Source organism: Bufo gargarizans, chromosome 6 (genome assembly GCF_014858855.1).
Source record: "Bufo gargarizans isolate SCDJY-AF-19 chromosome 6, ASM1485885v1, whole genome shotgun sequence".
Lineage (NCBI taxonomy): Eukaryota > Metazoa > Chordata > Amphibia > Anura > Bufonidae > Bufo > Bufo gargarizans.
In genome coordinates, this window is record NC_058085.1 from 176386936 (window position 1) to 176459024 (window position 72089).

The window sequence follows — 72089 nt, forward strand, 5'->3', positions numbered from 1 at the left end:
CACAAAAACCATCAAGCGCTACAAAGAAACTGGCTCACATGTGGACCGCCCCAGGAAAGGAAGACCAAGAGTCACCTCTGCTGCGGAGGATACAATGGGAGTCACCAGCCTCAGAAATCGCAGGTTAACAGCAGCTCAGATTAGAGACCAGGTCAATGCCACACAGAGTTCTAGCAGCAGACACATCTCTAGAACAACTGTTAAGAGTAGATTGTGTGAATCAGGCCTTCATGGTAGAATATCTGCTAGGAAACCACTGCTAAGGACAGGCAACAAGCAGAAGAGACTTGTTTGGGCTAAAGAACACAAGGAATGGACATTAGACCAGTGGAAATCTGTGCTTTGGTCTGATGAGTCCAAATTTGAGATCTTTGGTTCCAACCACCGTGTCTTTGTGTGACGCAGAAAAGGTGAACGGATGGACTCTACATGCCTGGTTCCCACCGTGAAGCATGGAGGAGGAGGTGTGGGGGTGCTTTGCTGGTGACACTGTTGGGGATTTATTCAAAATTGAAGGCATACTGAACCAGCATGGCTACCACAGCATCTGGCAGCGGCATGCTATTCCATCCGGTTTGTGTTTAGTTGGACCATCATTTATTTTTCAGCAGGACAATGACCCCAAACACACCTCCAGGCTGTGTAAGGGCTATTTGACCATGAAGGAGAGTGATGGGGTGCTGCGCCAGATGACCTGGCCTCCACAGTCACTGGACCTGAACCCAATCAAGATGCGTTGGGGTTAGCTGGACTGCAGAGTGAAGGCAAAAGGGCCAACAAGTTCAAAGCATCTCTGGGAACTCCTTCAAGACTGTTGGAAGACCATTTCAGGTGACTACCTCTTGAAGCTCATCAAGAGAATGCCAAGAGTGTGCAAAGCAGTAATCAAAGCAAAAGGTGGCTACCTTGAAGAATCTAGAATATGACATATTTTCAGTTGTTTCACACTTTTTTGTTATGTATATAATTCCACATGATTTAATTCATAGTTTTGATGCCTTCAGTGTGAATCTACAATTTTTTTTTTTATTTTTTTTTTAATTCTTTATTTATATGTTTCAAAAGTATTACAAAGCTTGCGACATGTTACATCACATATCACAAATATGCATAGCCGAAACCCGTCCAGCATACTAATACAGGTGACACACAGGTATCCTGACAATATAATCTTAATATACATTGCCGACGGCAATCATGAAAGCAACCAAACAAAATAATAAAGGACATGGCGGACAAATAGAGACTATACTCCAAAAGTAGCTAGTCTTGAAGAACACCTATCAAGACCTGAGAACAGTAATCAGACCGACAAAAAGGAAAAGACACACCACATACGGAAAAAAAAGGGGGGGGAGGGGAACACACCAACGAAGGGAGACTGCATAGACCAAACAAGCATAAAGGACAGCTCAGGTAAGTAACGACTTGTACTCCGCTGAATCTTGGAAGGTGAACCAAGGGGTCCAGGACGTAACAAAGGTCTTATTGTTGCACCTCAAGGATGCCGTGAGTTCCTCCATTCTCCGGATCTCCTCCACTTTTTGAATCCACATTCCAACGGAAGGTGGAACAGGGGATTTCCACTTCACCGGGACGCAAGACCTAGCCGCAATGACCGTATGTCGCAAACAGGAGCGTCTGAGTAAGCTCATGGGCAAATCCGAATGGAGCAGTAAGAAAAAAACTGGCGAATTCGGAATGTTGAAAGGGAAAATGGAAGATAAAGCCCTGTGAATTGAGTCCCAGAAGGGCCTAATTTTGTCACATTGCCAGAAAATATGTAGAAGCGAACCCTGAGACGATTCACAACGCCAGCACAGAGGGGACGCTGTCGGAAACATCCTTTGGAGACGTGTCGGAACATAGTACCACCGTGACAGAATTTTGTAACTAGCCTCTTGATATTTACTGGCAATGGAAGACTTATGAGCTAATTGGAAGATTCTAAGCCATTGGTCAGAGGAGATATCCAGCTGCAGATCCTGAGTCCACTTGTGTACGTAAGAAGGGCAGAAATCCTTGTCAGGCAGTACCAGTGTCTTGTATACCTCAGCGAGAGAGTGGCGATAGACACCTGAACCTATGCATATTTTCTCAAAGGGAGTGAGGGCTCTATCAAAATCCGGAGAAGATGGAATAGAAGAAAGGAAATGGTGCAGTTGCATAGCTCTCCATGGACCGAAAGAACATGGCTTGGATTGCTCCAGCAGTTCGGTGTGAGTAAGCCACCGTCCCGTTTTCCTAAAGAAAGGCGCCCGACACCTCCCACTCCGTCTCCACTGCACAAAAGGGCCTCCCGAAATACTTGCCGGAAAGTCCGGGTGCCCCAAAATTGGGAACAATGGGGATGGCGTAGGCGATATCGCAGGAATGCTTCGGTATTTACTAAATTGGAGTAGAGTAGGGCCTATGATAGGGTGTGAGGAAATTTCAGTCGGGGTCTTCCTGTCCACCCATGGTAGTAAAGCCAACGGGGTACGGGAAGAGAGTTGCTCAATAGAGATCCATTGTTTAAAAGGGACGTGTCGGCACCAGTCTAATACACGCTGAAACATGGAGGCAGCATAATATTTCCTTAAGTCCGGTATCCCCAAACCCCCCCTATCCTTCGGGACATGCAGCAAGGATCTAGACATCCTTGGACGTCTTCCCGCCCAAATAAATTTGAAGAGGTCACGGTGAACAGAATTGAAAAAACTAGCTGGTAACTGGATAGGAAGGGTTTGGAATAAGTATAACAGGCGTGGGAGGATATTCATTTTGAATATAGCGCACCTACCAAACCAGGTATACAGGCCTTTGGACCATCTCTTTAGGTCCACCCTAATCCGACTCAGCAGGGGAATAAAGTTCCTAGAAAACACTTCCTTCAGATCCTTGGGGATCATCGTGCCCAGGTACTTGATGGCATCTTTCGTCCACCTGAAAGGTAAGGAGCCCGCCAGATCCGCCTCAAGGGAATTTGGAATGGAAACATTAAGGGCCTCAGATTTTTGTAAGTTGATTTTCAAATTTGACAAATTATGGAACTTCTGAAATTCCGTTATAAGGTTGGGGAGGGTGATCCTGGGGTTTGTAATCATAAACAACAAATCATCAGCGTAGGCTGCTATCTTAAACTCCTGATTCCCCACCACCAGACCCGAAATGTCAGGGTTTTTCCTTATCGATCTCAGAAGGGGCTCCAAAGTCAGGATGAAAATTAAGGGTGATAAAGGGCAACCCTGACGGGTGCCATTCCTAATTTCAAAGGGAGGCGAGAGCACTCCATTCACTTTCGTGGACGCTGAGGGGAAGGAGTAGAGAGAACTTATCCATGATAACAGAGGACCCTCGATACCCACATGGCTAAGTACTGCAAATAACCAAGGCCAACCCACCCTGTCAAACGCCTTTTCGGCGTCAGTAGATAAAAGACACAGGGGGGAGCGTTGTAGTTTGGCACAGTGAATCAAGTTCAGCACTTTCGTGGTATTGTCTCTCGCCTCCCTTGAAGGGACAAATCCAACTTGATCAGTATGTATGAGATCAGATAGGAAAGGGGATAAACGTGTGGCCAAAATTTTTGCAAACAACTTAATGTCCACGTTAAGCAGAGATATGGGACGGTAACTAGCACAGGCGGTCGGGTCCTTACCTTCCTTGTGGATCACAGTAATGTGAGCGTGTAACATATCCCTAGGGAGGGGAGTACCAGAGCTCACACAGTTCAGGGCGTTAGCAAGAGGTGTTTGAAGAAGGGAGAGATATCTCTTATAGTATGAGGCCGGAAGCCCGTCAGGACCCGGCGCCTTACTAGGTTGCATCGACTTTAGGGCTACTCTACAATTTTCATAGTCATGAAAATAAAGAAAACTCTTTGAATGAGAAGGTGTGTCCAAACTTTTGGTCTGTACTGTATATACACTCACCTAAAGAATTATTATGTAGAAATTCTTAAAAATGTCAGACCACTATCCGGCGCTGCAGGCATAGAAATCAGTCCTTGGGGTGAATAAGATTCTTTTTTATTTAAAGTCAATGCGTTTCAAGGGCGAAGTGCCCCCTTCGTCAGGACAATATACAGTGTTATTGTCCTGACGAAGGGGGCACTTCGCCCTTGAAACGCGTTGACTTTAAATAAAAAAGAATCTTATTCACCCCAAGGACTGATTTCTATGCCTGCAGCGCCGGATAGTGGTCTGACATTTTTAAGAATTTCTACATATCCACTTTCCTGGAACCTTTTGGACAGGAAGAGACCCAGGCAGCAGCACGGCATCCCCTGATGCTGGTGGGGAACTCTACCAGCTAAGGCACATCCAGCTGTTGTGACTCCTCACAACAGTATCCGGTAAGCGAAATACGCACCATAAACTTATATTATCTATAAGGCGGTACCACACATGAGGCGCTGTGTTTTTTGTCTTTTCTCTTGCTAAAGAATTATTACGAACACCTGTTCTATTTCTCATTAATGCGATTATCTAGTCAACCAATCACATGGCAGTTGCTTCAATGCATGTAGGGTTGTGGTCCTGGTCAAGACAATCTCCTGAACTCCAAACTGAATGTCAGAATTGGAAAGAAAGGTGATTTAAGCAATTTTGAGCGTGGCATGGTTGTTGGTGCCAGACAGGCCGGTCTGCGTATTTCACAATCTGCTCAGTTACTGGGATTTTCACGCACAACCATTTCTAGGGTTTACAAAGAATGGTGTGAAAAGGGAAAAACATCCAGTATGCGGCAGTCCTGTGGGCGAAAAAATGCCTTGTTGATGCTAGAGGTCAGAGGAGAATGGGCCGACTAATTCAAGCTGATAGAAGAGCAACGTTGACTGAAATAAACACTCGTTATAACCAAGGTATGCAGCGAAGCATTTGTGAAGCCACAACACGCACAACCTTGAGGACAAGACCCCACCGGGTACCACTCATCTCCACTACAAAAAGGAAAAAGAGGCTACAATTTGCACGAGCTCACCAAAATTGGACTGTTGAAGACTGGAAAAATGTTGCCTGGCCTGATGAGTCTCGATTTCTGTTGAGACATTCAAATGGTAGAGTCCGAATTTGGCGTAAACCGAATGAGAACATGTATCCATCATGCCTTGTTACCACTGTGCCGGCTGGTGGTGGTGGTGTAATGGTGTGGGGGATGTTTTCTGGGCACACTTTAGGCCCCTTACTGCCAATTGGCAATAGTTTAAATGCCATGGGCTACCTGAGCATTGTTTCTGACCATGTCCATCCCTTCATGACCACCATGTACCCATCCTCTGATGGCTACTTCCAGCAGGATAATGCACCATGTCACAAAGCTCAAATCATTTCAAATTGGTTTCTTGAACATGACACTGAGTTCACTGTACTAAAATGGCCCCCACAGTCACCAGATCTCAACCCAATAGAGCATCTTTGGGATGTGGTTGAACGAGAGCTTCGTGCCCTAGATGTGCATCCCTCAAATCTCTATCAACTGCAAAATGCTATCCTATCAATATGGGCCAACATTTCTAAAGTATGCTATCAGCACCTTGTTGAATCAATGCCACGTAGAATTAAGGCAGTTCTGAAGGCAAAAGGGGGTCCAACACCGTATTAGTATAATGTTCCTAATAATTCTTTTGGTGAGTGCATATATATATTTCAGTTAGGCCTCCTGCACATCACCGTCGGTGTCCTGTTGCCGTATTGCGGACCACATTTGTGGACTCATTCACTTCAATGGGTCCGCAAATCCGGAGATGCGGAATGGTGTGGAACGGAAGCATGAACAGAACCCTACGGAAGCACTACGTGGTTTCGTCCCGTACTTCTGTTCCGCAAAAAGATAGAACATGTCCTATCTTTTTGCAGAAACGGTAGATCGCAGACCCTTTAAAGTGAATGGATCCGCGAACCACTGCAGCTGCCCTGTAAGACCGTGAACCAGGGAGGGACCCCCAGGATATAGCGAAGTCACAGATGAGGAATGCGACACACAGCTTTGTGCAAAACATAAACTTTACTAAAACAGTAATATATACATAACATTGTGAAGGTGCACCAAAGATCTTATACCCCCGGCCCACAGTCACTGTCCCTGTCCACTTGGACAGACCTGTTGCAATGGCGTTCACAGCAGAGCCTGCAAGTCGATGCTATGACGCAAAAGAGAAGAAATCTAGCCGATGGTGCACACAGCAGAACCTGCAAGTCAATACTGTTCTGCAGAACAATTCTATAAAGCCTGCCAAGAATGCAAGTCCTAACTAGCTATTTGCAGGCCTAAACTAGTCTCTTATGCTTCAGGTGCCACTAGTATAATGTGATAAGTAAACGGATTTACTGACCTGCGTCAGTTCTGTGTCAGAGGATGTCTATTAACCGAGATGATCACCAAGCCCCCAGTCCTCATACGGCCTTGCTTGGTAATTAAACTTCTGTTCAAAAGCTGTAAACAATCCACCTGGAACAATTCCTCTTCCAAAAAGCAGGATCTAGGTGAGGGACAAAGACCAGTCCCCCTCCACTGCATCCCTGAACACTCCAGGACACACTGACACCAGGATGGAACCAGATTCTATCTCACACATCCAGTGCTTTCACCATCTCAGCTCTCACTTCCTGGTTCTTCTTTCAGCAACCAGCAGCATGAGTCATCCTCTACTTTGCATATTTAAATCCACAGTAACTTAGCTGTAACAGAACAGAGAAATGCAAAATGACAATCCTAAAGTTCAATTATGCATAGCATTATACAGGAAGAGCTGTTCCACAATCTCACATGCCACCCCACTAGAGGTTTTTGTCCTTGGCAACCACCCCCATACAAACTCCTCCTATGCATAGCACTGTGGAGGCAGACCAGCATTGGGCCTCGCTGACCGTCTCAAAGGGAGGGGCTCAGAAGTACTGGGGACTTCAGGCATATCTGTCAGAGGAGGAGCTACTACTTTTTCAGCACTCTCTGGGTGGCAAACCTGCCACAGCCAGGCCTCTGCTGGTACCTGGGCAGAGACAACCCACCATTCCTCCTTCTCCTCCTCTGAGGGGTTTTCCTCTGTACTCTGATCGTGAGGAGGCATCTCCTCCATGCACATTGGTTCGTCAAAATTACTACGTCTTAACATATTACGGTGCAAGTTTTGTGATGGTCCTCCAGTCCCTACTGGCTCTACCTCATAGACTGGAATGGCTGGGTCTACCTTCCCTATCACTGTGTATGGGACCACCTCCCACCACCCATCCAACTTCCCAGACGGCCGTTTGGATTTGACTATCACCCGATCACCCGGGGCATACCCATCTTTCTGCACTTTTCTTGGGTTAGGGTGTACCACCTGTCCCAGGCGCTCCACCACAACCTTGCTCTTGCATCCATGTGGTAGTACTTCTCGGAGGTGGCTCCATCGGGTTTGGCATGTGGAGATCTTCAATCTCCCGTCCGGCTCTTCCAAACATGAGCATATGTGGAGAGTATCCGGTGGTACTGTGTGCCCTGTTATAAGCCCACATTAGTTCAGGTAGGTATTCGGTCCACCAATCCTTTTGGCTATCCTCCAGGAGTCTGCAGCATCTAGAGCAAGGTGTGGTTAAAGCGTCTGCACGCCCTGTTTCCTAGGGGGTGATACGGGGTGGTGCAGGAGCGTTCAATCCCATACAGCTGGTACAGTTCATTCATTAGAGTACCCTGGAAACACGCCCCCTGGTCCGAATGTATTCTACGTGGACAACCAAACATCTGAATAAAGTGTTTGCAGACTGCTTCAGCGGCTGACTGATGTATCATCTCTGGTGGGTACAGCTACTGCATACTTGGTGAAGTGATCTGTCGTGACTAGACAGTACGAGTGTCTCGATGTAGAGTATCCAATCTGCACATAATCATCAGAGCCCGCTGTTCAGTACTCTTACTCAACCCGCAGGGTCGACACTTAAGACATGCCTCAGCCATGGCGGCCAGATCTGGACAGTATACCAGCCATTGGAGCCACTTGACCGTTTTGTCATTCCCAAAATAGGCTCCCCTTTCATAGGCTTCCTTGGCGGCTTCTGGGCCCAATGATATGGGGATGACATTCTGGTGTCGGTACTGCAGCTCTGACTGTAAGTATATGGTCTGGCACAGGAGACCCTGGTTAACGGTCAACTTATCCCACTGCCTCAACAACTTTTATCCCTCTGGGGTCAGTCGGGCTCGCTCTTCTCGCTGTGGCCAGATCTTAGCGTGAACCCATTCCTTCACTTTCCACAAGTTCGGGCAGCCATTCTGGATTCTCTCACAATCAGCCAATGTCTTTCCCAGCACCAGGGATATCCCGGATGCCACCCCACTTGAATGTGCCATATCCTTGAACACAGGTAATCAACCACATAGTCAGGCATTTCAGTGTCCTCTAGCTCCTCGTCGGTACTCTGATCCGACAACCTTACAGGGACTCGGGAGAGTATCAGTATTGCTGTTCTCCCTACCTGACCGAAACTTGATGCAGAATTGGTACTTAGAAAAGCGAGCCAACCACCTCTGTTCAAGCGCGCCGAGTTTTGCATTCTTCAGATGTGCTAACGGGTTGTTGTCCATCATCACGGTCACCTCTGCACCTGTCAGGTACTCCGCAAACCTTTCGGTCATGGCCCACACTAGCGCCAGTAGTTCCAATTTAAAGGAGCTGTAGTTGGCAGGGTTGTGTTCTGATTCCTTCAGAGACCGACTGCCATAGGCAATGACTCTCTCACGTCCATCCTGGACGTGGGATAACACGGCCCCCAGACCATGTAGACTTCCGTCAGTGTACAACAGGAATGGGGTGTCAAACCGTGCATAAGCTAGAATCGGGGCAGTGATCAGCACCTCCTTCACTGCTTCAAAGGCCTCTTGTTGTCTGCATCCCCACTCGATGGGGCAATTCTTTGGGCCCCCCGCAGTGCCCCTTAATAATTTGTTTAGCCGTCCCACCACATGAGCAAATTTGGGTATGAACCTCCGGTAGTAGCTGTCCAGTCTCACGAATGCCCGCCAATATCCACTGGCCAGGTCAAGAGTTGAGAAGAGTCATGGCTCATGGCTGACAACGACTCCTCAATCAGCGAAAGTGGGTAAGCATCCCGGACGGTCTGAGTATTCAGCTTCCGATAAACCTTGCAGAACTGAGACTCCCATCTTTCTTCCGCACCAAGACTACTGGAGCAGCCCAAGGACTTTGACTCTCTTGGATCACCCAGTTTTCCAACATGCTGGCCACCATATCCTTCACCTGCTGGTACATTTTAGGTGGGATTTGCCGGGACGTTCCCTGATCGGTGCCGCATCATTGGTAGGGATTTCATGTTTAATGGATGAAGCACATCTGAAGTCCTCATTATGTCGTGAGAATGCCTCTTGAAATTCCCAGAGGGTGTCTTCCAGTCCACTGCCATCCGGGCCATGATCACTCGACCATTCCACTCCTCTGTTGGGGTCTCCCTTTGATGAACCTCTACAGCATAGGTCCAGGCGTCAAGAGACATCCCCTCTGTCGTCAAGAGACATCCCCTTCAGACACATACGATAGACCTTGGCCAACAAAGTGTTTTTTGGGAATGGTCAGCTCACAGTCTTCAACATTGAGGCAGCGTACAGGCACACACCCGTCCTTCACAATGGCGAGAGCCCAGGCTACCAGTGGGCGAGTCTGTGTTTCCTCTTGATAAGAGGGCTTGATCAGGACCTCCAGTCCATTCAGTTGTCATCCAGCCCCCATTGGCAGCATCTTCACCGGAGATCTTCACATCTCCAATGGGCCGACCGGACATATTACTGTATAAAGTCTGTGAGTAGCTCTGGGTACACTCACAAGTTCCGGGTTTATAAAGGGAGGGACACCCGGATTTAACCCCCAGGAGTTAGTGGGAAGATACTGTAGGACTTACTGCACCCACTGCTGGATAAGGGTTACCATCTATACGTGGATAAATTACCACACGAGTGTACCACTTTTCCGGTCACTAAGTTCCAGAGGTACTGTGGCGTGCGGCACAGTACGCAAAAAATCAGAGAGGCCTCCCCAGATCCCTGGTAGGGCAACCACTAAGAAAAGGAGACAGCCATGCTCTGCTCAATGAGAACATGGTGGTTAAGTACAAGGACAAGAGGGATGTCCTTGTACTGACCACTATCCACAGTAACACCAGCTCCCCTGCCGCTGTATGTGTAACCACTACCACTGTCCCCAAACCAGACTGCATTCTGGACTACAACAGGCAGATGGGCGGGGTTGATGTACCTTGTAGTTTTACCGCCTTATATCTCTGATGTAGTCTGCATAACTTACATATCCACTTTTCACCAACCACTACACCTGTTAGGTCAAAAGTGCCCTTTTCACCCCTTAAAATGTTCGTACAGGGGTGCTCTTTCTGAAATGGGGTCCCTTCTTGGGGTTTTTCATTTCTCGGGACCTCAGGAGATTTATTTAATACTACATGGCACCTAAAATACATGTCTGCCAATTCAGGCCTGCAAAAAACATTCTTTGCACTTTGCCTCTAGAGACCTGCTGTGCGCCAATACAACAGGTTATAAGCACATATGGGGTGTTTTCAAAATGGGGAGAAAATGGGGAACATATACTGCGGTGCAATTTCTCCTTTAACCCCTTGTGAAAGTGAAAATTTGGGATCTGCTAGTAATTTTGTTTTTTTTTACAAATGTGTGCATTGAAATGCTTTCTCTAGTATTTCTGCCTTCTGTCAGTCACCTGTTTGCTGAAAAGTACCTTTTCCACCACTTAAAATGTTCATATGGGGGTGCTCTTTCTGAAATGGGGTCACTTCTTGGGGTTTTTCATTTCTAGGGTCCGCAGGAAATTTATTTAATGCGACATGGCACCTAAAATACATGTTTATTCAGGCCTGCAAAAAACATTTTTTGCACTTTGCCTCTAGAGACCTGATGTGAGCCAATACAACAGGCTACGATCACATATGGTGTGTTGCAAAATAGGGAGAAAATGGGGAACATATACTGTGGTGCATTTTCTCCTTTAACCCCTTGTGAAAGTGAAAAATTGGGGTCTGCCTGTAATTTTTCATTTTTACATATGTGTGCTTTGAACTGCTTCCTCTAGTATTTCTGTCTTCTGTGAGTCACCTGTTTACTGAAAAGTACCCTTTCTACCACTTAAAATGTTTGTACAGGGGTGCTCTTTCCGAAATGGGGTCACTTCTTGGTTTTTATTTTATTTCTGGGGACCTCAGGAATTTATTGATTGTGACTTGACACCTAAAATAAATGTCTGCCAATTCAGGTCAGCAAAATCCATATTTTAGAATATTTAGATTCTAGAGCCCTGCTGTGCGCCCATACATCATTTTTTGAGCACATATGGGGTGTTGGAGTAGTTGGGGGGAAATGGGCAACAAAATGTGGGGTGCATTTTGTCCTGTTACCCCTTGTGAAAGTGAAAAATGTGGGTGTAAGACAACTTTTTCAGGAAAAAATTGTCATTTTTCATTTTCACAGCCAAGCATTTCCAAATTCTGTGAAATGCCTGATGGGTCAAAGTGCTCACTGCACACCTTGAAATATTCCTTGAGGGGTGTAGTTTCCGGAATGGGTCACCTGTTGGGGGGTTTCCACTGTAGGGGCCAACTTAGGGTGTCTTCACATGCAACATAACTCCCAATTACCATTCCAGCTAAATCCTCTCTCCTAACACCATATGGTGCTCCTTCCAATCTGAAGCCTGCTGTGCACCCATACATCATTTTTTGAGCACATATGGGGTATTGGCGTATTCTGGGGTAAATGAGGAACAAAATGTGGGGTGCATTTTGTCCTATTATTCCTTGTGTAAGTGAAAAATGTGGGTGTAAAGCAACTTTTTATGGGAAAAAATTGACATTTTTTATTTTATTTTCACAGCCAAGCGTTTCTTAATTCTGTGAAACGCCTGATGGGTCAAAGTACTCACTACACACCTTCAAATATTCCTTGAGGGGTGTAGTTTCCAAAATATGGTCACCGTATGGGGGTAACCACTGTAGGTCCACCTCAGGGTATCTTCACATGCGACATAGCTCCCAATTACCATTCCAGTTGAATCTGCTCTCCAAAAGCCATATGGTGCTCCTTCCACTCTGCTGTGCACCCATACATCAGTTTTTGAGCACACATGGGGTGTTTCTGTAAACTCCAGATTTAGGGTAATAGATTTTCCGTTTTGTTTGGTTGTTAACTCTTGATGTGTTGCAGAAAAAAAATAGATTACAATTTAAAATCTGCTAAAAATAAGTGACATTTTCAAATTTCATTCCCATTTTCATTTAATTCTCGCGGGGCACATAAAGGGTTAACAAAGTTTATAAAATCAGTTTTGAATAGCTTGAGGGGTTTACTTTCTAAAATGGGGTGATTTATGGGTGGTTTCTAATATGTAAGCCCAAGAAAGTGACTTCATAACTGAACTGGTCCTGAAAAAATTGGGGTTTGGAAATGTTCTTAAAACTTTTAAGATTTGCTTCTAAACTTCTAAGCCTTCTAACATCCCCAAAAAATAAAATGTCATTATCAAAATGATCCAAACATGAAGTAGACATATGGGGAATATAAAGTAAAAACTATATTTTGAGTTATTACTATCTATTCTAAAAGTAGAGAAATTTAAATTTGCTAATTTTTACACATTTTTGGTAAATTTGGTATTTTTTTCTAAATAAAAATGAAATTTTTGGACTCAATTTTACCACTGTCATGAAGTACAATATGTGACGAGTAGGGTTGAGCGAACTCGAACTGTAAAGTTCAAGTTCGTACCGAACTTTAGGATTTTTGGACCCGAACATTTCAGTAAAAGTTCAGGTTCGAGTTCGGTGTTCGTCGATTTAATGGCACTTTTTGAAAGGCTGCAGGGCAGCCATTCAACAAGCGTTTAACTCGTGTGCCCTTAGAAGCCATCACAGCCATGCCTACTAATTGCATGGCTGTGATTGGCCAGTGCAGCATGTGAGCCAGCCTTTATATAAGCTGGAGTCACGTAGCGCTGCACATCACTCTGCTCTTACTAGTGTAGGGAGAGGATAGGAAAGAATCTAATATCACATCACAACTTGTTGTTTTTAACTCTGCGATCTACAGCGATTTTGTTTTGTGGGTGCAGTGCAACATTTTTGGACCCTGCCTTGAGCCCAGTGACTCAGAAAAAAAAGTTGTATCTGTCTGTTAGTTAGGTGGGCGTCAGCGGCCATTTTGTGCAAGTTCAGTGCACTAGCACTGCAGATGTGCCAGGGACAATAATTTAACCCTGTTCTTTTAGTTCAGTGGGCAACATATATCCATTTTTTAAGTGCACCTGTACTGCATATGTGGGAAGAAGGGAAAATAATATAGGGAATCAGTCTGTGAGATCAGGGACCCAAGGGGTGACTTATTAAAAACATTTTCTGTAAAGTACAATCCAAGTAAATCCATCTGTTAGATTCTGAGGGGACAAATTATAATTTATTTTCTAAAATGTACATTTGCGCCCTGCTCTGCATTTGTGATAGTGAAAGAAAATCAGTTAAATCCATCTGTTTAATTGTGGATTAAAAAATCATATATTTTTTCCCCATAAAGTATCTTTGCGGCTTGCACTGCAAATCTGATAGTGAAATAAAATCCATCTGTTTAACTGTGGGTGAAAAAATCATATATTTTTTCCATAAAGTACCTTTGCAGCCTTTGCTGCATTTGTGACAGTCCAATACAAGCGTTAAATACTGCTGTTATATTTTGGTTTAAAAAAATTAAATTAATCTTTAATCACTCTGGTATCTAAAAAACTCACTACGTTTTATTGTAGACCAATGTAAATTGTAAACCTGCGCAGGCTGTATTCAGAGCAGGAGGAAGAGGTTGCCAACGCAGCTGGGGCGCCACCAGCACCTCAGAAGGCAGGGTTAGCATGGCCGACATGTGGAAAAGCTTTGTCAGCACGCCACAACAACCAGCACCACCAGCTGATATGGAACGTCTTAGCAGGAGGCAGCATTTCACCAACATGGTGGAGCAGTATGTGTGCACACTCCTACACATACTGAATAACGAGTCTGCCCCCTTTAACTTCTGTGTCTCCAAATTGGGCTCATGGCCTGAGCTTGCCCTTTACACCTTGGAGGTGCTGGCCTGCCCTGCAGCAAGTGTATTGTCTGAATGTGTGTTTAGCATGGCAGGGGGTGTCAACACAGACAAGCGCAGCCGTCTGTCCACAGCCAATGTGGACAAGCTCACGTTCAATAAAATGAACCAGGCACGGATCCCTCAGGACTTGTCCGTACCTTGTGCAAAATAGACATGTATACCGGTCTTACCCAGCCATTGTTATACTCCAGCGCACTTTCTCATTGTTTTATTTTTTATATTTCCCAATGTTTTGGGGTGTACCCTAATTTAAACAACAAGAAAAAAAAAATTAAAAACAAAAAACAGTGTTTGCTACCTCCTCCTCCACCGCCACTTCCACCTACACCGCTACATCCACCGCCTCCTCAACCTCCTACTCCATATGGACCTCCAGCTCCTAGATCAAGATTATAATTTTTTATTTTTACATATTTTATGTTATTTTAAGTCATTTCACTAATTTGCCTGATACATTGTTGGGTGACATATCCCAATTTTTGGTCTGTGATATACCCCTGCTCTACATAGTGGACAGGGAAATACATTTCATTAATTCATCTGTTACATTGTTGTGTGACATTCGCCAATTTTTGGCTGTGATATACCCCTGCTCTACATTGTGGACAGGGAAATCTATTTCACTAATTCATCTGTTACATTGTTGGGTGACAAATGCTCATCTTTTGCGCTAGAAAGTACATTTGCGGCCTACACTGCATTTAGGACAGTACGAATGGTGAGGCCAGAACAAGTACAGGCGATAGTAGATTGGGTGGCTAACAGTGCCACCGGTTCCTTCACATTGTCTCCCACCCAGTCCCCTGCTGAACGATCAGAGTTGGCACCTACAGCCCATGGCCATCTGTCTTTTAACTCACCCACTTGCAAATCAGGCAAGCAGTCTGAGCCCCAAGTCATGCAGCAGTCTATTATTCTTTTTGATGACTCTGCTGGCAGGGTTACCGTGGGCCAACCACATAGACCTGGACCAGAAGTGGAAGAGATTGAGTGTACTGATGCCCACCACTTATGTTTCAGAATGAGTACATGGGAAGACCACCGCAGCACGTCTCTGATGATGACGAAACACATGTGCCAACTGCTGAGGCTTTCTGCAGTCTGCAGACCAACAAGGAGGGCAGGGGTTAAGAGTGGGTGGAAGATGATGTGGAGGATGATGAGATACTAGACCCCACATGGAATCAAGGTTCACGCGAGTGACATGTGCAGTTTCAAGGAAGAGGCGGTGGTCGCACAGAGGCACCAGCACAGCAAAAGAGGGAGCAGGGTGCAAAAGCGTTTGTTACATTCTTGGTTGACTTTTTACCATTTTTGCCGTGAATATACCCCTGCTCTGCATAGGTGACAGGGACCTAAATTTCTAAAAATCGTCTGTTACATTCTCAGGTGACATTTTACCATTTTTGCCGTATACAAACCCCTGCTCTGCATAGGTGACAGGGAACAAATTTTTGTAAAATCGTCTGTTCAATTGGTGGGTGACATGAACCCAGTTTTGCCGTGAATAAACCCCTGATCTGCATAGTTGACAGGGACAGAAATTTTTAAAAATAGTCTGTTCCATTGGTGGGTGACATTAACCCATTTTTGCCGATGAAAAACCCCTGCTCTGCATAGATGACAGAGATATCAAAGACAAGTGCAGCCGCCTTTCCACAGCCAATGTGGACAAGCTCACGTTCATTAAAATGAACCAGGCAGGGATCCCAAAAGACTTGTCCATACCTTGTGCAAAATAGACATGTATACCGGCCTCAGCCAGCCATTGTACTCCAGCACATATTCTCTATGTTTTATTTTTTATATTTCCAAATGTTTTGGGGTCTATCCAAACTAAAACAAAAAATAATAAAATAAATAAAAATAAAATAAACAAAAAACAGTGTTGGCTACCTCCTCCACCGCCGCTTCCACCTGCACCGCCACATCCACCGCTGTTACGCTGAGCGCTCTGGGTCCCCTGTTAGCCTCGGAGCGCTCACAGCGTATGCCCCCAGGCAGCACTCCAGTGTCTCGGCGTGTGCGTCCTCGCTCTCTAGGGCGCGCGCGCGCCGGGACTCTTAGATTCAAAGGGCAAGTACACCAGTGATTGGTGCCTGGTCCAAAGGGGTTATTAAGGGTTAAGGTTTGTGAGAGGCAGTGCTGACTTAAAGGGAACCTGTCACCTGGATTTTGTGTATAGAGCTGAGGTCATGGGTTGCTAGATGGCCACTAGCACATCCGCAATATCCAGTCCCCATAGCTCTGTGTGCTTTTATTGTGTAAAAAAAACCAATTTGATTCATATGCAAATTACCCTGAGATGAGTCAGGGCGTGAAAATATGACTCTTCTCTGGTCACACAAGTAAGATATGACTCTTTTATGTTAATTTGCATATGGATCAAATAGTTTTTTTTACACAATAAAAGCACACAGAGCTATGGGACTGGGTATTGCGGATGTGCTAGCGGCCATCTAGCAACCCATGTCCTCCGCTCTATACACAAAATCCAGGTGGCAGGTTCCCTTTAATTAGGCTGCACCTGTGCACTGCCCATTTATACCTTCTCCTCCCACAGCTTCCTGCCAGATCTTTGTGCCTTGTGCCTCAGAGAAAGCGTTCCACTGTGTTTGTTTGCCTTGCCTGTTGCCGAACCCGTTGCTACCGTCTACTCGCCTTTGAACCTTGCCGCCTGCCCTGACCTCTGCTACGTCCGACTACGCTCTTGCCTTCTCCCTGTGTACCACGCCTTATCAGCTGCCAGAGAGGTTGAGTTGTTACTAGGGGACACGACCTGGTAGTTACCGCCGCAGCAAATCCATCCCGCCTTGCGGCGGGCTCTGGTGAAGACCAGTAACTGCTTAGAACCGGTCCTTTAGTACAACCCGCGCCATCGCCTCTCTGGTCCAGAGGATCCACTACCTGTCCTGCCGGTACGTGACAGTAAGATCCGGCCATGGATCCCGCTGATGTTCCCCTGCCAAGCCTAGCGGACCTCACCACTATTGTGGCCCAGCAGGGTCAACAGCTGGCCCAGTTGACCGCTATGTTGCAGCAGCTCCTGCCTTCTCAGCAACAGCCAGCTCCTCCGTCTGCTCCTGCTGCATCACCTCCGCCTGCAGTTGCCACCGGTTCCAGAATCCGTTTGTCCCTACCAGACAAATATGACGGAGATCCTAAGCAGTGCCGTGGGTTCTTGTCGCAATGCTCTCTCCACCTCGAGCTTCTGTCCGACCAGTTTCCTTCTGAGCGAGCCAAGGTAGCCTTTATTCTCAGTTTACTGTCCGGGAAGGCCCTGGCCTGGGCTACACCACTATGGGACCGCGCAGATCCTGCCACCGCTTCCGTCCAGAGCTTCTGCCTAGAGTTCCGGAATGTTTTTGAGGAGCCTGCCCGGGTTACCTCCGCAGAGACTGCCTTACTAAATTTGACCCAAGGAGGTTCTTCCGTGGGTGACTATGCCATTCAGTTCCGCACCCTGGCCTCTGAGCTGAATTGGAACAATGAAGCCCTTTGCGCCACCTTCAAGAAGGGACTTAACAGTGAAGTAAAGGACGTTCTGGCTGCACGTGAGCTTCCTTCCACTCTTAGTGACCTCATCTGGCTGGCCACTAGGATAGACAAACGTTTCGCCGAAAGACAAGAGGAACTCCTCCTTGAAAAGGAAAAAGCTTGTCCTAGATGCTTTCCTCGTCTGGCTCCCGTTTTTCTGCGTCCACCTCAACCCGCTACTGGGTTTTCCGCCGTGGAAGCCATGCAGGTGGATCGGTCACGCCTGACTCCGCAAGAACGAAGCCGCCGCAGAAACGAGAACCTGTGTCTGTACTGTGCCAGTACCGAGCACTTCCTTAGAGATTGTCCTCTCCGTCCACTGCAGTTCGGGAAACGCTCGCACCTAGTAAACGTGGGAGAGGCGTTGCTAGGTGTGGATTCTTCCTCTCCACGTCTCATCATACCCGTGCAGTTGATCATCTCTTCCAAGTCCTCTTTCTCCGCAGCCGCCTTCTTGGATTCCGGTTCAGCTGGCAACTTCATTCACGCCTCCTTGGTTGACAAGTACCGTATTCCAGTAATCCGTCTACCCAAGCCATTTTTCATCTCTACTGTTAACGGTGAGAGACTCTCTGCCACCGTGCAGTTCCGTACCCAGCCTCTGCAGATGGACATCGGAATATTTCATACCGAGACTATAGAGTTCTTTGTCCTTCCCTTCTGTTCCTCCGAACTCCTCCTGGGTCTGCCGTGGCTTCAACGTCATAGTCCTGTCCTGAATTGGTCCACCGGTGAGATCCTGCATTGGGGTTCCTCCTGTTCAGACCGCTGTCTCAAGCCTGCTCTGGTCAAACAGAACCCGCAAGTTTCTCCGCCTTCTGGGCTGCCCAAGCCATACCATTCCTTCGCGGATGTCTTCTGCAAGAAACAAGCTGAGGTCCTTCCTCCTCACCGATCCTATGATTGCCCGATCGACCTGATACCCGGTTCTACTCCACCTCGGGGCAGAATTTATCCTCTCTCACCTCCTGAGACTCTTGCCATGTCCGACTATATACGTGAGAACCTACAGAGAGGATTCATAAGAAAATCTTCTTCTCCTGCTGGGGCCGGTTTTTTCTTCGTGACAAAAAAAGACGGCTCCCTCCGCCCCTGCATTGATTACAGAGGTCTTAATAAAATTACCATCAAGAACCGTTACCCTCTGCCTCTAATCTCTGAGCTATTTGATCGTCTCCGAGGGGCTACGATCTTCACTAAATTGGACCTTCGAGGGGCCTATAATCTGATCCGTATCCGTGAGGGAGACGAATGGAAGACCGCCTTTAACACAAGGGACGGCCATTTTGAGTATTTGGTGATGCCCTTCGGCCTCTGCAACGCACCTGCTGTCTTCCAGGAATTCGTCAATGATATTTTCAGGGACTTACTTTACACCTGCGTGGTCGTATACCTGGATGATATCCTCATCTTTTCCTCCAATTTGGATCAACACAGGGTCCATGTGCAACAAGTTCTTACTCGTCTTAGGAGAAATCGCCTGTACGCTAAACTTGAAAAATGTCTTTTTGAATGGACCTCCCTGCCTTTCCTGGGATACATTATCTCAGCCCAAGGACTTCAAATGGACCCAGCCAAGCTCTCGGCAGTTCTGGATTGGCCACGCCCCTCTGGTCTCCGAGCTATACAAAGATTTCTGGGCTTTGCGAATTACTACAGGCAATTCATCCCTCACTATTCAACTCTGGTAGCTCCTATCGTGGCCCTCACAAGAAAAGGTGCTAACCCCAAATCCTGGCCTTCCCAAGCCGAGGAAGCCTTCCAGTCCCTGAAATCCGCCTTTGCCTCTGCACCCGTTCTCTCTAGACCAGATTCCACCAAGCCTTTCTCTCTTGAAGTGGATGCCTCCTCGGGAGCCGGAGCTGTCCTCACCCAGAAGTCTTCCCGGGGCAAGACTTCTACTTGTGGCTTCTTTTCAAAAACATTCTCTTCCGCAGAGAGAAATTACTCCATTGGGGACAGGGAACTGCTGGCTATTAAATTGGCACTGGAGGAATAGAGACATTTACTCGAGGGCGCCACACATCCTGTGTACATCTTCACGGACCACAAGAACCTGGCTTATCTCCAGTCTGCTCAGAGATTAAATCCCCGTCAGGCTCGTTGGTCTCTGTTCTTCGCCCGCTTTAATTTTGAGATCCATTTCCGTCCGGCTTGTAAGAACATTAGGGCAGATGCTCTGTCTCGCTCCTCTGATGTGGTGGGCGACGAGTTAACACCTCGATATATTATCCCTCCAGAACGCCTTATTACAGTCGCTCCCGTGGACCTGCGCCTTCTTCCTCCTGGCAAATCCTACGTACCTCCACGTCAGCGGCTGCGAATTCTCAAGTGGGGCCACGCCTCCCCTTTTGCCGGTCATCCAGGGGTGCAAAAGTCTCTCCAACTAATCTCCCAAAGGTACTGGTGGTCTTCTCTGGAGAAAGATGTCTCAGACTTCGTCCAGGCCTGTATGATTTGCGCCCGGGATAAATCGCCTCGCCAGAAACCAGCGGGTCTCCTCTTGCCTCTACCTGTTCCTGAAGTTCCCTGGTCTCACATCGCCATGGACTTTATTACAGATCTTCCCTCCTCCCATGGCAAGTCCGTTATTTGGGTCGTGGTGGATCGCTTCTCCAAGATGGCTCACTTTGTACCCCTGCCCGGTCTACCCTCTGCACCCATGTTGGCCAAACAATTTTTCCAACACATCTTCCGTCTCCATGGCCTTCCCAAACATATTGTCTCGGATCGTGGGGTACAATTCGTCTCCAAATTCTGGAGGGCTTTATGTGCTCAGCTCGGGATCAAATTGGACTTTTCTTCTTCGTACCATCCTCAGTCTAACGGCCAAGTAGAACGGGTGAACCAAATTTTAGGTGACTATCTGCGTCACTTTGTATCCTCACGCCATGACGACTGGGCTGATCTACTTCCCTGGGCGGAGTTCTCCTACAACTACAAACAATCCTCTGCCTCTAACAAGTCTCCTTTCTTTGTAGTTTTTGGCCGTCATCCTCTTCCACCTCTGCCGCAGTCTCCCACTCCTTCTTCTGTACCTGCCGTTGACAGTCTTGTACAGGATTTTTCCTCCATCTGGCGAGAAACCCACGCTGCTCTCCTCAAGGCTTCCGCCCGTATGAAGGTTCAAGCTGACAAGAGACGCAGATCTCCTCCGGAATTTCGCCCGGGTGACAAGGTGTGGCTCTCCTCTAGGTACATCCGATTTAGGGTCCCAAGTTACAAGTTGGGCCCTCGTTTCTTGGGACCCTATAAAATCAAGAGTCGTAACAATCAAGTTTCTTATCAGCTCCATCTTCCTCCCTCCCTCCGAATCCATAACTCCTTCCATGTCTCCCTTCTGAAACCTGCTGTCTTTAACCGTTTTTCTCCCAAGCTTGTTTCTCCCACACCTGTCGCCGGTACCTCCGATATATTCTCTGTCAAGGAGATCTTGGCGACCAAGATCTCCCGGGGGAAAATATTTTTTTTGGTCGACTGGGAGGGCTGCGGTCCTGAGGAGAGGTCATGGGAGCCGGAGGAGAACATCCTGGACCGCAGTCTCATCCACAAGTTCTTCGGTACCAAAAAGGGAGGGAGACCAAAGGGGGGGGGTACTGTTACGCTGAGCGCTCCGGGTACCCTGTTGGCCTCGGAGCGCTCACAGCGTATGCCCCCAGGCAGCACTCCAGTGTCTCGGCGTGTGCGTCCTCGCTCTCTAGGGCACGCGCGCGCCAGGACTCTTAGATTCAAAGGGCCAGTACACCAGTGATTGGTGCCTGGTCCAAAGGGGTTATTAAAGGTTAAGGTTTGTGAGAGGCAGTGCTGACTTAATTAGGCTGCACCTGTGCACTGCCCATTTATACCTTCTCCTCCCACAGCTTCCTGCCGGATCTTTGTGCCTTGTGCCTCAGAGAAAGCGTTCCACTGTGTTTGTTTGCCTTGCCTGTTGCCGAACCCGTTGCTACCGTCTACTCGCCTTTGAACCTTGCCGCCTGCCCTGACCTCTGCTACGTCCGACTACGCTCTTGCCTTCTCCCTGTGTACCACGCCTTATCAGCTGCCAGAGAGGTTGAGTTGTTACTAGGGGACACGACCTGGTAGTTACCGCCGCAGCAAATCCATCCCGCCTTGCGGCGGGCTCTGGTGAAGACCAGTAACTGCTTAGAACCGGTCCTTTAGTACAACCCGCGCCATCGCCTCTCTGGTCCAGAGGATCCACTACCTGTCCTGCCGGTACGTGACAGTAAGATCCGGCCATGGATCCCGCTGATGTTCCCCTGCCAAGCCTAGCGGACCTCACCACTATTGTGGCCCAGCAGGGTCAACAGCTGGCCCAGTTGACCGCTATGTTGCAGCAGCTCCTGCCTTCTCAGCAACAGCCAGCTCCTCCGTCTGCTCCTGCTGCATCACCTCCGCCTGCAGTTGCCACCGGTTCCAGAATCCGTTTGTCCCTACCAGACAAATATGACGGAGATCCTAAGCAGTGCCGTGGGTTCTTGTCGCAATGCTCTCTCCACCTCGAGCTTCTGTCCGACCAGTTTCCTTCTGAGCGAGCCAAGGTAGCCTTTATTCTCAGTTTACTGTCCGGGAAGGCCCTGGCCTGGGCTACACCACTATGGGACCGCGCAGATCCTGCCACCGCTTCCGTCCAGAGCTTCTGCCTAGAGTTCCGGAATGTTTTTGAGGAGCCTGCCCGGGTTACCTCCGCAGAGACTGCCTTACTAAATTTGACCCAAGGAGGTTCTTCCGTGGGTGACTATGCCATTCAGTTCCGCACCCTGGCCTCTGAGCTGAATTGGAACAATGAAGCCCTTTGCGCCACCTTCAAGAAGGGACTTAACAGTGAAGTAAAGGACGTTCTGGCTGCACGTGAGCTTCCTTCCACTCTTAGTGACCTCATCTGGCTGGCCACTAGGATAGACAAACGTTTCGCCGAAAGACAAGAGGAACTCCTCCTTGAAAAGGAAAAAGCTTGTCCTAGATGCTTTCCTCGTCTGGCTCCCGTTTTTCTGCGTCCACCTCAACCCGCTACTGGGTTTTCCGCCGTGGAAGCCATGCAGGTGGATCGGTCACGCCTGACTCCGCAAGAACGAAGCCGCCGCAGAAACGAGAACCTGTGTCTGTACTGTGCCAGTACCGAGCACTTCCTTAGAGATTGTCCTCTCCGTCCACTGCGTTCGGGAAACGCTCGCACCTAGTAAACGTGGGAGAGGCGTTGCTAGGTGTGGATTCTTCCTCTCCACGTCTCATCATACCCGTGCAGTTGATCATCTCTTCCAAGTCCTCTTTCTCCGCAGCCGCCTTCTTGGATTCCGGTTCAGCTGGCAACTTCATTCACGCCTCCTTGGTTGACAAGTACCGTATTCCAGTAATCCGTCTACCCAAGCCATTTTTCATCTCTACTGTTAACGGTGAGAGACTCTCTGCCACCGTGCAGTTCCGTACCCAGCCTCTGCAGATGGACATCGGAATATTTCATACCGAGACTATAGAGTTCTTTGTCCTTCCCTTCTGTTCCTCCGAACTCCTCCTGGGTCTGCCGTGGCTTCAACGTCATAGTCCTGTCCTGAATTGGTCCACCGGTGAGATCCTGCATTGGGGTTCCTCCTGTTCAGACCGCTGTCTCAAGCCTGCTCTGGTCAAACAGAACCCGCAAGTTTCTCCGCCTTCTGGGCTGCCCAAGCCATACCATTCCTTCGCGGATGTCTTCTGCAAGAAACAAGCTGAGGTCCTTCCTCCTCACCGATCCTATGATTGCCCGATCGACCTGATACCCGGTTCTACTCCACCTCGGGGCAGAATTTATCCTCTCTCACCTCCTGAGACTCTTGCCATGTCCGACTATATACGTGAGAACCTACAGAGAGGATTCATAAGAAAATCTTCTTCTCCTGCTGGGGCCGGTTTTTTCTTCGTGACAAAAAAAGACGGCTCCCTCCGCCCCTGCATTGATTACAGAGGTCTTAATAAAATTACCATCAAGAACCGTTACCCTCTGCCTCTAATCTCTGAGCTATTTGATCGTCTCCGAGGGGCTACGATCTTCACTAAATTGGACCTTCGAGGGGCCTATAATCTGATCCGTATCCGTGAGGGAGACGAATGGAAGACCGCCTTTAACACAAGGGACGGCCATTTTGAGTATTTGGTGATGCCCTTCGGCCTCTGCAACGCACCTGCTGTCTTCCAGGAATTCGTCAATGATATTTTCAGGGACTTACTTTACACCTGCGTGGTCGTATACCTGGATGATATCCTCATCTTTTCCTCCAATTTGGATCAACACAGGGTCCATGTGCAACAAGTTCTTACTCGTCTTAGGAGAAATCGCCTGTACGCTAAACTTGAAAAATGTCTTTTTGAATGGACCTCCCTGCCTTTCCTGGGATACATTATCTCAGCCCAAGGACTTCAAATGGACCCAGCCAAGCTCTCGGCAGTTCTGGATTGGCCACGCCCCTCTGGTCTCCGAGCTATACAAAGATTTCTGGGCTTTGCGAATTACTACAGGCAATTCATCCCTCACTATTCAACTCTGGTAGCTCCTATCGTGGCCCTCACAAGAAAAGGATGCTAACCCCAAATCCTGGCCTTCCCAAGCCGAGGAAGCCTTCCAGTCCCTGAAATCCGCCTTTGCCTCTGCACCCGTTCTCTCTAGACCAGATTCCACCAAGCCTTTCTCTCTTGAAGTGGATGCCTCCTCGGGGAGCCGGAGCTGTCCTCACCCAGAAGTCTTCCCGGGGCAAGACTTCTACTTGTGGCTTCTTTTCAAAAACATTCTCTTCCGCAGAGAGAAATTACTCCATTGGGGACAGGGAACTGCTGGCTATTAAATTGGCACTGGAGGAATAGAGACATTTACTCGAGGGCGCCACACATCCTGTGTACATCTTCACGGACCACAAGAACCTGGCTTATCTCCAGTCTGCTCAGAGATTAAATCCCCGTCAGGCTCGTTGGTCTCTGTTCTTCGCCCGCTTTAATTTTGAGATCCATTTCCGTCCGGCTTGTAAGAACATTAGGGCAGATGCTCTGTCTCGCTCCTCTGATGTGGTGGGCGACGAGTTAACACCTCGATATATTATCCCTCCAGAACGCCTTATTACAGTCGCTCCCGTGGACCTGCGCCTTCTTCCTCCTGGCAAATCCTACGTACCTCCACGTCAGCGGCTGCGAATTCTCAAGTGGGGCCACGCCTCCCCTTTTGCCGGTCATCCAGGGGTGCAAAAGTCTCTCCAACTAATCTCCCAAAGGTACTGGTGGTCTTCTCTGGAGAAAGATGTCTCAGACTTCGTCCAGGCCTGTATGATTTGCGCCCGGGATAAATCGCCTCGCCAGAAACCAGCGGGTCTCCTCTTGCCTCTACCTGTTCCTGAAGTTCCCTGGTCTCACATCGCCATGGACTTTATTACAGATCTTCCCTCCTCCCATGGCAAGTCCGTTATTTGGGTCGTGGTGGATCGCTTCTCCAAGATGGCTCACTTTGTACCCCTGCCCGGTCTACCCTCTGCACCCATGTTGGCCAAACAATTTTTCCAACACATCTTCCGTCTCCATGGCCTTCCCAAACATATTGTCTCGGATCGTGGGGTACAATTCGTCTCCAAATTCTGGAGGGCTTTATGTGCTCAGCTCGGGATCAAATTGGACTTTTCTTCTTCGTACCATCCTCAGTCTAACGGCCAAGTAGAACGGGTGAACCAAATTTTAGGTGACTATCTGCGTCACTTTGTATCCTCACGCCATGACGACTGGGCTGATCTACTTCCCTGGGCGGAGTTCTCCTACAACTACAAACAATCCTCTGCCTCTAACAAGTCTCCTTTCTTTGTAGTTTTTGGCCGTCATCCTCTTCCACCTCTGCCGCAGTCTCCCACTCCTTCTTCTGTACCTGCCGTTGACAGTCTTGTACAGGATTTTTCCTCCATCTGGCGAGAAACCCACGCTGCTCTCCTCAAGGCTTCCGCCCGTATGAAGGTTCAAGCTGACAAGAGACGCAGATCTCCTCCGGAATTTCGCCCGGGTGACAAGGTGTGGCTCTCCTCTAGGTACATCCGATTTAGGGTCCCAAGTTACAAGTTGGGCCCTCGTTTCTTGGGACCCTATAAAATCAAGAGTCGTAACAATCAAGTTTCTTATCAGCTCCATCTTCCTCCCTCCCTCCGAATCCATAACTCCTTCCATGTCTCCCTTCTGAAACCTGCTGTCTTTAACCGTTTTTCTCCCAAGCTTGTTTCTCCCACACCTGTCGCCGGTACCTCCGATATATTCTCTGTCAAGGAGATCTTGGCGACCAAGATCTCCCGGGGGAAAATATTTTTTTTGGTCGACTGGGAGGGCTGCGGTCCTGAGGAGAGGTCATGGGAGCCGGAGGAGAACATCCTGGACCGCAGTCTCATCCACAAGTTCTTTGGTACCAAAAAGGGAGGGAGACCAAAGGGGGGGGGTACTGTTACGCTGAGCGCTCCGGGTACCCTGCTGGCCTCGGAGCGCTCACAGCGTATGCCCCCAGGCAGCACTCCAGTGTCTCGGCGTGTGCGTCCTCGCTCTCTAGGGCACGCGCGCGCCAGGGACTCTTAGATTCAAAGGGCCAGTACACCAGTGATTGGTGCCTGGTCCAAAGGGGTTATTAAAGGTTAAGGTTTGTGAGAGGCAGTGCTGACTTAATTAGGCTGCACCTGTGCACTGCCCATTTATACCTTCTCCTCCCACAGCTTCCTGCCGGATCTTTGTGCCTTGTGCCTCAGAGAAAGCGTTCCACTGTGTTTGTTTGCCTTGCCTGTTGCCGAACCCGTTGCTACCGTCTACTCGCCTTTGAACCTTGCCGCCTGCCCTGACCTCTGCTACGTCCGACTACGCTCTTGCCTTCTCCCTGTGTACCACGCCTTATCAGCTGCCAGAGAGGTTGAGTTGTTACTAGGGGACACGACCTGGTAGTTACCGCCGCAGCAAATCCATCCCGCCTTGCGGCGGGCTCTGGTGAAGACCAGTAACTGCTTAGAACCGGTCCTTTAGTACAACCCGCGCCATCGCCTCTCTGGTCCAGAGGATCCACTACCTGTCCTGCCGGTACGTGACAGTAAGATCCGGCCATGGATCCCGCTGATGTTCCCCTGCCAAGCCTAGCGGACCTCACCACTATTGTGGCCCAGCAGGGTCAACAGCTGGCCCAGTTGACCGCTATGTTGCAGCAGCTCCTGCCTTCTCAGCAACAGCCAGCTCCTCCGTCTGCTCCTGCTGCATCACCTCCGCCTGCAGTTGCCACCGGTTCCAGAATCCGTTTGTCCCTACCAGACAAATATGACGGAGATCCTAAGCAGTGCCGTGGGTTCTTGTCGCAATGCTCTCTCCACCTCGAGCTTCTGTCCGACCAGTTTCCTTCTGAGCGAGCCAAGGTAGCCTTTATTCTCAGTTTACTGTCCGGGAAGGCCCTGGCCTGGGCTACACCACTATGGGACCGCGCAGATCCTGCCACCGCTTCCGTCCAGAGCTTCTGCCTAGAGTTCCGGAATGTTTTTGAGGAGCCTGCCCGGGTTACCTCCGCAGAGACTGCCTTACTAAATTTGACCCAAGGAGGTTCTTCCGTGGGTGACTATGCCATTCAGTTCCGCACCCTGGCCTCTGAGCTGAATTGGAACAATGAAGCCCTTTGCGCCACCTTCAAGAAGGGACTTAACAGTGAAGTAAAGGACGTTCTGGCTGCACGTGAGCTTCCTTCCACTCTTAGTGACCTCATCTGGCTGGCCACTAGGATAGACAAACGTTTCGCCGAAAGACAAGAGGAACTCCTCCTTGAAAAGGAAAAAGCTTGTCCTAGATGCTTTCCTCGTCTGGCTCCCGTTTTTCTGCGTCCACCTCAACCCGCTACTGGGTTTTCCGCCGTGGAAGCCATGCAGGTGGATCGGTCACGCCTGACTCCGCAAGAACGAAGCCGCCGCAGAAACGAGAACCTGTGTCTGTACTGTGCCAGTACCGAGCACTTCCTTAGAGATTGTCCTCTCCGTCCACTGCGTTCGGGAAACGCTCGCACCTAGTAAACGTGGGAGAGGCGTTGCTAGGTGTGGATTCTTCCTCTCCACGTCTCATCATACCCGTGCAGTTGATCATCTCTTCCAAGTCCTCTTTCTCCGCAGCCGCCTTCTTGGATTCCGGTTCAGCTGGCAACTTCATTCACGCCTCCTTGGTTGACAAGTACCGTATTCCAGTAATCCGTCTACCCAAGCCATTTTTCATCTCTACTGTTAACGGTGAGAGACTCTCTGCCACCGTGCAGTTCCGTACCCAGCCTCTGCAGATGGACATCGGAATATTTCATACCGAGACTATAGAGTTCTTTGTCCTTCCCTTCTGTTCCTCCGAACTCCTCCTGGGTCTGCCGTGGCTTCAACGTCATAGTCCTGTCCTGAATTGGTCCACCGGTGAGATCCTGCATTGGGGTTCCTCCTGTTCAGGACCGCTGTCTCAAGCCTGCTCTGGTCAAACAGAACCCGCAAGTTTCTCCGCCTTCTGGGCTGCCCAAGCCATACCATTCCTTCGCGGATGTCTTCTGCAAGAAACAAGCTGAGGTCCTTCCTCCTCACCGATCCTATGATTGCCCGATCGACCTGATACCCGGTTCTACTCCACCTCGGGGCAGAATTTATCCTCTCTCACCTCCTGAGACTCTTGCCATGTCCGACTATATACGTGAGAACCTACAGAGAGGATTCATAAGAAAATCTTCTTCTCCTGCTGGGGCCGGTTTTTTCTTCGTGACAAAAAAAGACGGCTCCCTCCGCCCCTGCATTGATTACAGAGGTCTTAATAAAATTACCATCAAGAACCGTTACCCTCTGCCTCTAATCTCTGAGCTATTTGATCGTCTCCGAGGGGCTACGATCTTCACTAAATTGGACCTTCGAGGGGCCTATAATCTGATCCGTATCCGTGAGGGAGACGAATGGAAGACCGCCTTTAACACAAGGGACGGCCATTTTGAGTATTTGGTGATGCCCTTCGGCCTCTGCAATGCACCTGCTGTCTTCCAGGAATTCGTCAATGATATTTTCAGGGACTTACTTTACACCTGCGTGGTCGTATACCTGGATGATATCCTCATCTTTTCCTCCAATTTGGATCAACACAGGGTCCATGTGCAACAAGTTCTTACTCGTCTTAGGAGAAATCGCCTGTACGCTAAACTTGAAAAATGTCTTTTTGAATGGACCTCCCTGCCTTTCCTGGGATACATTATCTCAGCCCAAGGACTTCAAATGGACCCAGCCAAGCTCTCGGCAGTTCTGGATTGGCCACGCCCCTCTGGTCTCCGAGCTATACAAAGATTTCTGGGCTTTGCGAATTACTACAGGCAATTCATCCCTCACTATTCAACTCTGGTAGCTCCTATCGTGGCCCTCACAAGAAAAGGTGCTAACCCCAAATCCTGGCCTTCCCAAGCCGAGGAAGCCTTCCAGTCCCTGAAATCCGCCTTTGCCTCTGCACCCGTTCTCTCTAGACCAGATTCCACCAAGCCTTTCTCTCTTGAAGTGGATGCCTCCTCGGGAGCCGGAGCTGTCCTCACCCAGAAGTCTTCCCGGGGCAAGACTTCTACTTGTGGCTTCTTTTCAAAAACATTCTCTTCCGCAGAGAGAAATTACTCCATTGGGGACAGGGAACTGCTGGCTATTAAATTGGCACTGGAGGAATAGAGACATTTACTCGAGGGCGCCACACATCCTGTGTACATCTTCACGGACCACAAGAACCTGGCTTATCTCCAGTCTGCTCAGAGATTAAATCCCCGTCAGGCTCGTTGGTCTCTGTTCTTCGCCCGCTTTAATTTTGAGATCCATTTCCGTCCGGCTTGTAAGAACATTAGGGCAGATGCTCTGTCTCGCTCCTCTGATGTGGTGGGCGACGAGTTAACACCTCGATATATTATCCCTCCAGAACGCCTTATTACAGTCGCTCCCGTGGACCTGCGCCTTCTTCCTCCTGGCAAATCCTACGTACCTCCACGTCAGCGGCTGCGAATTCTCAAGTGGGGCCACGCCTCCCCTTTTGCCGGTCATCCAGGGGTGCAAAAGTCTCTCCAACTAATCTCCCAAAGGTACTGGTGGTCTTCTCTGGAGAAAGATGTCTCAGACTTCGTCCAGGCCTGTATGATTTGCGCCCGGGATAAATCGCCTCGCCAGAAACCAGCGGGTCTCCTCTTGCCTCTACCTGTTCCTGAAGTTCCCTGGTCTCACATCGCCATGGACTTTATTACAGATCTTCCCTCCTCCCATGGCAAGTCCGTTATTTGGGTCGTGGTGGATCGCTTCTCCAAGATGGCTCACTTTGTACCCCTGCCCGGTCTACCCTCTGCACCCATGTTGGCCAAACAATTTTTCCAACACATCTTCCGTCTCCATGGCCTTCCCAAACATATTGTCTCGGATCGTGGGGTACAATTCGTCTCCAAATTCTGGAGGGCTTATGTGCTCAGCTCGGGATCAAATTGGACTTTTCTTCTTCGTACCATCCTCAGTCTAACGGCCAAGTAGAACGGGTGAACCAAATTTTAGGTGACTATCTGCGTCACTTTGTATCCTCACGCCATGACGACTGGGCTGATCTACTTCCCTGGGCGGAGTTCTCCTACAACTACAAACAATCCTCTGCCTCTAACAAGTCTCCTTTCTTTGTAGTTTTTGGCCGTCATCCTCTTCCACCTCTGCCGCAGTCTCCCACTCCTTCTTCTGTACCTGCCGTTGACAGTCTTGTACAGGATTTTTCCTCCATCTGGCGAGAAACCCACGCTGCTCTCCTCAAGGCTTCCGCCCGTATGAAGGTTCAAGCTGACAAGAGACGCAGATCTCCTCCGGAATTTCGCCCGGGTGACAAGGTGTGGCTCTCCTCTAGGTACATCCGATTTAGGGTCCCAAGTTACAAGTTGGGCCCTCGTTTCTTGGGACCCTATAAAATCAAGAGTCGTAACAATCAAGTTTCTTATCAGCTCCATCTTCCTCCCTCCCTCCGAATCCATAACTCCTTCCATGTCTCCCTTCTGAAACCTGCTGTCTTTAACCGTTTTTCTCCCAAGCTTGTTTCTCCCACACCTGTCGCCGGTACCTCCGATATATTCTCTGTCAAGGAGATCTTGGCGACCAAGATCTCCCGGGGGAAAATATTTTTTTTGGTCGACTGGGAGGGCTGCGGTCCTGAGGAGAGGTCATGGGAGCCGGAGGAGAACATCCTGGACCGCAGTCTCATCCACAAGTTCTTCGGTACCAAAAAGGGAGGGAGACCAAAGGGGGGGGGGTACTGTTACGCTGAGCGCTCCGGGTACCCTGTTGGCCTCGGAGCGCTCACAGCGTATGCCCCCAGGCAGCACTCCAGTGTCTCGGCGTGTGCGTCCTCGCTCTCTAGGGCACGCGCGCGCCAGGACTCTTAGATTCAAAGGGCCAGTACACCAGTGATTGGTGCCTGGTCCAAAGGGGTTATTAACAGGTTAAGGTTTGTGAGAGGCAGTGCTGACTTAATTAGGCTGCACCTGTGCACTGCCCATTTATACCTTCTCCTCCCACAGCTTCCTGCCGGATCTTTGTGCCTTGTGCCTCAGAGAAAGCGTTCCACTGTGTTTGTTTGCCTTGCCTGTTGCCGAACCCGTTGCTACCGTCTACTCGCCTTTGAACCTTGCCGCCTGCCCTGACCTCTGCTACGTCCGACTACGCTCTTGCCTTCTCCCTGTGTACCACGCCTTATCAGCTGCCAGAGAGGTTGAGTTGTTACTAGGGGACACGACCTGGTAGTTACCGCCGCAGCAAATCCATCCCGCCTTGCGGCGGGCTCTGGTGAAGACCAGTAACTGCTTAGAACCGGTCCTTTAGTACAACCCGCGCCATCGCCTCTCTGGTCCAGAGGATCCACTACCTGTCCTGCCGGTACGTGACAACCGCCTCCTCAACCTCCTACTTCATATGGACCTCCTCCTCCTAGATCAAGATTATTGCTTTTTATTTTTACGTATTTTTTGTTATTTGAAGTCATTTCCCTATGTTTGCAGAGCCCTCTAGCCCTTACCATGAGCCATTTTAGTGCTCCAAAGTTTGGGTCCCATTGTCCGCTCAACTCTAGTGACTAGAAAACTATCTCAGAATGGCCTGGATAAGTAAAAGTGTTTTAAAGTTATTACCACATAAAGTGACACACGTCAGATTTAAGGTGAAAAGTGGCTCAGTAGTGATGGGGTTAACAGCTGCTATGAAACTACAACTCCCTGCATGCATACTTGCTTAATTGTCTTGAAGTGAAAGGAGGATTTGGGGAATTTATTAAATTTTTGAGCGTTGCACAGATATTGATGAGCTATGCTCAGGATAGATCATGCATATCTTATCAGCGAGGGTCAGACTCCTGACACCCAGAGCTGTATTTTCCATAAGGCACATTCCTAGGGTGTCATATAGTTGGGGGGGTGGCACTCTATGTGCAGCCGCAAACCCTCCCTTCTGAATTCAACTGCAACGGTGTCCTCAGGACAGAGATGCAATTGAATACTGTGGTGGGTCCACCGATTACCATCATAGGCTTCAGACCTAGTAGGCATGAGGTCTATGAGGCAGTAAATCCCGGCACAGGCGGGCATGATGACATCATTGTGCACACCTGTGCCCCAGGCCATAGACTGGATAAGGCTATGGCCTGGGAAATGGGACACAGTTAAGTATTACTACTTGAGGGGTGGGCATTGGAGGTCATGAATACTGGAGGGGCACTGTGGAGGACATTTGTGATATAGAAAGAATGGGCACTCTTATAGCTGGACCACAAAGTTAGTCAAGCGACACTAATTGATTAGTAGCAATATATAAACAATAGTCACTATACATAAAAATTTGACTCCTGAAATAAATGATAAAAGTGAATAAAAAATTCGTAAAAATGTCAGTCCACTGATATAGCTGATAGATGAAAGACTAGGAGGTCTATATAGAAGATATAAAAATATGGAACAAACTGTTCCAGCTGCCTATATATAGTCAGTTAGCTACAGCAGTGGCTGATACCGAGTAAATCCCCACAAAATAAATGCAAACATCAAAAAAATATATATTGCAGTATTGATAAAAAGAAAAGTAAATGCAATCAAAAAGTGCACCAATAGGTAGCGTGTGCTGATATAAAAATAAAAATCAATAGTGACAATGGATTAGTGAGAGAAACAATATTTCTATCGGTATTATCTAAAAGTAGGTAAATGAATGTGAGAAAACACTGCTCAGATCGTTGCGATATTCAATATCCGTGTAAGGTCATAAAGTGTCTCTGGAGACTCGGCATTAGCAATGGACAGTCCGTCTCACTGGTTAATAGTAATCCTAGAGCTCAGTCTTTCTGCTATATTGTAACAGTTTTCCTAGAGGACAATTTAATGTTTCAATGTTAAGTCCACACAGTTCCTAGGAGTGAACTGGGTATCACAGAGTTGTAGTCCAACAGATTTCAGCGGAGACAGTGCAGTGTAAGTGCAGTTGGGTAGTTTTGCAACAGTCAATGCAGTTACAGCAGTATTAGTTATGGTTTCTTACTCACGTTCAAGCCTGCTGTCCACCGTGGCGTCCCACGTGGTGTAAGTTCAGGATAAGCTTACCTTACTGCTGAATAGAAAGACTGTACAATCCAGTTTTGTAGCTTTGTAAGTTCAGCTATGATGGTAGACACTAGCTCTATCACGCTGCAAGTGCACGTTGAATTTCCTTAATTTGGAATGGGTGTTCCGCCTGTGGTTCAATCACACCCGTAAATGGCTGCACTATATCCAGAAGGCCGCGGTTCCTTTTCTTTAAAAGCTCTTTCTAAATCCAGCCAGTAATAACAGGTTATTGTAGTTGAAAATTGTCCGGTTTTCGTCAGCTCCAATTCCTCCACGCCAGACGCGTTTCGAAGGTTATCCTCCTTCTTCCTCTGCCACTGAGGACACCAGATCACCCACACACAGGTCCGGACCAGTCACACGTCTCCTGTGGGCTATTCGCTTATATCTCTCACCCATCGTCTCCAAATTCACTTGTATCCTCCGCCAGATAGAGGAGAAGGTAGAAGAAAACCTTTCCTCCTCTGGCATCCCAGAGGAACTAGTCCCAGAAAAGGTACCAAACTGAGGATGAAAACCATATGCGCCAAAAAATGGCGACTTACCCGTGGATTCCTGTCTACGGTTATTCAAAGCAAACTCCGCTAAGGGCAGGAATGAGGACCAGTCCTCCTGATTTTCCGCCACAAAGCACCTCAAGTAGGTCTCCAGGTTCTGATTAGTACGCTCCATCTGTCCATTCGACTGCGGAAGAGAACGAAAGTTGAATGCCAAGCCGAGAGCAGAACGCCCTCCAGAACCTGGAGACAAACTGTGTGCCCCTATCAGAAACCACATCCGAAGGAATACCATGCAATCTCACAATATTGTCAACTAAAATTTGCGCAAGAGTCTTGGCATTAGGCAGACTAGTTAACAATATAAAATGCGTCATCTTGCTAAAACGATCAACTACCACCAAAATTACTGTTTTCCCCGAGGAACTCGGCAGATCCGTAATAAAGTCCATGGACAAGTGCGTCCAAGGACTAGACGGAATAGATAAAGGAAGGAATGAACCAGCCGGTCGAGTATGAGCAACCTTAGATCGTGCACAGGTCTCACAAGCTGCCACGTAATCCTCAATGCTCCTACGTAACCTGGGCCACCAGAACCTCTGGGACACAAGGTCACAGGTGGACTTACCACCAGGATGTCCGGCAAGGACAGTATCGTGATGTTCCTTGAAAACCTTGTATCGCAGTTCTTCGGGAACAAATAACCTCCCTGGGGGACAGGAACCAGGAGCCCCCTCCTGGGCTCCCAACACCTCCATCTCCAATTCAGGATACAGAGCGGAAACCACAACCCCGTCAGCCAAAATTGGAGCAGGATCCTCTGAATCACCTCCCCCAGGAAAACTGCGAGACAACGCATCTGCCTTGATATTTTTGACCCCCGGACGAAAAGTGATAACAAAATAGAACCTGGTAAAAAACTGTGACCATCTGGCCTGTCAGACGCTTGGCAGATTGCAGGTAAGCCAAATTCTTATGATCCGTATAAACAGTAACAGGGTGAGAAGCCCCCTCCAACCAGTGACGCCATTCCTCAAAGGCCAATTTTATAGCCAGCAACTCTCCATCTCCCACATCATAGTTCCTCTCGGCGACCGAGAGCTTCTTGGAAAAGAAAGCACACGGGACCCATTTGCCAGGAGAAGAACCCTGTGACAGCACTGCTCCCACCCCCACTTCTGATGCATCCACCTCCACCATGAATGGTTGAGACACATCAGGCTGCACCAGAATGGGAGCAGACGCAAAACACTCCTTAATAGTCGAAAAGGCCTGCAATGCCTCCTCCTACCAAACAGAGACGTCAGTGCCCTTCTTTGTCATATCAGTCAGTGGTTTAACAATGGTGGAATAGTTTAGAATACATTTTCTATAATAGTAAACCCCAAAAATCGCATCAAAGCTTTCTGATTCTCTGGTCGGTCCCATTCCAGAACCACCCGGACTTTTTTCAGGGTCCATACGAAAACCAGAGTCGGAAAGCAGATATCCCAAAAACGGAAGCTCCTGCACAGAAAACACACATTTTTTCAATTTGGCATATAACTTATTCTCCTGAAGAATCGTCAAAACCTGTCTCACATGATCCTGATGAGTCTTCAGATCAGGAGAGTAAATTAAAATGTCATCCAAGTAAACCACCACAAACCTCCCCACCAAGTCATGAAAAATGTCACTGACGAATCGCTGAAATACCGCTGGCACGTTAGTCAAAGGCATAACCAGATTCTCAAAATGACCCTCGTGCGTATTGAAGGCCGTCTTCCACTCATCCCCTTCTTTGATTCTGATCAGATTGTAGGCCCCTCTCAAATCCAACTTGGAGAACACCCTGGCACCAACAATCTGATCAAAAAGGTCGGAGATCAAAGGAAGGGGATACGGATCCCGGACCGTAATGCGGTTCAATTCCCGAAAATCCAAACACGTTCTCAGTGATCCATCCTTTTTCTTGACAAAGAAAAAACCTACTGCCACTGGAGACTTAGATGGCCTAATATGACCTTTTGCCAAACTCTCGGCGATATACTTTTGCATGACCTCGCTTTCAGGTTGGGAAAGATTGTAAAGGCGAGACTTTGGCAACTTAGCTCCTGGGATGAGATTCACTGGACAATCATAGTCATGATGAGGGGGCAATTCCTGGGTCCCACCCTCCGAAAAGACATCTGCAAAGTCTGAGAGATATTGAGGTAGAACGGCAGTGGACACCCCAGAGATAGATGTGCCAAGACAATTCTCCGAACAAAACTCTCCCCAACCAATAATTTGTCTTGCCTGCAAATCAATAATTGGATTATGTTTTGTCAACCAAGGTAAACCTAGGACTAAAGGAGCAGGCAAATTCCTCATGACAAAACAAGAAATAAGCTCTACATGTGAATCACCCAACCTCAACTGAATATTATGTGCAATATGAGTGAGACTCCTTTGAGAAAGAGGTGAAGAATCTATTGCAAACACCAGAATCTCCCTCTCCAAAGGGCACGTACTTAGACCCAGATTTTGAAGGAAAAAAAAGTCAATAAGGTTTAACCCAGCACCACAGTCAATGAATACCTCAACAAAGAATTTTCTTGAGTCTAGCGCCACCATGGCTGGAAAGAGAAAACGAGAATTACAGGGAGGTTGCATATTTGCTTGTTCCACTACTCCATTCACGCTACCAAAAGTCAGGACGGTTTCTTTTTCTTTCATATCATCACGTGATTTAACAAAAGGACAAGCAAAAACCAAGATGGTCATTTTTACCACAGTAGTAACATAATTTATGTAATCTCCTAAAGTTTCTCCTACCAGAATGAAAAGATATCTGACCCAACTGCATGGGTTCCTCCCCTACCCCAGAGTTATAAGTAATATCACCCTGGGCCTAAGTTACGCAATTTAGATTCTGCCATCGAGACCCGATCTGGGTCATCGTAAATCAATCCCAGGGCTTTGAAAAATTCCTCCACCGACTGGAGGGCCAGAGAACCGGGCGGCAGAGAAAAAGCCCAGGAAATCAGATTGACTATATACTCTGCAGTCAGAGATGGAAAAGTTCTGTACAGTCAGCAAAAACAAGACCTGGTGCTGACTGTGGTTCAGATCATCAGCTTCTTATTGCAAAATTCAAACTTAAATTGAAGAGTCAGAAAAGATGCCAGACCTTGCAATTATGACTTAAATAATATCCCTTATGAATATGCAGTGGAGGTTAAAAATAGATTTAAGGGAATAGATCTGGTAGAAAGGGTACCTGAGGAGCAAGAGGCAACAACAAGGAACATTCCAAAGAAAAAGAAGAGCAAGAGAGCAAAATGGCTGTCTAAGGAGGGTTTACAAATGGCTGAGGAAAGAAGGGAAGCAAAAGGCAAAAGAGAAATGGAACAATATCGCCAGTTGAATGCAGACGTCCGGAGAATAGCAAGGAGGGATAAGAAGGCCTTCCTAGATGAGCAATGCAAGGAAATAGAAAAAAAAAACAACAGAATTGGAAAAACAAGAGATCTTTTCAAGAAAATTAGAGACATCCAGGGAACATTTCACACTAAAATGGATATGATAAAAGACAAAAACGGTAGGGACCTAACAGAAGTGGAAGAGATTAAGAAAAGATGGCAAGAATATACAGAAGAACTGTACAAAAAATATCTCAATTACACTGCTAACCCTGATAGTATGAGCATTGACCTAGAGCCAGACATTCTAGAGAGTGAAGTTAAGTGGGCGTTAGAAATCATTGCAAACAAGGCTAGTGGAGGTGACGGAATTCCAGCTAAGCTTTTTTATGATAGTAAAAGATGATGCTGTTAAGGTGCTGCATTCAATATTCCAGCAAATCTGGAAAACACAGCAATGGCTACAGGACTGGAAAAGGTCAATTTACATCCCAATCCCAAAGAAGGGCAATGCCAAAGAATGTTCAAACTACCGAACAATTGCCCTCATCTCACATGCTAGCAAGGTTATGCTAAAGATTCTGCAAGCTAGGCTTCAGCAATATGTGAACCGAGAACTACCGGAAGAACAAGCTGGTTTTCGAAGAGGCAGGGCAACCAGAGAGATCAAATTGCCAACCTTCGCTGGATTAAGGAGAAAGCAAGAGAGTTCCAGAAAAAGATCTTGTGGCGAAACCAACCTCGCCACGGTGTTTTGGAGGGGGCTGTTTACCAGCCTCCTGCCCTGGGATTATGGTCCCTTAAGTTATTGGGTCTTAAGGCACTTGGGACGGAGCCCTCTGTCCCTGAATTGCATCCTCTACCTTACTTGCTTGGATGAAGCACATGGTGAGAATAGATAGCGGCCATTTTAGCTCACAGACACTGTTCTGACTTTTCAGCACGGTGCTATCTTGCCTGTATTTGGTGCAGAGACATCATTCAGTAGTTTGAAACTACCAAACAGGGGACACATTTATTAGTGACTATTTTCTGTATAACTTGTATATTTTCAGTGTAACTGTATCTTCCAAACTACTGAACGGATGTGGGTGAATTTTGGATATGTGGTTCACCCAGATCCCCCGGTTCCGAGGATATATTGGTTATAGGGTTATTGCATGTTTTGGGGTTCCTGTGATATGTTTTATAAAACTGTATTTCTCTGCCTTTGATAATTATATTCGTCATTGTGTTCAATGGTCATCATCGGCAGAGGGGAGGATTTTGTGTGGGTGTGTTTCTATTGTCCCATTGTGTGTTTAAATGGTGATGTCTGTCCTGTTGTCTCCACATGTGTATTGGCGATCTCCCTTTTGTCCTGAGAGATAATTGGATTGTCTTCGGTCGTCTCCGGGACAGAGGGGAGGAAACCATGATGCATTGTGGGGATGTGTTGTATCTGCTCTGTATTTGCAAAACTGTAATAAAAACCAGGCTGGGTGTGCCAGCACTTCAGACCACTGCTTGACCCTCAACACGGAGCCTTGTCTCGTTATTGGGGGGATTCCCTTTATGCTGTTAGAGACTGATTGCCAGGAGTGTAAGCTGATTGGACGCTTTTCCTGTTCGTCTGCTGACAGCTATTTGCGAGGTTCCAGTTTGGAGTGCTATTTTGTATCCAGTTCGGGAGGTTGGTGTTCTGCAGTAGCTGTACCTGTCTCTCGGAAAGGGGCATATCGCCTAAACGGATCTTAACCCCTTGTCTGCTGAAACGGTCCGTTACAGATCTACTTCTGCTTCATTGACTACATCAAAGCCTTTGATTATGTGGATCACAATACATTATGGCAAGTTCTTAAAGAGATGGGAGTACCGGATCACCTAACATGTCTCCTGAGGAACTTATGCCGGTCAAGAAGCAACTGTGAGGACTGTACATGGAACAACTGATTGGTTCAATATCAGAAAAGGAGTATGACAAGGTTATATATTATCACCCTATTTATTTAACTTATATGCAGAATATATCATGCAAAATGCTGGACTGGATAAAGCAAGAGCTGGAATTAGAATTGCTGGAAGAAATATCAACAACCTCAGATATGCAGATGATACAACTTTTATGGCAGAAAGTGAAGAATTAAGGAGCCTCTTGATGAGGGTGAAAGAGGAGAGTGCAAAAGTTGGCCTAAGTCTCAACATTAAAAAAAACTAAGATCATGCATCAGGATCCATCCCCTCCTGGCAAATAGAGGTGGAAGAAATGGAAGTAGTATTAGATTTTGTTTTCTTGGGCTCAAAGATTACTGCAGACGGTGACTGCAGCCATGACATTAAAATACGTTTCCTTCTTGAAAGGAAAGCAATGACAAACTTGGACAGTGTAATTAAAAGCAGAGATGTCACCTTGCCAACAAACGTTCGTATGTTCAAAGCAATGGTTTTTCCTGTAGTAATGTATGGTTGTGAGAGCTGGACCATAAGGAAGGCTGAGCATAGAAGAATCAACGCCTTCAAACTGTGGTGCTGGAGAAGACTTCTGAGAGTTCCATGGACTGCAAGAAGATCCAATCAATCCTTGAAGAAATTAACCCTGATGTTTATTGGAAGGAGCAATACTGAAATACTTTGGACACATAATGAGAAGGCAGGAGTCATTGGAGAAGACTCTGATGCTGGGAAAGATTGAAGGCAAAAGGAGAAGGGGACGGCAGAGAATGATATGGCTGGACTGTGGGGGACATTACTATTAGGAGGCAGTGTAGGGGATACTGCTACTGGATAGACATTACTGGGGAACATTACTGCAAAGGGAACCACTGTGGAAGACATTACTACTGGAGGGGCAATGTGGGGGACATTATTACTAGAGGGATACTTGGGGAGACATTAATACTGGGGGCACATTCCTACTCAGGGCACTATGGAGGGGACATTACTACTCTAGGATTGCAAATGGAAGATAAGCAGCACTACACGCCCAAAAGTGGGGTAAATAGCATGCCATTACTCCAGGTACCTGATAAGGAGGTCCAATTTAAAGTGGTACCCGCAGATAGGGATCCAGGCTAGGGCTCCCTTGTAGTAGCAAAATATTGGAAAAATCTGCAGCACTCTTCCAGTATAGAAAATGTATTTATTTATCAGCAGCAAACATTGCGACGTTTCAACAAAAAGTATTTTTGCTTGATAAAGACTTTTTGCGGAAACATCGCAATGTTTGCTGCTGATGAATAAATACAGAATTTTACATGACGACGTGGATTGCTATTATTTCCAGTCCAGAGATCGGGCAGCGCTGGTGCTTTCATATGACAGGCAGTATTCTACGGAGCAGCTGACTCGGAGGATCGCTGTACACAGAGAGAGCATAGAGCTGGAAATGGCTCTGGCTCTGTATAGGAGAACTCCGTGTGCTGTGGTTCTTTTGAGATACCAGCGCAAGAGAGCGCATGTTTTAGTGATATAAAATGTATCAAATGTATCAGCTTAGAATAGGGACGAAGCAGCCACATGTAGCGCTCAGTCTAGCGCAACTGTAGCCCACATTTTGCACTACAATATATTCCTTTAGTTAACACATTAGATACAAGTGTGCATATCTCCTAGTATCTTCTTCTAATTGACGTAATTGAAGGCTATCTAGGAGCCTCATTATACTAAACACGCCCCTCCTTATCTCTGTACCTCCCTCTGATTAACCCGCCAAAACAGTGTTTTAAATGTCTCAATCACAAGTAAGTTTGCATTCTGTAAATTGTCCTGACGAAGGGGGCACTCCGCCCTTGAAACGCGTTGACTTTAATAAAAAATCACTACAAAACCTGAAGACTGATCTATATGCCTGCAGCGCTGGATAGTGGTCTCCCACTTTTATGAATTTTCTATACTGGAAGAGTGCTGAAGATTTTTCCACTATTTTATTACTACTACCGGGGCACTGTGAGAGGACATTACTGGCAGCGCTATAGGGGGCATTACTAGGGGCAGTCTAGGGATTTTTTTTTTATAGTGGGGACAGTACAGAAGGCACCAGGGCCATTTTAATACTGGAGCACTATAAGGAGCATTACTGGGACATTTTTTTTATATATATGGGTATACTATATGGGGTATTACTGAGGGTATTTGAAAACTGGGCCACTAAAGTGGGATTTTTTTTGTACATGGGCATTAAAGGGAACATTATTAATACTGTAGGGACTATAATGGCATTTTTACTAGGGGTAAAATAGCGGATATTATTGGAGAAGGCATTGTAGGGGCAATTCTATTACAGGGGCATATTAAGGGACATTATAAAGGCATTATTACTGGGAGCATAATGCGGAGTATTATTATTACTGGGAGCATTTTAGGGGACATTATTATTACTGGGGGGCACTATAGGGGGGCGTTATTATTGCTGGAGGCACTAAAAAGGGCAATACTATTGCTGGAAGTACTATAAGGGGTATTATTGGTAAAGGCACTAGAGAGGGCACCTTTGCTATTGAGGGGCACTATATAGGCATTATTGTTAATGGAGGCATTTTAGGGGGCATTATTACTACTGAGGGCACTATTTTTTCATCAGTATAGTATTTAAGGGAAATGGGGAGCACTGTGGGCACAGTGTTGGGGGTAGCGGCAGATGACACTGTTGGGGCAATAGGATAGGGAGTTTGTGTTGAGAAGGTGAGGAGGTAGATGGAAAAGTCAGGTATTTAACATGTCTGCATAGTAAACTCTGCAGAGACGAGACACAGCTGAAAGAATTTGCCATGACAGTCTGGGCTGAATAGTGAAGAGGAAAAAGAATGTCTACATCACAGAAGATGTAACTGAATGTAAAAGGTATGTGGTGCTGTATTCTCCTGTATGTTTGGCTGGCAGGCAGTATGCTGTTAGTAACCCTGACTCACTAGTGTGACCCGCACCTCACCTCCTCAGCCCCCTTCTCTATATTTTTTTTAAAGATAACTGCCCCAGTAGAACCAAATACCACAATGCAGCTCAATCTACTGTCCCAGCAGAACCAAATACCACAGTGCAGCACAATTTACTGCCCCAGCAGAACTTCTTGTTATACTGGTGCAGTATTTTGTCCTGCATTGTGGTATTTGGTTCTACAGCAGAAAAAGATACCAAAGTGCAGCACAATATACTCCCTCAACAGAATCAAATACCATAGCACAAAAATTAGTTCTGCTGGGGCAGTAACTTGTGCTGCACTGTAGTATTTGGTTCTACTTGGATAGTATATTGTGTTGCACTGTAGTATTTGTTTCTGCTGGGGCAGTATTGTGTGCTGCATTGTGGTATTTGGTGCTGCTGGGGCAGTGTAACGGTCGCGTACACACACACACAGGGGGGAGGGAAGTGACCACTGCGCTCCACCCTTACCCCTGGCCCTGCCTACTTGCCTCGCGAGTCCTAATGACAGGGGACAACTGGACGGCAATCCCTAGCTTGAACTAAGTGCAGGGATGACAGACAGACAAACAGAACATGAACGGACCGAGTCAATACCAGGAAAGCTACAAAGTACAAATGGAGCAAGCAGAGAATAGTCAGTAGAAGCCGGGGTCATAAATACCAGGAGAGTCATGAAGTACCAAAGGAGTAAGCAGAGGACCGTCAGGAGGAGGCCGGGGTCAGAATACCAGGAGAGCAGCAAAGTACACAAGGAGCAGGCAGAGGATCGCCAGGAAACAGCAGGCGGTAAGTACGCCAGGAAATACAACATCACAGGTGGAACCTAAATTAACAGGCAACCTGTCCCAGCAGGCTGCCTGTATTTATAGTGGGGAGTGAGGGTCATGTGACGTGGCCAGCGTCACATGACCGACAGACCAACCAGTCGAGCACCGAGTGATCAGCTCGGCGCTCAAGGCAGACTTAGGAGCAGGGAACCTCCCAGCTAGCAAAGCCGCCCTGGGAACGAAGTCAAGCACAGATCCTCACTCCCGAAGCTAAGCAGCAGGTCTGCAGCTAATGGGAGACTGAGTGCACCTTTGGAACCCCGTTACAGGCAGTATATTGTGCTGCATTGTGGTATTTGGCTGTGCTGGGATAGTATATTGTACTGCATTGTGGTATTTGGTGCTACTATGCAGTATATTGTGGTATTTGGCTCTGCTGGGGCAGTATATTATGTTGCATTGTTGTATTTGGTGCTGCTGGGGCCGTATATTGTACTGCATTGTAGTATTTGGTTTTATTGGGGCAGTATATTATGTTGCATTGTGGTATTTGGTTCTGCTTGGGTAGTATATTGTGCTGAATTGTGGTATTTGATGCTGCTGGGGCAGTATATTGTGCTACACTGTGGTACAAACTGGATTCCAAAAAAGTTGGGACACTAAACAAATTGTGAATAAAAACTGAATGCAATGATGTGGAGATGGCAAATGTCAATATTTTATTTGTAATAGAACGTAGATGACAGATCAAACGTTTAATCCGAGTAAATGTATAATTTTAAAGGAAAAATACGTTGATTCAAATTTTCACGGTGTCAACAAATCCCAAAAAAGTTGGGACAAGTAGCAATAAGAGGCTGGAAAAAGTAAATTTGAGCATAACGAAAAGCTGGAAGGCCAATTAACACTAATTAGGTCAATTGGCAACATGATTGGGTATAAAAAGAGCTTCTCAGAGTGGCAGTGTCTCTCAGAAGCCAAGATGGGTAGAGGATCACCAATTCCCACAATGTTGCGCAGAAAGATAGTGGAGCAATATCAGAAAGGTGTTACCCAGAGAAAAATCATCAACTGTGCATAACATCATCCGAAGATTCAGAGAATCTAGAACAATCTCTGTGCGTAAGGGTCAAGGCCATAAAACCATACCGGATGCCCGTGATCTCCGGGCCCTTAAACGATACTGCACCACAAACAGGAATGCTACTGTAAAGGAAATCACAGAATGGGCTCAGGAATACTTCCAGAAACCATTGTCAGTGAACACAATCCACCGTGCCATCCGCCGTTGCCAGCTGAAACTCTACAGTGCAAAGAAGAAGCCATTTCTAAGCAAGATCCACAAGCTCAGGCATTTTCACTGGGCCAGGGATCATTTAAAATGGGGTGTGGCAAAATGGAAGACTGTTCTGTGGTCAGACGAGTCACGATTCGAAGTTCTTTTTGGAAATCTGGGACGCCATGTCATCCGGACCAAAGAGGACAAGGACAACCCAAGTTGTTATCAACGCTCAGTTCAGAATCCTGCATCTCTGATGGTATGGGGTTGCATGAGTGCGTGTGGCATGGGCAGCTTGCATGTCTGGAAAGGCACCATCAATGCAGAAAAATATATTCAGGTTCTAGAACAACATATGCTCCCATCCATACATCATCTCTTTCAGGGAAGACCCTGCATTTTTCAACAAGATAATGCCAGACCACATTCTGCATCAATCACAACATCATGGCTGCGTAGGAGAAGGATCCAGGTACTGAAATGGCCAGTCTGCAGTCCAGATCTTTCACCTATAGAGAACATTTGGCGCATCATAAAGAGAAAGGTGCAACAAAGAAGGCCCAAGACGATTGAACAGTTAGAGGCCTGTATTAGACAAGAATGGGAGAGCATTCCTATTTCTAAACTTGAGAAACTGGTCTCCTCGGTCCCCAGACGTCTGTTGAACGTTGTAAGAAGAAGAGGAGATGCCACACAATGGTGAAAATGGCCTTGTCCCAACTTTTTGGGGATTTGTTGACACCATGAAACTCTGATTCAACCTATTTTTCCCTTAAAATGGTATATTTTCTCAGTTTAAACTTTTGTTCCGTGATTTATGTTCTATTCTGAATAAAATATTAGAAGTTGGCACCTCCACATCATTGCATTCAGTTTTTATTCACAATTTGCATAGTGTCCCAACTTTTTTGGAATCCGGTTTGTATTTGGCTCTGCTGGGGCAAAGTGTAGCACACTATACAACCCCTCTGTGGTATTGCTAGCCCCATTTACCGATATCTACTGATGGGGTTATGTCAGGATCGCCTTTCTTCCTCAGTAAAATCTGTGGGATTTTTGGTCCACAACAGCTCCAGTAGCTAGAGGATAACGTGACATCAACGGCACTCCAATCTGGAGTGCAAGCTTTCTTGAATAGGCAACATGCTGCCGGCCAGGGCATGTTTTCAAACTACACAGCCTAACTGCTTCCACTGGATTGGAGGATTGGGACAACTATCAAGTATTCATCACTACACATCAAGATCACGGACTCTGCTCTACAAGTTCAGGTAGGCATGACGGTGTCACATATAGATACTAATTGCAACTTAGAGGACAGCAGATGGGTAGAACCCCGCTTCTAGTCACTGGTACTTAGGTGTGTTCAGCGAGTAAGCGCAGGAATTCCTCTTTTACTTCCTCACTTTGTCATTGCGGCACTGACTTTCCTTGAAGCATACTCAACTTTTTTAAGTAAGAGCACCAGTAAACTTGTTTTATTTCCATTCGTTACATGAGCCCCTGTTGGAGCCGGTGTAGAAAATAGAAGCAGTAGTGGCCCAGATATAGCACTGTGATGTCACAGTGTACTATCCTAGGCCGTTGCTGACTGTGGTCCATTACAGTGAAAGTTATAGTACTAAAGAATGAGGCCAGAGTTGAACGTAACAAAGTCCTCGTTACTAAGTGCAACATGGAATTTGAAAATACATACAGTAGCAGTAGGCTTTTAGTGCAGCACTTCTTTGGCACCAACTGAGGAGGTATGGTGGAATATTGGGTAGCTCTGGTTCTGCATTTAGGTGTTACTAGCCTAATGGTTGTCTGGTGACAGTTGGCTTGGCTGTATTCCTTTCACCTCAACTTAGTGTTTTCAGTTTGATTCTTCAGAGTGAGAGCTCCACGAACTACTTCCCAACTTTCTGGCAGGAGAGGGATCTCTGGATCCTAGACCTCAGTATGGCTCTTGAGAGTGGGTGTTCTACGAACTAAGAAAAAAATGGGGGTTAGTCAGCACACGCCAATGGGCAGGTGCACTTCACCATGGCTGAAAAGCAAAAACAAACACAATGCAACAGCACTCTGCAAACACAAATACCAAAATATAGAAAATGCCATACTATAGAAAATATACTAGTGCTAATGCTATGCTCATTATATAAATGTGAGATTCTTGGCAAATACATTTTGTACCTGTCCACCCCGGCAAGGTGATCTCTTTTGGACAGGAACCTACACAAAATACTACCTCTTTTGGTGCCAACTGGCCCCCATTCATGGGATGCAGTTGCCACATGTATGCTGAGGTCACTCTGTATTTTACCTCTCCTGGTGCCAAGTGGCCTCCAATGAATACAGTGAGAGCAGGCTACAGCTTTATACTTACACTAATTAACATCAGCCTATGGGACAGACAGGTTAGTTAGGAGTGCACGGCAAATGGAGATATCCATATCTCCAATGCAGACTGCAAAGAAATTCCAACTCTCCCACTAACAGGGAAGGATCTCTCAGGTCCCCTTCACATCTTGCACACTCTCCAGGCTCTCTCACTCTACTAGACTTACCACTCCTGGCAAGAAGTCAGACAAGCCTACTCTACTGGGAGGAGTGGAACAGGGTGGTTAACCATGTTACAGCCACCCATTGCCAGCCCTTACCTCCCCTGCTAAATGAAATAACATGGTACATGTAAAATCCATAGTGTTGTATATAAAACATACAAGAATGCAGCACAAAACAATAGTAGTACACTTAGGTCTAGGGCAGGCATGTCCAAACTGCGGCCCTCGGCTGTTGCAAAACTACAACTCCCAGCATGCCCTAATAGCTGTAAGCTATCCAGGCATGCTGGGAGTTGTAGTTTTGCAACAGTTGGAGGGCTGCAGTTTGGACATACCTGGTCTAGGGTATTACACATTGTACCAATTGAAGTCAATGGGCAACCTAAAAGTGTTTTGAGCTTGTGAAGTGGCTTCTGTGATGTAGCCTTAACAGGACACCTGGATGAGATTGGAAAAGCTAAGTAAGCTTCAGCTTTGACTAATGTTAGTTATATAGCATAGTAGCCCAATTCTGCATTCTATTTGCATTAATTTGTACAGTTTGAGTTACAGTTTTTACTCCTTGTAGTCTGTAAAGGGGTATTCTTTAAAGGGGCTTAACTTTAAGATTGTAGGGGGTCCTACCACTGGGATCACCACTGATCAATGAGAACAGGGGCCCCATACCAGTGCCCGGCTATCTCTGGAAATCCCTTAGAAATTAATAGAGTGGCCGCCTCCATGTGTGACCAGTCACTCCTATCATTTCAGGGGAGTTGCAGGGGGTATGGGGCCCTCGTTCTTATGATCAGTGGGGGCCCCAGTGGTAGGACCCCCAACAATCTAAACATTATCTCCTATCCTGTGGATATGGGATAGTTTTACCACCCAGAATACCCCTTTAACCCCTTAGGGACGAATGAGGTACCGATATGGCATGTTTCCCGAGTCCTTAAGGACCCATGACATACCGGTCATGACGTAGCGGGGGTTAATCGGAACAGGATGCCTGCTGAAATCATTCATTGGGCATCTTGTCACAACGCCGGGGGGGGGGGGGGGTCATGTGACCCCGCCGTATCGGCGATCGCAGCAAACCGCAGGTCTTGACCCGATGAACCGGAAAAGGACTGATCGATGGTGTGGTTACACATCACCAATCACAGTCCAAGCATTTGGGAGTGGCGGTGCTGGCCGTGGTGCTGAATGCCGCTGTCCAGGGTGCTGATTGGTGCAGGGAGAGAGGCGGGAGATTCAAACTTCCAGCGCTCCTCTCTCCCCTCCTCTTCCTGTTCAGCACCTGCACCGTCCAGCACAGTCCTCACCAGGCTCCTGTGATCCCCCCCCATCGGCACCCATCACCCTCCAGGTAGGTTAGGGTCAGTAAGGAAGAGGCACCGTTAGGCAGGGATAGAAGGGAAAAGTTAGGAGAAAAAAAAAACAAGAGGGATGTCCTTGTACTGTCCACAATCCACGGTAACAGCATCACCCCTGTCCCTGTGCGAGGTACCGCGGCAACGGTCCTCAAGACCGATTGTATCGTCAACTACAATCGGTATATGGGAGGAGTTGTTCTCTCTCATCAAGTCCTCAAGCCATAAAATGCCATGCGCAAAACCCGGGCATGGTACAAAAAAGTTGCGGTCTACTTGGTACAGGTTGCCTTGTACAACGCTTTTGTACTATCCCGAAGCGCTGGCAGCACAGGGACATTCCTTCAATTCTATCAGGCAGTCCTCAAGGACCTGATTTTTTCAGACCGGGAAAGAGCAGGCCGGAGTACCTCAGGAATTGGAGGTGCCCGGATCGTCCCTGGCCAATATTTTCCAGGTGTGGTCCCCCATACTGGAAAGAAGGGACGAACCCAAAAAAGATGCAGAGTGTGTCACAGGAGGGGGATACGGAAGGACACCACCACTCAATGTGACACTTGCCCCGATCATCCGGGCCTCTGCGTTATCGATTGCTTCAGGGAGTATCACACTTCCATGCAGTACTAAATTTTTATAATCCCCAACAGTCCCCTAGAGAACATAAAAAACTATGGCTCTCAGACTTTGGAGACACTGAACCATTTTTTCACCCAAAAAATATTAGTTTTAGTGCAGGCATCCTCAAACTGCGGCCCTCCAAATGTTGTAAAACTATAACTCCCCGCATGCCCAGACAACCTACAGCCATCAGCAGGGCATGGTGGGAATTGTAGTTTTACAACATCTGGAGGGCCGCAGTTTGAGGATGCCTGCTTAGTGTCTCCAAAGTCTGAGAGCCATACATATTGGGCATCGCCGCGTCCGTAAAAATCTTCTCTATAAAAATAACATGTAACCCAACCCCCCAGATGAACAGCGTAAAAAAAAATAAAAAAAAGTGTAAAAAAAAGCAATTTTTTGTCACCTAACATCACAAAAAGTGTAATAGCGAGCGATCAAAATGTCATATGCACCCCTAATTAGTGCCAATAAAACCGCCATATCATCACTCAAAAAATGAGCCCCTACATTAGATAGTCGCCCAACAAAAAAAAAAAATGTAGCTCCCAGGCTATGGAGATACTAAAATATATTTTTTTGGGTTCCTAAAATGATAATATAGTGTAAAATCTAAATACATTTTAAAATGTAGACATATTAGGTATCGGTGCCAAAACTTTTGGCAAAATTTCCATTTGAATCCATTTTTTCCGGTAATAAAGAAAGGGTTAACAGCCAAACAAAACTAAATATTTATTGCCCTGATTCTGTAGTTTGCAGAAACACCCCATATGTGGTCGTAAATGGCTATATAGCCACACGGCAGAGCATAGAAAGAAGGGAACGCCATATGGTTTCTGGACGGCAGATTTTGATGGACTGGTTTATTTACACCATTTCCCATTAGAAGCCCCCCTGATGTAGCCTAGACTACAAACTCCAAAAAAGTGACCCCATCTAAGAAACTAAACCCCTCAAGGTATTCAAAAGTTACTTTACAAACTTTGTTAACCCTTTAGGTGTTACACAAAACTAAATAGCAAATGTAGAAACAATTTTAGAATTACATTTTTTTGTTACCTTGCCTCAAAAAAGTGTAATATAGAGCAGAGTAACCAAAAATCATATTTGCCCTAAAATAGTCCCAAAACAACAACCACCTTATCCCGTAGTTTCCTAGATGGGGTCACATTTATGGAGTTTCTACTCTAGGGGTGCATCAGGGGGCTTAAAATAGGACACGGTATAAACAAAACTAGTCCTGCAAAATCTGCCTTGCAAATCTGCCTTCCAAAAAACAAATGGAGTTCCCCTTCTTCTATGTCCTGTTGTTTAGCCAAATAGTAGTTTACGACCACATATGTAAACCCAGTTTTGAATACCTTGAGGGGTGTACTTTCTTAGATGGAGTCACTTTTTTGGAATTTCTATTCTAGGGGTGCAACCGGGGGCTTGAAATAGGACACAGTATAAACAAAACCAGTCCTGCAAAATCTGCCTTGCAAAAACCATATGGCGTTCCCTTCCTTCTGTGTCCTCCTATTTGGCCAAACAGTAGTTTACCACCACATATGGGGTGTTTCTGCAAACTACAGAATCAAGGCAACCCATATTGAGTTTTGTTTGGCAGTTAACCCTTGCTTTGTTCCTGGAAAAAAAAAATTATATTGGAAAATTTTCAAACAAATCTAAATTCTTAAATTTTATGTCCATTTGCCATGAAGTCTTATGGAAGACCTAAAGGGTTAACAAAGTTTGAAAAATCAGTTTTGAATACCTTGAGGGGTGTAGTTTCTAAAATGGGGTCATTTTTGGATGTTTTCTACAAACCGGATTCCAAAAAAGTTGGGACACTATACAAATCGTGAATAAAAACTGAATGCAATGATGTGGAGGTGCCAACTTCTAAAATTTTATTCAGAATAGAACATAAATCACGGAACAAAAGTTTAAACTGAGAAAATGTACAATTTTAAGGGAAAAATATGTTGAATCAGAATTTCATGGTGTCAACAAATCTCCAAAAAGTTGGGACAAGGCCATTTTCACCACTGTGTGGCATCTCCCCTTCTTCTTACAACACTCAACAGACGTCTGGAGACCGAGGAGACCAGTTTCTCAAGTTTAGAAATAGGAATGCTCTCCCATTCTTGTCTAATACAGGCCTCTAACTGTTCAATCGTCTTGGGCCTTCTTTGTTGCACCTTTCTCTTTATGATGCGCCAAATGTTCTCTATAGGTGAAAGATCTGGACTGCAGACTGGCCATTTCAGTACCCGGATCCTTCTCCTACGCAGCCATGATGTTGTGATTGATGCAGAATGTGGTCTAGCATTATCTTGTTGAAAAATGCAGGGTCTTCCCTGAAAGAGATGACGTCTGGATGGGAGCATATGTTGTTCTAGAACCTGAATATATTTTTCTGCATTGATGGTGCCTTTCCAGACATGCAAGCTGCCCATGCCACACGCACTCATGCAACCCCATACCATCAGAGATGCAGGCTTCTGAACTGAGCGTTGATAACAACTTGGGTTGTCCTTGTACTCTTTGGTCCGGATGACATGGCGTCCCAGATTTCCAAAAAGAACTTCGAATCGTGACTCTTCTGACCACAGAACAGTCTTCCATTTTGCCACACTCCATTTTAAATGATCCCTGGCCCAGTGAAAACGCCTGAGCTTGTGGATCTTGCTTAGAAATGGCTTCTTCTTTGCACTGCAGAGTTTCAGCTGGCAACGGCGGATGGCAGCTGGAAAGCGGATGGATTGTGTTCACTGACAATGGTTTCTGGAAGTATTCCTGAGCCCATTCTGTGATTTCCTTTACAGTAGCATTCCTGTTTGTGGTGCAGTGTCGTTTAAGGGCCCGGAGATCACGGGCATCCAGTATGGTTTTACGGCCTTGACCCTTACGCACAGAGATTGTTCCAGATTCTCTGAATCTTCGGATGATGTTATGCACAGTTGATGATGATAGATGCAAAGTCTTTGCAATTTTTCGCTGGGTAACACCTTTCTGATATTGCTCCACTATCTTTCTGCACAACATTGTGGGAATTGGTGATCCTCTACCCATCTTGGCTTCATGTTGGCAATTGACCTAATTAGTGTTAATTGGTCTTCCAGCTCTTCATTATGCTCAAATTTACTTTTCCCAGCCTCTTATTGCTACTTGTCCCAACTTTTTGGGGATTTGTTGACACCGTGAAAATTTGAATCAACGTATTTTTCCTTTAAAATGATACATTTACTCGGATTAAACGTTTGATCTGTCATCTACGTTCTATTACAAATAACATATTGACATTTGCCATCTCCACATCATTGCATTCAGTTTTTATTCACAATTTGTTTAGTGTCCCAACTTTTTTGGAATCCGGTTTGTATTACGTAAGCCTCACAAAGTGACTTCAGACCTGAACTGGTCCATAAAAAGTGGGATTTGGAAAATTTCTGAAAAATTTTGAAATTTGCTTCTAAACTTCTAAGCTTTGTAACATCCCCAAAAAATTTAATATCATTCCCAAAATGATACAAACATGAATTAGACATATGGGGAATGTAAAGTCATAACAATTTGTTGGGGTATTACTATGTATTACAGAAGTAGAGAAACTGAAACTTTGAAAAAAAAACTTTTTTGACCCAATTTTAGCAGTGTCATAAAGTACAATATGTGACGAAAAAACTATCTCAGAGCGGCCTGGGTAAGTAAAAGCGTTTTAAAGTTATCAGCACTTAAAGTGTAACTGGTCAGATTTGTAAAAAATAGCCAAGTCCTTAAGGTGAAATAGGGCTAAGTCCTTAAGGGGTTAAGGTTTGCTACTACTTGCACACTGTCACATAGCTAATGCTGATGTATCTTTAGTTTCTATTACATGCCTCTGTTTGCTGACTATATAGCCAAGGTTAAAAGGGTTTTCCAAGAATTTTATACTGATGACCTATTCTCTGGATAGGTCATCAGTATCTGATTGGTGGGGACCCTCACTGATCAGCTGTTTGAGAAGGCACTGGTGCTCCTGTGAACACCCCAGCCTTCTTGCACCTTACCAAGCACAGTGCTGTACATCACGTAAATGGGGCTGAGCTGCTCCTAAGCCATGTGACCTTTTTATCAAATAAGGTGGTCTTTATAGCTGCAACAGATGCAGTATTACTACCGCCATACAATTCTATGCACTGCGAGTATTTGAAACTCTCCCATCCAGGAGGGACCGATAGCAAATTTTATCCAATCTCCCCATTTTGTTAGTAGAATGAAAGAACTGCGCTAAAGACTGACATACATGCAAATGAGTATGGAAAGGAAAGCCTACTTCATTTTACGTAACCGGACAGATTTATGCCATTCTTACCTAAAGGTCGCCAAAGTGGCTGACAACAAACGTCAGTTAGGAGGCATTTTTAAAAAAAACACATTTTTGACAGCTAATGTCACTGGTGCATATTTGAAAAGTGTTTTTGTATTGTCATTTTTGACCCATTAGAATAACTAATTGCGAGAGTGAATAGTCATTTTATGAATAACCACCAATTACACGACTTACACAGTGTGCCTATGAGAATGCAGTCTTCTGCTGAGCGGCAGATACAAAATTGTGGCCAAGTGGTAACCAGTAGTATAATGTGGTCTACAGCGACATCTTGTGGTGTAGTGTCACATCTGCAAATTAAAATGTAGCAGAGCTGGGTGCACCTGCTGTAACTATGCTTGATAAAAGCAGAGACTACATACTGTCTGTTCAACTATTCAGTGAAGACAAGAAGGGCACCTGAATAATAATATCAAAAGGGCACCTGAAATGATGGCAGGTTACCAATAGATATACTGGTAAGTATGGTGTACACAGTCAAGTTACACTTTGTGGGGGGCAGAATCTAAACATTTCTTATACTTTTTCCTGCTAGGGGAACATAGCAATCAGCTGCTTTGAAAGCAAGAGCCAGCAGGTACCATTTATGAACAGTTTCTTGTACTAACAAATCCGATTTTTGTGTTCATCTACTTATTGTTAAGGTAAAAACCAAATAGATCGGGAATAGCATCCACTAAACATGGTACAAAACAAAAGCACAACTCATCTTCGAAGTAAATGGTGCACAATAATTTCCTTACCAAATTAAAACACTTTAGCCATTAAAGGGGTTATCCGTAAAATTGATACTGATGGCCTATTCTCAGGATAAGTCACCAACATGAGGTCGACAGGGTTGAATGGAGCTGAGCTGCAATACCAAGCACAGTCGCTATACAATCTATAAGATGTATGGCCTCTTCAAACAGCTGATTGGTGGGGGTGCCAGGATTTGGATCTGATATTGATGACCTATCTTGAGGACAGGCTATGAATATCAAAATTCTGGATAACCCCTTTATAGGGGTTGTCTCACCCCTTTCATAATGCAGCCACTTGGGCAATCAACTGATCGTCTTATGCCACACTCCTCAGCAAACAGCTGATATTCTCCAGGGAAATGGTTGCAGGGGAAATATACCGTAGTACTAGATGGCTAGCTAGATGAATGGTTTCCATTTGATAGAAAGACTGCTCGAGCAGTGGCGACTCTAGGAACAATATATAGGGGGGGCACAAAGATACCACAGTCAAAAATGGGGGGGCAAAAACAAAATAAGTATATAGAAATAAGATTACAAAATACTAGAGAGTTGCGGTATGCAGGGATACATTTATAATAAAACAATTTACTTACAAAAGAAGCTATTCAGTCGTCTGCTGTGCCGTCCTCTGCTTGCTTCCGCGGATTCTTTCCCCTTCTTTCTGTCTCTCGTCAGTGCACAGGCGCACTGTTATGGTGGATCTGTGGAAGACACACTGTTATGGGGGCATCTGTGGATGACACATTATGCCTCTCATTAGCCCTCATTATGCCTCTCATTAGCCCCCATATCAGCCCTTATGCCTCATTAGCCCCCATTATTCTTCATATTAGCCCCATTATGCCTCATTAGCCCACATTATGCCTCATTAGCCCACATTATGCCTCTAATTAGCCCCCATTATGCCTCTTATTAGCCCCCATATGCCTCCTATTAGCCCCCATATGCCTCCTATTAGCCCCCATATGCCTCCTATTAGCCCCCATATGCCTTCTATTAGCCCCCATATGCCTCCTATTAGCCCCCAATTAGCCCCCATATGCCTCCAATTAACCCCATATGCCTCCAATTAGCCCCATAGACCCCATATGCCTCCAATTAGCCCCCATATGGCTCCAATTAGCCCCCATATGCCTCCAATTAGCCCCCAATTAGCCCCCATATGCCTCCTATTAGCCCCCAATTAGCCCCTATATGCCTCCAATTAGCCCCCATATGCCTCATATTAGCCCCCATATGCCTCATATTAGCCCCCATATGCCTCCAATTAACCCCCATATGCCTCCAATTAGCCCCATAGACCCCATATGCCTCCAATTAGCCCCCATATGCCTCCAATTAGCCCCCAATTAGCCCCCATATGCCTCCTATTAGCCCCCAATTAGCCCCTATATGCCTCCAATTAGCCCCTATATGCCTCCAATTAGCCCCCATATGCCTCCAATTAGCCCCATAGACCCCATATGCCTCCAATTAGCCCCCATATGCCTCCAATTAGCCCCCATATGCCTCCTATTAGCCCCCATATGCCTCCTATTAGCCCCCATATGCCTCCTTTTAGCCCCCAAATATGCCTCCTATTAGCCCCCAAATATGCCTCCAATTAGCCCCCAAATATGCCTCCAAATGCCCCCATATGCCTCCAATTAGCCCCCAAATATGCCTCCAATTAGCCCCCAAATATGCCTCCAAATGCCCCCATATGCCTCCAATTAGCCCCCAAATATGCTTCCAATTAGCCCCCAAATATGCCTCCAATTAGCCCCATGTGCGTCTAAATGCCCCCATATGCCTCCTATTAGCCCCATATGCCTCCTATTAGCCCCCATAATGCCCCCAGCAGCCACATTTTTTATAAAATAAAATAAAAAAACACTTACCTCTCCTGCTCCTGGACGGACGCCGCCTGCCATTTTCTCCCTCCTCAGTCGACTGTGCTCTAAACTGGCGCGCACAGCGTGAGGTCACAGAGCGACCTCACGCTGTGCGCAGCCCTGCACAGCCGACAGCCGAGGACCAGGAAGTGGTGAGTACAGAGCGTTCACCACTTCCTGGTTCTTCGGTACTAATGAGCGCTTCCATAATGGAAGCGCTCATTAGTATTCACTCAGGGGAATCAGCGGGGGGGCACCCGGGGGGGCAAGGAACAACATAGGGGGGGCAATTGCCCCCCCTCGCCCCCCTCTAGCGACGCCACTATGCTCGAGTCCACCAGAACGGAGCCATTCATGCAGATGGCTCTCCGTTCTGGCTCATACAAGGAAAGCTCTAATTTTGGGACCCCCCTGTATGATGTCCATATGGCCTATTACAGACAGGGGTCATTTTCATGAGATAAATCCTTTAAACCAGGGATGCCCAACCTACTGCCCTCCAGCTGTTGCAAAACTACAACTCCCAGCATGCCCAGCCAGTCTACAACAGAGCATGGTGGGAGTTGTAGTTTTACAACAGCTGGAGGGCTGCAGGTTGGGCATCCCCGCTTTAAAGCAGTATATGCAGAAAACTGTGTAACAATGTATAATTTCTTATGTGGTGTGCCAACAGACGAAGTGTCGCAAAGGCTGATCACTGAGTATTTGACCACATGAACTATTTATTATACTACACCAAAACCTGCATAGATTTAAATAGGTCTAAGGCCAAACGTTATTGAAAAGGTTTGCTCATCTCTAATAGACTAGCTTCAGGTGGCCCCATGTTGTAGGTGGGTCCAAATTGACAGAAGGCAGGGCCAACAAAAATAAGCAAGGCCAGCAATTCTGTAGTGCAGCACAAAAGGCTTCCCCAGCAGAACCAATACACAGTGCAGCACAAAATATTACCTCAACAAAGCTATATACCAGAGTATAGCAAAAAAATGATGCCCCAGCAGAACCAAATACACAGTGCAGCACAAAATACTGCCCCAGCAGAACCAATACACAGTGCAGCACACAATACTGCACCAGCAGAACCAAATACACAGTGCAGCACAAAATACTGCCCCAGCAGAACCAATACACAGTGCAGCACACAATACTGCCCCAGCAGAACCAATACACAGTGCAGCACACAATACTGCACCAGCAATACCAAATACACAGTGCAGCATAAAATACTTCCTCAACAAAATGATATACCAGAGTATAGCACAAAATACTGCCCCAACAGAACCAAATACACAGTGCAGCACAAAATACTGCCCCAGCAGAACCAATACACAGTGCAGCACACAATACTGCCCCAGCAGAACCAATACACAGTGCAGCACACAATACTGCACCAGCAATACCAAATACACAGTGCAGCATAAAATACTTCCTCAACAAAATGATATACCAGAGTATAGCACAAAATACTGCCCCAACAGAACCAAATACACAGTGCAGGACAAAATACTGCCCTAGCAGAACCAATACACAGTGCAGCACACAATACTGCCCCAGCAGAACCAATACACAGTACAGCACAAAATTCTGCCCCAGCAGAACCAATACACAGTGCAGCATAAAATACTACCTCAACAAAATGATATACCAGAGTATATCACAAAATACTGCCCCGGCCAAACCAAATACACAGTGCAGCACAAAATACTGCCCCAGCAGAAACAAATAGACAGTGCAGCACAAAATACTGACTCTGCAAAACCAAATACTACAATGCAACACAAAATACTGCCATCCCCGCCACAGCATTCAACCCTATCACTGTCTTGAGGATGGCAATACAATTGAATTCAGGAGGGACCTGCGTCTGCCAGCCATGTGCATAAGTACCAGATGCTCCTAGCATTAATTAATGCTGAGAGCATCAAAAACCGTAGCTACAGTATATACAAGACTGGCAGCTGTGAGGAGAGCTTGGGCGGCCACACTGGGCATCAGCCCACTGGGAAATTTCCCTGTACGGTCTATGGCCATTCCGCCCTTGCTTCCATACTAGAATTCACATAGATTCACACGTCATTAGCAGAGAGATTAGCTTCATCCAAAATATATCAATAAATATAATATCTAGTTTGTGTTTTATCCCTAATAACCGTAAAAGTAATAGTCTGCTTCAGATGGACTCTTCTTGTGTTCTTTGTTGAGCATGTTTAGTTAAAGGGGTTTTCCGAAACACCCCGCTGATCAGTTGCTTGAGAAGGCACTGGCGCTCCTGTGAGTGTGCAGCCTTCTCACAGATTTTCCTAGGCCAGTGACATCACGTTCATCAGTCACTTGGCCTAGGAGCAGTTCAGCCCCATTGAAGTGAATGGGCTTGAGCTGCGATACCAAGCACACCGGCTGTACAATGTACACACTGTGCTTGGTAAGCAGGCCCGTCGCTAAGGGACAGGCAAAACAAGCAATTGCTTGGGGCCCCGAGCTGGTTGGGGCCCCGAGCTGGACGGGGCTAAACAGAGTAACTCAGAAGATTCGATGGTATATTCTAACCCCTTGCCTGGGGGTTAGAATATACCATCGGATCTGAGTTTTACGAGCTCAGTGAGATCGCAAAAACTCAAATCCAATGGCATATTCTAACCCCCAGGCGTTCCCATGGTGACGGGGACGCTTGCCTGGGGGTTAGAATATACAGACAGGGCCACGCCGCTCACAGCAGTATATTTTAAACCAATCAGTAACTACTTTAACTTTATTCATTGCTCATTGCTGAGCTCTTAACTTGAATTTTTTGGATATCTCTTACTTTGTCTTCGCTCCGGTAACTAACAGCAGGCAGCGGGGGGCGGCGCTCACTCACTGTCACTGACGTCAGGCGCCTGCTCCTCTCACTAGGCGGCGCAGGCGCAGTGAGTGAGCGCCGCCTGCACTGCCTGCTGTTAGTTACCGGAGCGAAGACAAAGTAAGAGATATCCAAATAATCCAAGTTAAGAGCTCAGCAATGAGCAATGAATAAAGTTAAAGTAGTTACTGATTAGTTTATAAATATACTGCTGTGAGCGTCGGGGAGGGGGATCTGTGGATGGCACTGTAGGGGGATCTGTGGATGGCAGTGCCATCCACAGATCCCCCTACAGTGCCATCCACAGATCCCCCCTCCCCTAAACAGTGCCATCCACAGATCCCCCTACAGTGCCATCCACAGATCCCCCTCCCCTAAACAGTGCCATCCACAGATCCCCCTACAGTGCCATCCACAGATCCCCCCCTCCCCTAAACAGTGCCATCCACAGATCCCCCTACAGTGCCATCCACAGATCCCCCTACAGTGCCATCCACAGATCCCCCCTCCCCTAAACAGTGCCATCCACAGATCCCCCTACAGTGCCATCCACAGATCCCCCCGCCCCTAAACAGTGCCATCCACAGATCCCCCTACAGTGCCATCCACAGATCCCCCCTCCCCTAAACAGTGCCATCCACAGATCTCCCCCCTAAACAGTGCCACCCACAGATCCCCCCTCCCCTAAACAGTGCCATCCACAGATCCCCCTACAGTGCCATCCACAGATCCCCCTACCCTAAACAGTGCCATCCACAGATCCCCCTACAGTGCCATCCACAGATCCCCCCTCCCCTAAACAGTGCCATCCACAGATCCCCCTACAGTGCCATCCACAGATCCCCCTCCCCTAAACAGTGCCATCCACAGATCCCCCTACAGTGCCATCCACAGATCCCCCTACAGTGCCATCCACAGATCCCCCCCTCCCCTAAACAGTGCCATCCACAGATCCCCCTACAGTGCCATCCACAGATCCCTCCTCCCCTAAACAGTGCCATCCACAGATCCCCCTACAGTGCCATCCACAGATCCCCCCTCCCCTAAACAGTGCCATCCACAGATCTCCCCCCTAAACAGTGCCACCCACAGATCCCCCCTCCCCTAAACAGTGCCATCCACAGATCCCCCTACAGTGCCATCCACAGATCCCCCTCCCCTAAACAGTGCCATCCACAGATCCCCCTACAGTGCCATCCACAGATCCCCCCCTCCCCTAAACAGTGCCATCCACAGATCCCCCTACAGTGCCATCCACAGATCCCCCTACAGTGCCATCCACAGATCCCCCCTCCCCTAAACAGTGCCATCCACAGATCCCCCCACAGTGCCATCCACAGATCCCCCCTCCCCTAAACAGTGCCATCCACAGATCCCCCCTAAACAGTGCCATCCACAGATCCCCCCTAAACAGTGCCATCCACAGTATTTGCACTGTGAATGGGGGGGGGCCTCCATGTCTATTTTGCTTGGGGCCCCCAAATTCCTTCAAACGGCCCTGTTGGTAAGCATGGAGAAGACCGCAGCGCACACAGTAGCGCCGGTGCCTTCTCAAACGGCTGATCGGTGGGGGGCACCAGTCAGGTACTGATGACCAATCGTCAGGACAGGTCATTAGCTATAAATGTTGGAAAACCCTTTTAATGCTCTCCCCCTGAAGGATCTACCTTCGATTTGCTAAATCCAAGATCTGCATCTCACACAGTCTTCATTACTGGCAGGATGGAGTGACATCCAGTGGACATCCTGCTTCATTTTTTCCTGGAACTAGCAGAGTCTAAGGAATGACATTGCATTTAAGTGTTAGCTGTATTAGCTGGAATAATGGAGGATCTTTGGAATCAGATGTAATCTATTATACACTGAGATAGACTGGTTTTCATTTTGAACGTTTACTTGGTCCACCCAGTGAATTAAAGAGGTTCTACAAAAATTATCTCTGAATCATATGCAAAAACTTCATTCTAAAAGTATTTGTTTTTAATGCTTGTTTCCTTAGTATCCCTATATCTACAGCCATGTCATTCCTGGTAAAGTCATCATTGACAACATTCTTTTTTCAATGATTTTGTCAGAACTAAGTAACCTACAGAACAGGCAGAACTTGAACCACATGTATTGCTCTTAGTCCAATGCTAACTATATATTTTTAAAAATACTGCAAAGTTGATATGAAATTATGCAATAGGGATTGTATAATTAAATTGACAACTAGAAATGTTAAATACCCAGTGGTAATACCCAGTTGTCAATTGCTACATTTTCAGGGGGAATAAAATGGCACACAGTAGAGTTGTAAAAATATGTTCCAACATTGTTTCATGGAAAACACTAAAATTCACAAAAAATGATGAGGTGACAGCTCCATTTTAGGCAAGCTTGCATTCAGAGGTCTAGGAAAGCTGAGTGACAAAAGTAAACTCTTATGTAATCTATAATATGACCTTTTAGTTAGCATGCCCTTATTGAAATATGAATTAGGCCTGCGGGGGGGGGGGGGGGGGAATAGAATATTTTCATAGATGACCTGCACAAATAATGCTTTTCGTGATATAATTTTGAGGCATTCTTAGATCTAACAAGGGTTAACAAGATAACTTTGTATTCCCTCATAGTCTTTAACCTCTTGCGCTAACAATGCAAAACCCACCTGATCAGCATACCAAACAGAAAGCGTAAAATATAAATTGCTCCTAGTTAAATACATCAGCATGAGAAATCCCACAGAACTTGGAAGGACTAATGAGAAGAACTGGACTTGGGCCAGAAAAACAAGTGTTTATAAAGAATAACAATTCTTGAACAGAAGGAGACGTTGTAGGACAAATTCCTTGGCTGCGTTTAAGCCATCTGGAAAACTCAGAAAACAATAAAAGTCTTAAAATAAATATTTATTCTTTTTGTAATTCTTTGTATGCCAAATATATATTCTTACTATGCACATATACAGTGGTGCTGAGTATACTTTTATAGTTAGTAAAAATCAAATAGAATTACCTCTGGGCTACTTTTATAGTTACTTGTGACAGAGATGAAATTGTGCTTATGGGGGGAATTTTTTTTCTTAGGAATCTGTGTATTTTCTATGGTATGTATGTATGTATGTATTTAATGAATATTAATGTACTGTAGGAATAAATTATGAATAAAATGTATTATATTTACTAAAAATGAGGATCTGACTGGTCCCTTTTAAAAGGTTTTCTGTGATTTTAATATTTATCACCTATTCTCTAGTATCTGATCGGTGGGGATCTGTCACTCGGGACCCTTGCCAGTCAGATGTTTGAGAAGTAGCACAGTGGCTTTCTCACAACTCACCAAGCACAGCTCCGTACATTGTATTGAGGCTGTGCTTGGTATCACAGTTCAACCCCATTCACTTCTATAGGGCTGAGCTGTGCCTAGGCCATGTGACCGATCAATGTGTTGTGACTGGCCAAGGAAAATCTGGAGAAGGCCACGGAGGTTTACCCCCACATATAGTATTTAGTTATTTCCATGTCTATAACAACTGTAGGAAGGAACAAGGGCCATCATTGATGGTCGGTACGTGTCACCGAGGTTCCTGGCCTCAGTGAGGTAAGAGCCATTTATTTTTTTTCCTGAAGTGTCATTATTGCAAATTGCAGTCTGACAATTCAGCTGTTTAGTATGGCTGTAAAGCTGATCCAGGACAGCTCTTACTGGGAGTACCCAAAGTGCTGGGTGGGTGGCTACTCCCCACGTTCCAGGCTGGGTCTTGGCAGGCAGTCAGCACTATCAGGTGATGTGGATTTTCCTCCATCTGACAGTAAAGTTGTGGAGTCCTGCAGGCCGCCTGGAAACCTGCCAGTGAACTATTCTGTGGCTGAGCTTTCAGCCAGGTGTGAACTAACACCTAGGATTCCAGGTGAACATTGTTTTGTTTTGCTGTGTGTGAACAAGCACCAAGACTGTTTTGTTTTTGCTGAGTGTGAATAAAACACTGAAGTTTGATTTACAACCTCGTTCCTTGCCTCAATACTGCGTCCGCTAACATGTCTGCCAGAGCCAATCCCCACACAACGTATACTTTTAGCTTTATAATCTGGAACGCCAAGATGAAAAAAAACATAACCTTTGTCAGGTTGTTATTCCCAAAATAGGCCTGGTTCTTAACAGGTTTAACCCCTCAAAGGGGTTGTCCGCTTTTTTTAATATTGATGATCTATCCTCAGGATCGGCAGGGGGCCAACCCGTCAATCAGCTGTTTGAAAAGAAAAAGGTGCTCATACGAGTGCTGCCTTCTCTTCACTATTTATCTGCTCGCCGTCACAACAGCAATGGTGAGCAGGTGTAATTACAGCTTTGCTGTCCCATTCACTTCAGTGGGACGGCTCCTAGCTATTCAGTTGAAGTTAAGATACATTAGTAGGCAGTAGGAAATAAAAGTTTTTGATCTGGACTCCTTATGTGCTCTACTACTCATGTATTCCTCTAGATAATGGTCCAAATTTGGGATGACAGGGATGAGCGAACCCGAACTTTAAAGTTCGGGTTCGTACTGAACTTTGCGAGTTCGTGTACCCAGACCCGAATCCGGACTTTTTTCCACTGAAGTTGGGGTTCGGTGTTTGGGTGATTTTATTATTTTCCGTTATAACATGGTTATATCGGAAAATAATAGAATTCTTAAGACTCTACTGAAACGGCCTGCAGAAACAGTTTAGCGCTAGTGGGAAAGTCTTTGTCTTACAAAATAAAGTTATAAAAATACCTTCCCATTGCCCCTCTCTAGGTGTCTTCCTGTCACTCACTGCACCGTATTTAACATATACTGTAAATATGCAAAGAAAATCTGCATTGCATACTAGCTCTGATAGCATGTGTCTTTTTTCCTATTCAATAGTTTCCACTAGTTATAAAAGCATGTTCTCGTAGTATTAAACCTTCACACTAGGAGCTCATTTGGCTAGAATTTGTACTGTGCTTAATTAGTTTTGATGGGAAATCCCAGTAATAACAGATTGTTCTGCCAAGTTGTATTTACCACCAGCGTTCAGTGAATAATAAAGAGCAAGACAGTGGAAGGTGTTGGAGCCGTAAAAAAAACGGTGTTCCTGGTTAGATTCACTCTTACAACCTTTAGTTAGTAAATGTCCAGGGCATCCACATACGTGTTACCTATGGTAGATCAGTTTACATGGAAATGTAATTGATGTGTTCATGAAAGCCTGCATCAGAACGCTCAAAGTCAGGCCACAATTGGCGTCTGAGAGCAAAAGAGAGGTGAGTATTTTTTTTATTTTTTTTTATGTATGTACTCTAAGGCAGGCAGTACTGGGAGCATTATGGAGGTGGAGGAGCATTATAAATAGTATAGAGTAAAAATACATACACTAATACAAAGGGGGCCACTATATATACTGAAAATACAGAAGGGCCTATATATAGGAGAATCCCTTTTAGTCACGTATTTTAGCAGGTTTGGGACCCACAGCACTGATGGCACTGATGTGCCCACAGAACTGGGGTAACGATTGGAATTGAGCCTCCTACTTGAAAAGGGTGGAGACTCTTCCAACCTGCGGACATATGGGATTGACCCAGAGTGACGTAATGTGGAACGAAAAATGGCAGTCTGTATAGTATGTTAACAATAGGGCAATGCTCCCTTATCTAATATGGCGGTCAGTACATTGGGGACATTTCATGCGCATGCGCTTCCTTCTTTGATAAATGCATAGGACGCCGTGGGTTATCGCATTGTGCGCCGCTCACGTCACTGACGTGTGACCTTGCGATGCACGTGCGTCCCCTGGCGGGCGCTGGACAATTACGTAGTAGCCTATCGGGACATGCGCAAAGGTATTATGAGGACACGCTGTACAGCGCGATGGTCTGCGTGGTCGCTAGCACTATCCTAGGTATCAATTAACTGGTTCCCTCCTCCCACACATGTGTATCATTATGATTTATGTAGTTATCACGTTTTGAGTATAATACAGCTGAGAATAATTATGGATTTGGAGGAATTGATATGCAATTTTGATGCACCATGCACTTTATGCACTTACTGCACTTGTCACTTTACTAACTATATCAAATTGGATGTATGTTGTTTTATTTGTAATACTTTTCTGCTGATATGTCTTTAAGTATCAATTAAGTTGAAGCACCAATGGTTATGATTGACACACCTTTATATGTAACTTGCTCACTTCTTACCAATGCTTGAGAAAGGCTCGTATGTGAGCCGAAACGTCGCTTGTACCACCTTATGGATGAATAAATCCTTTTTTCACTGAAGACCCATCTGGAGTGCAGTCCGATTTTTTTATTCCGTATCAGTGGGTAAGCACCAGTTACCATACTCGGGCAGTGCACCCTTTCTACTCTGTTTTTTGGTTTGGTTGGTGCTGCCGGTTATTTTTTCCAAATATATATATATATATATATATATATATGTATATAGACTCACCTAAAGAATTATTAAGAACACCTGTTCTATTTCTCATTAATGCGATTATCTAGTCAACCAATCACATGGCAGTTGCTTCAATGCATGTAGGGTTGTGGTCCTGGTCAAGACAATCTCCTGAACTCCAAACTGAATGTCAGAATGGGAAAGAAAGGTGGGCTACAACAGCAGAAAACCCCACCGGGTACCACTTATCTCCACTACAAATAGGAAAAGAGGCTACAATTTGCACAAGCACACCAAAATTGGACTGTTGAAGACCGGAAAAATGTTGCCTGGTCTGATGAGTCTCGATTGCTGTTGAGACATTCAAATGGTAGAGTCCGAATTTGGCGTAAACACAATGAGAACATGTATCCATCATGCCTTGTTCCCACTGTGCAGGCTTGTGTGGTGGTGTAATGGTGTGGGGGGTGTTTTCTGGGCACACTTTAGGCCCCTTAGTGCCAACAGGCCATCGTTTAAATGCCACGGGCTACCTGAGCATTGTTTCTGACCATGTCCATCCCTTCATGACCACCATGTACCCATCCTCTGCTGGCTACTTCCAGCAGGATAATGCACCATGTCACAAAGCTCGAATCATTTCAAATTGGTTTCTTGAACATGACAATGAGTTCACTGTACTAAAATGGCCCCCACATTCACCAGATCTCAACCCAATAGAGCATCTTTGGGATGTGGTGTAACGGGAGCTTCGTGCCCTGGATGTGCATCCCTCAAATCTCCATCAACTGCAAGATGCTATCCCATCAATAGGGGACAACATTTCTAAAGAATACTATCAACACCTTGTTGAATCAATGCCACGTAGAATTAAGGCAGTTCTGAAGGCAAAAGGGGGTCCAACACTGTATTAGTATAGTGTTCCTAATAATTCTTTAGGTGAGTGTATATATCTATATGTAAAATGTATATATGGCATTATATATTCTAATATCACGGGCCAGCCACCATCTTTAAAGATGTTGCATGAATTTCCGTGCAATGTTACGTATGACGTCACCAAGCCGGCTGGCATGATGACGTCATCACGAGCCGCAGAAGATTTTGCGCTTGATCTTTAATCAAGATGGTGGCTGGCCCATTGCAAGCAAATGGATGAGGTAAGTATGATTTCATATTTTTTTTTTATTATTGTGTAATTACTGTCAGATGATGAGATCAGCTATGAACGCAGCACCTGAGGGGTACAATCACCACTCCCTGTAATTGCACCTACTACTTACAAAGAAAACTAATTTGTCAGTAAGCTAATTTTTTTGTAAAATTTTGCGAAGCAGCTAAATCTAATTTTTTAATACTTTGCTCATCTCTAATTCTAATAATATAGACGGGGCCATTGTGTATTCAAATGATACAGAGGCAGCCATTATATATTCTAATAATACAGGGGGTCTCATTACTTATTCTAATAATACAGAGGGGGCCATTATATAGTCTAATAATACAGAGGTGGCCGAATATATATATATATATATATATATATATAAAAAAACAATCAGGTCCATAAATATTGGGACATTGACACAATTCTAACATTTTTGGCTCTATGCACCACCACAATTGATTTGAAATGAAACCAACAAGATGTGCTTTAACTGCAGACTGTCAGCTTTAATTTGGGGGTATTTACATCCAAATCAGGTGAACGGTGTAGGAATTACAACAGTTTGCATATGTGCCTCCCACTTGTTAAGGGACCAAAAGTAATGGGACAATTGGCTTCTCAGCTGTTCCATAGCCAGGTGTGTATTATTCCCTCATTATCCCAATTACAATGAGCAGATAAAAGGTCCAGAGTTCATTCCAGGTGTGCTATTTGCATTTGGAATCTGTTGCTGTCAAAACAAACCCATCAGAGAGATAGCAAAAACATTAGGTGTGGCCAAAACAACTGTTTGGAACATCACACATTCTATCCTGTGTGATACTGTCTGCTGAGCTGTGCATCTAATCCTATCCTGTGTGATACCGTCTGTTGAGCTGTGTATCTAATCCTATCATGTGTGATACTGGCTGCTGTGTAGCTAAGTCTATTGTGTGATACTGTCTGCTGAGCTATGTAGCAGTCGCAACAATGCACATGTCGCAGTGCAACACCATAGACTATCATTATGAAAATTGTCGTGCGACACATGTCATTGTGTAGCCCGAGCTTAAAGCTGACCTACAGCAGTGAAGAAAAATGGCTGGGTTGTTATGGAAACCTGGAGCTAAAATGTGTGTATGTGTAGACTAAGGCCCTGCGAGCTTCTATTGGCTAAGGGACATGTGACTGTGTGTATGGCAGTTGGGATATGAAGAGAAAGAGTTACATGCTTGTATTGGCTAATGCAGGTCATTTTTATCTTATGAACGGTACAGCCTAGAGAGCTGAGACCAGGTCTGAAACCTTCCCGGACAACTGATGTACCTGTGTGCCAAAATTGGTGAAGATCGCTCCAGTCGTTTGGTCGCACAAGAACAGACAGACAGAGACTCATTTTTATATATATACTAGCTGAAGTACCTAGCTTTGCTCGGGTATATTTAATCTATTTCATTTAATGTTTGTGTGTGTCGTTATCAACACTATCCACTATAACAGTGACATCTACAGAACCCCGCCCCAAAACAGTGACCTCCACAGCCCCCCACCCCTGAGCACTGACCCCCCCTACAATGCCCCATCCTTTAAAATTGGACCTCCACAGTAGCTCACCCCTTAACTTTGACCTTTACAGCAGCCTTCCCCTTCCCCAGTGACTTTCACAGCATACCACCCCCTTGGCGGTGACCTTCACAGGGGCCCACCCCCTTAACAGTGGCCTTTACTGGATCTTGGGCGTTGTCATGACCCGGGTCTCTTAAACCATAGCCTTACCTGTTGTGCTACAGAAGAGATCTAGACTTTGGGAATGTCCTTACTGTGTTCAACACTACATCATACTCTCTAGCTCCACCTGCTGCCAGCTGTGGACAATTCTCAATCTGGACAGCCTTTAAATAGGAAGTGAGGTCATCACTCAGTGCCCGTTTATTTGGATTTCTTCCCTGGGTGTTTTGACTTCTGTGATCTTCCTTGTATTGAACTCCTGCCTGATATCCCGACTATTCTACAGCCTGCTGATTTTGTACCTTGCCGCCAGATCGTGAATGACCTTAGCCAGCCTGACTCTTCTCCGGATTTTGATTCTGAACTATTCGCCTGACGACGCTTTGCCTGGATCTCAAGCACACTATTTCCACTTCGGACACTACCTTTTACAGGTACCTTACATAATAAACGGGCCACAATGGCAGTGGACCCTGCTGAGATTGTTAAGGCGATTACACGTCAGGGACAATTGATCGGAGCTCATGAACAGCATCTTGCTTCCCTGGACGCCAAGTTAGATGAACTTTGCACCATGCTCAAATCTTGTTTGCCTGGTTCCTCTGCAACGGTTCAGACTCCGGATCCTACTCCTACTACGGTCCAACCCGCCTCTTCTGTACCACCAAAACTTCCCTTGCCTGACAAGTTTGGTGGTGATACTGAGGACTGCAGAGGCTTTTTAAATGTTTGCCGTTTGCATTTCCGCAACAACCCTGCAACTTTTAGCACTTCGTCTGCCAAAGTGACTTTTGTAATTTCCTTGTTAAAGGGGAAGGCCCTGACCTGGGTCTCTCCTTATTTGGAACGCAACGATCCTGTACTCCAAGATGCTGAAAAATTTCTGGCCTCTCTCCAGATTGTATTTGACAAGCCAGGTAGAGTTTCTGCAGCTGAGTACTCCCTCTTGGACATACAACAAGACACCAGATCTGTGGCACAGTATGCTATTGAGTTCCGTACCCTTGCTGCTGAAACAAATTGGGACTCAAGGGCATTACGTGCAGCCTTCCGAAAAGGTCTTACGGATCGCATCAAGGACGAATTAGTCTATAAGGATCTCCCAGAAGACCTTGAGAAATTCATAGAGCTGTGTGTTCGTCTGGATGTCCGGTACCATGAAAGGTGCCAAGAGAGACTTAGAACCCGCAAGTTTCCTAGGCCAGCTTACCGTTTGGCCCCTAACTTCCAAGCACCACCTCAGCCAGAACCTCTGTTGAACCCCAGACACCTGTGGAACCCATGGAGGTGAGCCGTCTCCACCTAACTGAGTCAGAGAAACAAAGGAGGCGTTCATTGGGCCTGTGCCTGTACTGCGGACTTAAAGGACATTTAGTATCTGTCTGCCCCTCCCGTCCAGTAAAAGGCAGGGTCTAACCAGTGTTGGAGGAGCTGGCTTAGACCTTACAGGTAGATCCTCCAAGACCAAGATTACTGTTCCGGCTACTGTCCATTTATCTTCTAAGCTTGTTTTCTGTGAGGCTTTTGTGGATTCCGGAGCGGCGGGTATATTCTTGGACTACACTTTTGCAAGAAAGAACAACATCCCGTTTGTTCCTAAGTCTAGACCCCTGAACATTACCACCCTGAATGGACAGCCCTTGGGAGATGGTATTGTGAAATTCGAGACTACGACAATCACCCTGCAGGTAGGCCTCCTCCACAAAGAGGAAGTTGTCTTGTCTCTTATTGATTCTCCGCTTCTGCCTATCATCCTTGGTTACCCATGGTTACAACTTCACAACCCCTCTTTTGATTGGGAAAATGGAGAACTAACCTCCTGGGGATCGTCCTGTCGCCTTCGCTGTTTGTCTCAACCCAAAAGACTTTCTGCTTGCATGTTGGCTCCTGTGACTATCCCACCTACCTTGCCTCGTGAATACCATGACTTTGCAGACGTATTTTGCAAACAAAAGGCAGAGGTGTTACCCCCACATCGTCCTTTTGACTGTACAATTAAATTGATTCCCGGAGCACCTCTTCCCAAAGGAAAGACCTACCCCCTGTCTCTGTCCGAACAAAACTCTATGGAGGAATACATAAGAGACAACTTGGAAAGAGGTTTTATCCGACCCTCTTCTTCTCCAGTAGGAGCAGGTTTCTTCTTCGTTGAAAAGAAAGACGGGGGCCTTCGACCATGCATAGACTATCGGGGGTTAAATCAAATCACCGTAAAGGACTCCTACCCTTTGCCACTCATTCTTGAACTATTTGATCTACTTAAGGGGGCTGTTATATTCTCCAAGCTAGACCTACGAGGGGCTTATAACCTGATTCGAATTAATGAGGGGGACGAGTGGAAGACAGCATTCAACACTCGTAATGGACACTTTGAATATTTGGTCATGCCATTTGGCTTGTGTAACGCACCTGCTGTCTTTCAACGTTTCATGAATGAAATTTTTCATGATTTCAGCAACCGTTTTGTGATCATCTACTTGGACGACATTTTAATCTTTTCCAAGACTCTTCTAGAGCACATCTCGCATGTGAAACAGGTACTACAACGGCTTAGAGAAAATCATCTTTATGCAAAAATCGAGAAGTGCAGTTTCCATCAAAGCTGTATTCCTTTCCTTGGGTACATCATAAGTGCTGACGGTTTCCAAATGGACCCTCAAAAACTTTCCGCTGTCTTGCAATGGCCCCAACCGACCACTTTAAGAGGACTCCAAAGCTTTTTAGGATTTGCAAATTACTACAGATGCTTCATTAAGAGTTTTGCCTCCATTGCGGCACCCCTTACTGCCATGACTAAGAAGGGTACAAATTGCAAGGCGTGGTCTTCAGAAGCAAAATCAGCTTTCCAGCGATTAAAGGACATGTTCAGTAAAGCTCCAATTCTTCTGCATCCAAATCCTGACCTCCAGTACACTGTTGAGGTTGATGCCTCTGAGGTTGGAGCAGGTGCCGTACTCTCCCAGAGACAGCCAAAGTCTGGTAGAATCCATCCAGTAGCTTTTTTCTCTAGAAAGTTTTCTCCGGCAGAGATGAATTATGATGTTGGGAATCGAGAACTACTGGCCATCAAATTGGCATTGTCTGAATGGCGACATCTTCTGGAAGGGGCTTCCAAACCTTTTACTATCCTCACTGACCATAAAAACCTACTGTATCTTCAGACTGCTAGACGTCTGAACTCACGTCAGGCTCGATGGGCTCTGTTTTTCTCCCGTTTTAATTTTGTCCTTTCTTACGTTCCAGGACATAGAAACAAAAAAGCCGATGCTCTTTCCAGACAGTTCGCTTCCTCTGAAGAAGATCAACCAGCCGAGCAGTATATAATCCCACCTCACAAAATTGTCGCACAGATCTCTACGGCCCTTTCCCAACAACTACAAGAAACCCAGAATCGTGTTCCCCAGGGCTTGAAGATACCACCAGGTCGCCTGTACGTAGCCCCTAGTCTCAGAAAACCTATACTCCTCTGGGCACATGATGGCGTGTTATCCGGTCATCCTGGTGTCACCATCACTCTTAAGACCTTGCAGCGTCATGCCTGGTGGCCTCGTATGAAAAAGGATGTTACTGACTATGTGGCTGCCTGCCCAACTTGTGCTGCTAATAAAGTACCCCGCACATTACCTGCTGGACTGTTACATCTCGCCAGCCTTGGACCCATTTGACCTTGGACTTCATTGTAGACTTACCCAAGTCCGAGGGCATGACTGCTATATGGGTCACAGTGGATCGCTTTTCCAAAATGTCTCATTTTGTGCCGATTCCGGGATTACCTACAGCGAAAGCACTGTCCACTCTTTTCCTTTCCCATATTGTAAGACATCATGGCATACCTACCAATATCATCTCAGACCGCGGATCCCAGTTTGTTTCCCGATTCTGGAGAGCGTTCTGCAAGAAACTGGGAGTAACGCTCTCACTCTCTACCTCACATCACCCTCAAACTGATGGTCAAACCGAACGCATGAACCAGACCCTAGAAACCTACCTTCGACATTATGTCAATGCCTTACACTCCAACTGGTCTGAGTATTTGCCTTTAGCTGAGTTCGCCCTAAATTCCCGTTGGCACAGTGCTCTTCATACCACACCATTCTACGCAGCCCTAGGCTATCACCCTCAGACTTTTCCCCTACTCCAGCCTTCTTCTGGTGTACCAGCAGCAGATCAGTGGGTGAAAAATATTCTACTACATTGGAAGAAGATTCGTTTATTACTACGGAAGTCAGCAGGCAAGTACAGGCTTTTTTCCAACAGACGAAGACGCCATATACCTCCATATGTGGTGGGGGACAGAGTTTGGCTATCAACCAAGTATGTGAGACTGAAACAACCTTCTACCAAATTGGGCCCTCGATTCATCGGTCCTTACAGGATCATTGCTCGAGTTGGACCAGTTTCCTATCGCTT

At 46.3% G+C, this 72089-nt stretch overlaps 1 pseudogene; it reads left to right on the top strand.

Moving 5' to 3' along the window:
- The first annotated feature begins 37083 nt into the window (after positions 1–37083).
- LOC122942073 lies at positions 37084–39810 on the top strand (annotated as a pseudogene).
- Positions 39811–72089: the final 32279 nt, after the last annotated feature.